The following is a 72089-nucleotide window of genomic DNA, read 5'->3' as shown; positions in this document are numbered from 1 at the left end:
TTGAACACCATCATGCACAATTCAGCCACAATTGGGTCCAACTAGGCACCCTCGGCAATGACACCATTTGATCCCGAACTTAATCCAACTCAATCCATTTGAACCCAACATGGACAGCCATCAATTCGGTCACTCTAGACCATTAATTCCACTCCCCAATCAGCGTATTAACTCACTAAATTCACCACGAAACAGCCATGACAAGTCAGCCACTAATCACCCTAAATAAACCCTAAAACATCCTAATCCCGTCTAGAAACGCATTATAGTCCTAATTAAGGTTTAGAGGGGATTACTCACACTAATCCTAAGCTCCGATAAGACTGGCTCGGCGGGGGAACGAGCGGCTGATCGCCGGCAAGCGGCGGAACAAGCGGCGGCGTTCCGGCGGCTTCCGCGGCGGTGGTCTCGGCGGCCAAAGGGAAAGGGTGAGGGTCGGTTGCCGGACAGGGGAGAGAGAGGAAGATGGTCGAGTGGTGGTGGTGGTGCGGTGGTGAGACGGCCGGCGACTTGAGCGAGCGGCGGTCCGGCGGTTTCCTCACGCCGGCGGTTCACGGCCTAGGTTGGTCCGGCGGTCCTCAGCCGAACAAAAAAGGGAGACGAGACGGTGGGAGAGAGGGATGAGGAACGGTCAGGTAAGGGTGGCGAGCCGGCCTGCTGGTCGCATGGACGGGCGGCGGTGGCGCAAGGCGATGGACGGCGGCTCTCCGGCGTTTAGCGTGCACGGCCGGAAGGAGAGGGAGAGAGAGCCGACGGGAGAGGGAGATGGGAAGGAGAGAGAGTGAGGATGTCTTGGTGAGGAAGAAATGATAATGAGAGAGAGACAAGGGCATTAATAAGCTTTGACCAATTTTCCCAATATTCCAAAATTGCCCTTGATACACTTGGTTAGGGTTAATCCATATCCAATAATGGAGGGGCTTTTTGGTCCAAGCAAAAATGAATTATTAGGCTGATATACCTCCATAATTTAATCCTTAAATAAATCCCAAATCATTTCCAAAATTCGGAATGTCCAAAATTAGCCTATGGGCAAAATGGTCATTTTCCGATTTCCGGCCGAATTTCCATTTTTCGACCGTACTAACCCCAAATATATTTGGCCACTCTAAAATGACGTTGTCCTCGTAAAATAGTCGCTCACGACCCCGAAAATCGATGTCCAAGTCCGGATCCAATTCCGCGATCAAAATTGCTCAATTTATAATTTTAGGGTCTCTCACTAACGGGCGGCTGTTTAGGGTTTACGCGTATCGACCTAGGGTTACTCGAGTCGTGACGGTCTCGATTACCGGGAGAACGCAAGGAATTATCGCTAGTTCCGAGGGTCGCGATCGTTCGGTTTAAGTTCGGGATTTGTTCGCCACGCATACTCTCGGTCGTGCGGAATCACCCGCGATCCGATCGTACGTCATTGGCCAAACTAAATCCATCACCCTCCTAGGATCGGCCCACATTGGCCCAAAATATTTCCTCGTCGTTTCTCGGAATCGGTGCCCGATTTGCGATCGGGTCCCTGGTCCACGTACCGTTTTCCTAATTAGCCATACCCTTCCGGTTAGTATCCTGAGAGAGCTCAATTTCGGGCGAGACTTACTAAAATTAAATGAGGAATAATATCAATATTATTGATTTCGGAAATGAGTCGAAATTCGGGATGTTACAACTCTTCCTCCCTTACAAAAATTTCGTTCTCGAAATTTACAATCCAAACCTATCTACTCAAACAGATGGGGGTACTAACGTCGCATGGCCTTTTCGCTTTCCCAAGTGGCACCTTCTGTTCCATGGTGCTCCCATACAACCTTGACCATCGGGATCGTCTTGTTTCGCAACACTCGATCTTTCCTGTCCTCGATCCTTTCTGGTCTCTCCACGTACGACACCCTGTCGTCCACGTCTATCCCCTCGTACTTCAGAACGTGGGTCGGATCTGATTCATACTTTCTCAACATCGACACGTGGAATACATTGTGCACTTGGGACAGGTTGGGTGGCAAGGCTAGTCGGTAAGCCATATCACCAATCTTCTCCAGAATCTCAAACGGTCCGACAAACCTCGGACTCAGCTTTCCTTTCTTGCCGAATCGGGATAGTCCTTTCATAGGCGACACCTTGAGAAATACATGATCTCCCACTTGGAATTCCAAAGGTCGTCGTCTCCGATCGGCATAACTTTTCTGGCGGCTCTGCGCGGTCCTTAACCTTTCCCTGATAATTTCAACTGCCTCAACCGACTGCTGAACCAATTCTGGCCCTGTGATACTCCTTTCACCGACTTCATCTCAGTCTACTGGCATCCTGCACGCTCTGCCATACAAAGCTTCAAACGGTGCCATCTGAATGCTTTGCTGATAGCTATTATTATATGCGAACTCTACCAGGTGCAGCTGTTCTTCCCATTTGCCCTGGAAGTCCAAAACACAGGCACGCAACATATCCTCCAAAGTTTGGATCGTCCTTTCAGATTGGCCATCCGTCTGCGGATGATAGGCCGTACTGAACTGCAACTTCGTTCCTAAGGCCGATTGCAAACTTTTCCAAAAATTGGCCGTAAATCTCGGATCACGGTCCGACGTGATCGTTACTAGTACTCCATGCAATCTGACGATCTGTCGAACGTATAATTCTGCGTATCTTTCCAATTCAAAATCCTTTCGCACTGCCAGGAAGTGCGCTGACTTTGTCAGTTGATCCACTATCACCCAGATGGAATCGTGACCTCTCTGGCTCCTTGGCAATCCCGTCACAAAATCCATCGTGATGTGTTCCCATTTCCATTCAGGGATCTCTAGAGGTCTCAATAACCCTCCAGGCTTACAGTGCTGTGCCTTCACTTACTGGCACGTCAAGCACTTGGCCACATGCTTGGCCACATCTTTCTTCAGTCCATTCCACCAATAATGCTGTCGCAAATTCTGGTACATCTTTGTACTACCAGGGTGGATGCTGTAATTACTGCGATGTGCCTCACTTAAAATCTCCTCCTTAAGTTCTAAATCGTCAGGCACACATAATCGTCCTCGGAACTTTAAAATTCCGTCCTCGCTCACTTGGAAATCCGGCTTTCTTGAAGCGGCGTATATTCCGACAATCTTTTGTATTTCTAGATCCGTAGATTGTAGTGCCTTAATCCTTGCCTGGATCTCCGGTTCGATTCTCAAGGCAGCCATCAGGCTCGACATCTGACTCACTTCAAATTTAAACTCCGAGTCTCTTAGCCTTTCCAATAGGGTCCATTCTTTGACCATCATCTGCGCCATACTCGACTTCCGACTTAGCGCATCCGCTACTCGATTTGCTTTCCCCGGGTGATATAGGATGTCGCAGTCGTAGTCCTTCAAAAGTTCCATCCATCGACGCTGACTCATATTTAACTCCTTCTGCGAAAACAGGTACTTGAGGCTTTGATGATCCGTATAAATCTGGAATTTTTTCCCACACAAATAGTGTCTCCAGATCTTAAGGGCGAAAACTATCGCTGCCAACTCTAGATCATACGTTGGATAGTTCATCTCATGCGGTCTCAACTGGCGTGACGCATACGCAACTACTTTTCCGTGATGCATTAATACACATCTCAGTCCTCTTAACGACGCATCGCTATATACCTCAAATCCTCCTGGCCCAGATGGAATGGTCAATACCGGAGCAGTCGTCAACCTATACTTCAACTCCTGAAAACTTTTCTCACACTTATCATCCTATTCAAACTTAGATTCCTTCTTAAGCAATAGCGTCAATGGCGTGGCTATCGACGAGAATCCTTCTACAAAGCGTTGATAATAACCAGCCAATCCCAAGAAACTTCGGATCTCTGTTACTGAGGTCGGTCTTGGCCACTTAGTTACTGCCTCGATCTTAGTCGGGTCTACAGAAATTCCATTTCCCGAAACTATGTGTCCAAGAAATGCCACTCTACTTAGCCAAAACTCACACTTACTGAACTTGGCGAAGAGTGCGTGTTCTCTCAAAGTCCGTAGTACCTCAGTCAAATGTACTTGGTGCTCCTAAGGACTCTTCGAATATACTAGTATGTCGTCGATGAATACTATGACGAACCGGTCTAAGAACTCCTTGAACACCCTGTTCATTAGATCCATGAAAGCTGCAGGGGCATTGGTCATTCCGAAGGGCATCACTGTAAACTCATGTGCCCGTACCGCGTCATAAAAGCGGTCTTAGGTATGTCCTCCTTTCGGATTCTCAGCTGATGGTATCCGGTCCGAAGATCAATTTTAGAGAACACTGAAGCTCCCTGCAATTGGTCGAACAGGTCATCAATCCTCGGCAGTGGATACTTATTCTTAATCGTCACCTGATTCAACTGCCGGTAGTCAATACATAACCTCAATGTCCCATCCTTCTTCCTTACAAACAGGACCGGTGCTCCCCATGGAGACACACTAGGACGAATGAAACCTTTGTCCAATAACTCCTGCATCTGGACTTTCAACTCTTTCAATTCTGACAACGATATCCAATACGGTGCCTTTGAAATCGGATCTGTGCCCGGGGCCAATTCTATCACAAATTCTACTTTCCGCTCTGGTGGCAAACCTGACAATTCCTGAGGAAAAACCTCGGGAAAGTTACACACTATAGGTATTTCTTCCAACTTAGGTTCTGCCACGATTGGATCTACTACATTCACCAAATATCCCTCGCATCCTTCATCCAGCAACTTAGTCACCTCAAGAGAGGAAATCCAAGGGATCGAGATTCCTCATCGGTTTCCTTGAAATTCAAATCTAGGATGTCCAATCAGGTTAAACTGAATCACCCTATTGCCGCAATCCATTACGGCTTTCTGCTTTACCAGCCAATCCATCCCAATTATCACATCAAAATCGAACATGGCCAACACTGCCAAGTCGATCCTTTCTTCTCTACCCCCAATCACTATCTTACAGCTAGGACACCCCAACGACACTAACACTTATCATTCAATGGGGTCATCACGCACAACATATTCTCAAGCAATACAGGCTCAACCCCAACCAGCCTAACAAATTGCTCTGAAATAAATGAATCGGTCGCCCCCGGGTCAAATAATGCATACGCAGCATGATCACATAGAGAAATCGTACCTGTGACCACGCCCGGCGTATCCTCCGCCTCTCTACGGCCCATCGCATAAACTCGTCCTTGTGCTGGCGGTCTACCCTGATTAGCCGGTGGGGGATTCCCGGCTTGATTCCCTATTCGGGGTTGCTGCGGTTGCCTTGGGGGTCCTGAGGGACGCTGTTGGGGACAGCTTCTAATCTGGTGCTCCAAACTCCCACATCTAAAACAAGCCCCAAATCGGTTCGGTTGCTGGTTAGGCTTCCCAATGTTCCTCCTAGCTGGTGGAACGAATCGTCTATTTCCCGCCATCGGCTTCTTCCCGAAGCGGCGGTTGTCTCTATTCTGGGCGAACCGTGATCCAGATGCGGCTACCCTATCAGTCTGGTCTCGCTCTAGAGCCTGAGCCCTATCATAAATCTCCTCGTAAGTCCCCAGATTCACCAGTATCAACTGGCTACGAAGATCGGCTTTCAATCCATCCCGAAATCTTCGAGCCTTGTCCTCAGGATGTTCCACCATCCTCGGTGCAAATTTGGACAATCTAGCAAATTCCGCCTCATACTAATCCACAGTCATCTGGCATTGGCGGAGTCTCATAAATTCTGTTAACTTTCTTTCCTTAGCACTTGCCGAGAAATACTTCCCATAAAAGCTCTCGGTAAAAACAGCCCAAGTCGGTGCGGTACCTTCTGGAAACACTCTATCTCTGGTGGCCTTCCACCAATCATTGGCATTGTCTTGCAACTGATATACTGCCAGAGTCACCTTTTCAGCCTCGGTGCACCCCAACACCTCAAAGGCTTTCTCTAGTTCTTCTACCCATCTCGGTGTAGCCTCGAGGTCACCTTTCCCAGTAAATTTAGGCGGCTTTAACTTCAGAAACTGCTCTACTAGCTGATGCATTTGCCTATTCCCAGCTGCTTGAGCCTGTCCAAAATTGGCTTGATTTTCATTCACAAAAGCTGCTGCTGTAGCCTCAGCAGCCTGGGCAATGGTGGCGGCCCTTTCCTGAGCCTACCTACCCATAACATTCCCTATTTCGTGCAGGGTCTGAATCACATCCTCCAGTCTAGGATCTCCAGTCTAGGATCTCTAGCCTCTTGGCCTCCTGCACTAGGTTGACCTTGAGGATCCTTTCCTCTTCTTCTCATCTATACTGATCTCACTACCCGCCTACCTGCTATAATTCCATTCAAGAATTAGAGACCTAAACCAAACTAAACTAGTCTAAGGTCCTAGGCAGGTAACTAGCATAGTTGCAATTAATCACTCAACATGCGGCTAGGCACAAACAGCACAAGATCTCAAACAAAGAGGTATACATACTTACCTCAGGTCCTGCCGCACCTGCACTTTGCGGGTCAATCCACATATACACTCAATCAAACACAGACAGTCAGGAGGTACACTTAGCACACAAGGTCTCCCTACTGTCTACACAAGGTCATCGCTCCTTATCACTCTAGACTTCGACCTAATTGGACCGAGCTGACCTTGCTCTGATACCAAATCGGACGGGGATGTCACGCCCCGAACCCTACGACGCGTAACATCCCACGCAAAGGTCGAATTTCGTGTGCGACGTCCCAGGACGCGTCGCCGACCCAACGCCCAACACACAGATCATTGCACATGCGCAAGCAACGTATATAAATATATATACACCCGTACAATAAACAACATAACCATTGATAGCACAACACCGGAAATCGATATGATTAAAAACGTATACATTTCACTACTATTAAAAATATATACAATATCCATTTACAGGGAGAACATACAACAGACTCAAAAACTGGTCAACGGCCACTACAGTCAAAAAGAGACAGTGGCCCGGGGTTAGACGACTAACTATGACTGGGTCTCGATCAAAAAGGTATAGCCTGATCTATCTAAAGCTGAGGCTAACCTAGGGGACCCAGTCCGGGTCAGAACCAGAAGATTCAGAAGATGAAGAGCTATCGTATAGCTCCACCTCGGAATCTAATGAGTCCAGCTCGGACTCAGCCTCCGTGGCCTCCTCCTCCGCGTCCATTGGCTCGACTTCGCCCTCCTGCTTCATGTCCTGCTCCATGGGCTCTGGTTGTTCATCTGCCTCCATTGGCTCCAGCTCATCTACTTCCCAGACAACAGGTTCGGCGCCAGAGTTCGAACTATCATCAGGGGTAGCTTCGGGGCTAACTAAGTCTCCGTCGGGACACTGCGAGTCTACCTCACCTAGCCCGTTAATCGGGACATCAAAAGTACGAAGAGGTCCATGCTCTCCGAATCGGTCTCTAAAACACCAGGCTATATACTCGTGGTGTTGGTAGTACGCCTCTCCCATATCAACCAGTACTACAGTACGATATCTAATGTACACATCCCCATTCCTTAAGGGGTATTCGGTCGATGTCCGCCCTAGCTGGTGCGGAATCCCAAAACGCACAGGAACATCTGGCATCCTCAGGTCCGGGAGTCTGAAAAGATGGGTTTATACAACAATGAGACGAATCTCAGCGAGTAAAAACCCCTAAACCGAAACTAGGCTAACATGCACCTCCTGACAGGCAAACAACTACACACAACATCAATAATTGCCAATCAATTGACCTAGGCCCTCTGGCCCAGATCGAATACACAGTGACCCTGCAGGTTAGGCATTTCATAATAATATTCACGGCACATACGCGAACACATTGGTTACACGCTCGCCATATGCATGCTCAATAGTGCCTTCCTCACACACAAATCACCGATACGCACAACCTGCGACACACTCTAGCACACATATGTCATGCTCATGGTCCGGCTCAATTATGCACACTTGCACACTGCCAATTTCTCATTATTAATCGACCCGCGTAAAAACGCATTGGGCCCGACCCGCATAAAAACGCATTGGGCCAACAACACTTCACGGCCAGCGTAAAGCGCATCCGGCCCGGTGTCTCTAGCCCGCGTAAACGCATCAGGCGCAACACCGATCTCCTTACGGACCAAAACCCGCGTAAACGCATCAGGGCCCTTAGTGGTCACACATCCACACAGCCAGTTTTATCTGAACCCCGCGTAAAAACGCATCTGGGCAATTAAGGGTGATCACATGCTCATGCCAGGCACGCATACTCGCACAATTTTCGTCTCATGCCCATTCTCAGCATACGACATGCCTGGCCATGCAATTCCCGCACTCGGGCAATAACACGATGCACAACGAGCATCCAATTTCAACCACGAGTATACAATTCAATAATGCCAAGACATGTCCCATTGGTACCACAATATGACCAATCAACATTTTATCGGCATGTCAAATTTTCAATTAAACGCAATTCGACACGGCACATAAATCACGCCATTAGAGCAACACAAACTTGTCCAAATCAAGGCCCGCCCTACAACTTCATTCTCGACCACTTTAGGGTTCATACTCGGCACCACAAAATTGAACACCATCATGCACAATTCAGCCACAATTGGATCCAACTAGGCACCCTCGGCAATGACACCATTTGATCCCGAACTTAATCCAACTCAATCCATTTGAACCCAACATGGACAGCCATCAATTCGGTCACTCTAGACCATTAATTCCACTCCTCAATCAGCGTATTAACTCACTAAATTCACCACGAAACAGCCATGACAAGTCAGCCACTAATCACCCTAAATAAACCCTAAAACATCCTAATCCCGTTTAGAAACGCATTGTAGTCCTAATTAAGGTTTAGAGGAGATTACTCGTACTAATCCTAAGCTCCGACAAGGCTGGTTCGGCGGGGGAACGAGCGGCTGATCGCCGCCGAGCGGCGGTGGTCTCGGCGGCCAAAGGGAAAGGGTGAGGGCCGGTGGCCGGACAGGGGAGAGAGAGGAAGATGGTTGAGTGGTGGTGGTGGTGCGGCGGTGAGACGGCCGGCGGCTTGAGCGAGCGGCGGTCCAGCGGTTTCCGGCACGCCGGTGGTTCAAGGCCTAGGTTGGTCCGGCGGTGCTCTGCCGAACAAGAGAGGGAGACGAGACAGTGGGAGAGAGGGATGAGGGACGGTCGGGTGAGGGTGGCAAGCCGGCCTGCTGGTCGCATGGACGGGCGGCGGTGGCGCAAGGCGATGGACGGCGGCTCTCCGGCGTTTGGCGTGCACGGCCGGAAGGAGAGGGAGATGGGAAGGAGAGAGAGTGAGGATGTCTTGGTGAGGAAGAAATGATAATGAGAGAGAGACGAGGGCATTAATAAGCTTTGACCAATTTTCCCAATATTCCAAAATTGTCCTTGATACACTTGGTTAGGGTTAATCCATATCTAATAATGGAGGGGCTTTTTGGTCCAAGCAAAAATGAATTATTGGGCTGATATACCTCCATAATTTAATCCTTAAATAAATCCCAAATCATTTCCAAAATTCAGAATGCCCAAAATTAGCCTAGGGCAAAATGGTCATTTTCTGATTTCGGGCCGAATTTCCATTTTTCGACCGTACTAATCCCAAATATATTTGGCCACTTTAAAATGACGTCGTCTTCCCAAATTAGTCGTACACGACCCCGAAAATCGATGTTCAAGTCCGGATCCAATTCCGCGATCAAAATTGCTCAATTTATAATTTTAGGGTCTTTCATTAACGGGCGGCTGTTTAGGGTTTACGCGTATCGACCTAGGGTTACTCGAGTCGTGACGGTCTCGATTACCGGGAGAACGCGAGAAATTATCGCTAGTTCCGAGGGTCGCGATCGTTCAGTCTAAGTTTGGAATTTGTTCGCTACGTGTACTCTCGGTCGTGCGGAATCACCCGCGATCCGATCGTACGTCATTGGCCAAACTAAATCCGTCACCCTCCTAGGATCGGCCCACATTGACCCAAAATATTTCCTCGTCGTTTCTCGGAATCGGTGCCCGATTCGCGATCGGGTCCCTGGTCCACGTACTGTTTTCCTAATTAGCCATACCCTTCCGGTTAGTATCCCGAGAGAGCTCAATTTCGGGCGAGACTTACTAAAATTAAATGAGGAATAATATCAATATTATTGATCCCGGAAATGAGTCGAAATTCGGGACGTTACATGTTTGGTAAAGTTTCATCGTAAGAGTTTTTGTGAAAAGGGGTGATGTGAAATTTCTAAGATGTTTGACTCACTCTTCACCCCCGTAGCACATTCAAAGTTACAGTAGCTTATAGAAATTGTAAAAAAGTTGTCTCATCTAACTTTGAGATGTTAAAGTTTTAGAATATGCAGTAACTTTGCAACACAGCCATAACGCAATACGTTACTGTATAACCACTGCTGTACTAAACGGATACTGAACAAAAGGAATAAAGTGGACAAAATAGATACCAACGCTTCAAAATCATTTGGAGGATCCCAAGCCTTCATTGAGTTCCTCTGATCATTCTATGGTTCTACTTGGGAAATTGGTAGTGTTGATAGTCATAAGGGCCGTCAACAATTGGTAATTGCCAAGATCACATGCCTAGATAAAAAAACATAAGTGGCTATCAATAAATAAGAAATACAAAAGGTCACCTAGTAAAATATCCAAAGCATGGGTAATTAATTTTCGGCTTAATACTCTAAAAAACCTCTAATTTTAGCTTTTATCCCAATTTTACCTTTTATTTCATAAAAAACCTTCAACTTTAGGTCAAGTCCCAATTTTACCATAAACTGTTTTTTGTTCCATAAAAAACCCTCAACTTTAGGTTTGTCTGAATTCTACCCTAAACTTTTTTTGTCCAATATTTGTCCTAATTTTCCCTTTTTGTCCTATACTTGTCCCAATTTTCCCAATTTTACTATGTAATTTTTACAATCTAAAAAAAAATCACAAACTTTTATTTGAGTCACAATCTGCCCTCATTAACTCTCTGTCCAAAATTTCTCGTTGACAATCGAGAGAGGCAAAACTCTCAAGCACGAGCTCTCCAACCGCGAGAGATGGAATAGTCCCAAGTATGAGAGATCAACAAGCGCAAAATCCTAAGAGCGATTTTGACAAAGGTTAATGGAGAGCAATTTGGATTCAAGTAAACTTTGGTGATATTTTATAAGACAAAAAAAATTAGAATGAAATTGAAACTGAACCTAAAGCTGACATTTTTTTATGAGACAAAAGAAAAAGGTTTAGAACAGAATTGATACAAAATCTAAAGTTAAAACATTTTTTATGAGATAAAAAATGTTTCGGATAGAATTAGGACTAGACCTAAAGTTGCGAAATTTTTTATGGGACAAAAAAAAATTTAGGATAGAATTAGGAGATGACATAAAATTGGAGGTTTTTTATGCAATAAAAAGTAGAATTATGACAAAAGTTAAAGATGAAGATTTTTTAGAATATTAGCCCTAAGTTTCACTAATAATTATTGTAAATGCCTTTTGAGCTTCAGCTCATTGTTTCACTTGCTTTCTCCTGTTAGTGATTGGACGTGACCTTGTTAATTCATTGGGACAAGTGCACTACAAGTCGTAAAACTTGTCAAAAAAGTCAATTTGAGTCCTAAAACTTGCAAAAAGTTCAATCGAGTCCTAAAACTTATAACAAAAGTGCATTTGAGTCCTAAAGTTAACATCGTTAAATTTATTAACGGAAAATGCTGACGTGGCGCTGATGTGGCACTTATTAATCATTTCTCTCTCCTACGTGGAAAATGATTTAAGCAAAAATGTCCACGTATGCAAAACGACATCGTTTTTAGACGTCCCCCTTTCTTCTTGAACGTCTCCCTTTCCTTTCCCCTACATCGTCTCCTTCCTTCTTCCTTCTGAACGTCTCTCTGAATCGTATGCTCCAATTTAACCTCTGCCGAAACAACATCTCTTCTTTTTCTTCCCTAATCAAAGTCCTCTAAACCCTAAGCCTAGACTCGTGATCGTCTTTCTCTCTCTTTAAACGAAATTAACACTTGGTCTCCCTTTGAACCCTAAGCCCCAAATCAAGTTCAACAATCTCAAGTTCCCTCGCGATTTGGGCCTCCTCGCGAGTTAGAGTTCGACTCCCATCGTCATCTGGAGTTTAATCATGATCTGGAGTTCGTAGAGTTCGAGTTCGAGTTCTCTTCTTTGTCGATAGCGAGTTCGTGCGAAGACCTGTCCTGTGGAAGTCTCGACGGCGGATTGAGCGGCTTCGACGACAGAGACGGCGACAGCGACGGCAACGAGGACTCCTCCTCGCGTAGGTATCGATCTTTGCATTATAGCATTTGGGTATCGAGCGCCGTGTGTTTCTATTCCAGTTCGGTCAGGACCAGTGTGTTCAGAGCGATTCGATTTCCGTTGCGATTTGCGATGAGGTAGGATAGGATAGCTGTTTGTCTGAAGGCACTCTCAAGTTGATGCACAATCAACTATTAGTAGTCATCCTCTATCCTCATTACAATGCCTAAACCTCTACCGAAGAGCATGATGAGTCAACTGAGAGTGATGGAAACTCAAAGTGCTGCTTCCGGTATCTTCATAATTGATTCAGCAGACATGGATTAGATTTTCCATTGATTGTAGAAGCTTAGGTTAGCTGGGATCAGTAGACATAAATTTAGCTCCGGAGTGTGCTGATGTACACAACCTTCTCGCAGTAGCCAAATCTTGCTATGCTATTTCGGAATGTGAATAAACTACTTCTCCATTTTTTTTTGGGTTAAAAGCTACTTCTCCATTGGTCATTGCAAGTTTAGAAAACTTTGTGCAGCAGAATGTGTTCTTCATCATCTGATTCGATCATCGGTCTTGCTCCAGATATTTTATCTTTGCACTATTTTTTTTTACTTTTCACATGTTCATTGTTTTTGCAAGATTCTTTTCTGCTATGAAGTTCTTCTTCAAGCTAGAAAGTACTAAAATAAACAAGCTCAATTATGGTTTGAACACAAAGATGATGTTCTTACAACCTTTACCAAATGACTCTGCGAATCGAAGGATGATATTTATGTCGCTCCCATTTCACGGAAGGAATTTCTAGACTGGAAAATTTCTGTATCGTAGCTTAAAACCTTTAATGAGATGTATCAAAGCTACAGATTGCCTATCTTTTCATTCCATTCCAGACAGCTACACCTTTTCTCATTTGTTTTTCTGCTCTTTTCTCTCTTAGAGCATTTATTTGTGTGGTTAAATCATCAATATTTTTCTTCTGCTCAGTCAAGTTTACTCTTTGTTTTTGTTCCCTTGTAGGTCTAATGGCCGAGAACAAAGTTTATGTCACTGTTTTCTTTGGAGGTAAGTTTCAAGTTAGACCTCCATTGGAATACGTAGGTGGAAGGGTTGATGTTGTCAAAATAGGCTTAAATAATGGTTTACTGTCTAATATAATTGAAGCTATTGAGGCCTTGGGTGTGCGTGAAATAGAGAAACTCTTTTACAAAGTTCCTGGAAGTACGACTCTTAAAGACGGGCTAACTCTTAGGTATTTATAGGATAACTCTGATGTGATAGATCTATTTTATCATCATCTGCGTTTTGAAAATATTGACCTATATGTTGAGCATTTTGATGATGAAGAGACGGGAGCTGAGATGGAAATTGGAGGTTTGTATAATGTGATTGGGAATATTGATGATGACGAGAATCAGCTTGAGGTTGCTAATAAGGATCTGGACGAGGGGGAGGATGATGATGCATGTAATTTAGTGGATGTGGAACAATTGAGTGACGGTGATGATTTTGAACTGGTTGATGCAAGGAGAAAATTAAAGGAATTTTCAGCGAGACATAGGCTAAAAAGTGGCGCTTATAGTGAGGCAGCTGGTACTTCCCAAACACTGGTTGTGGATGAGGCTCAGTTGATAGATGCTTCTGGGTACGAAACAGAGTACCGTTATTCAAATGATGAAGAAAGTCTTCAATCAGGTTTGAATGATAAGGGCGACGAGGAGGTTGATGTTGCTATTTCAAGGAGGAGAAGTAGGTTCCCATCATATGAACAAAATGGTACAAATCCGGTATTTATTGTCGGCATGACATTCGAGGATGCAACTGAATTAAAAAATGCAATTTTGAGGTACTCTGTGGCTGAGCAAAGAGTAATCAAATACACCAAGAACACAAAAAAAATTGTAAGAGCCAGGTGTGCCCAGACAAATTGTAATTGGATGATTTATGGTGCTCTTGATAGCAAGACTGAGTCATTTCATTTGAAAAAATATATAGGTAAGCATATATGCAGTATCACTTTCGAAAATAAGAGAGTGTCAAGTGCTTACTTAGCTAAACACTTCATGATTTTCATTTCTGCAATGCCTAAAATCAATGTACCTAAGTTGAAGAAATTAGTTAGAGAACAGCTGGGAGTAATTGTCACTTTGAGTCAGTGTAGGAGAACAAAGATAAAAGTATTGAAGGAACCGCAAGGTAATTATAAGGAGGAGTATGCACAAATGTATGACTACTTGGGAGAGCTTTACACTGCAAGTCCTGCAAGCAATTTTAAGATGAAAGTTGAAAGGCCACTTCCAGATTCTCTACCATTATTTGATAGGACTTACATTTGCTTTGATGCCTGCAGGAAAGGTTTTTTGGCTGGATGTAGGAAGATCATTGGATTAGATGGATGTTTCTTGAGCGGTTTGATCAAGGGTGAGTTATTGTGTGCTGTAGGGAGGGATGCCAACAACCAAATGTATCCAGTGGCATGGGCAGTGGTAAGAATCGAGAATAAGGACACATGGACTTGGTTTATCGAATTGTTGAAATCAGACTTTGATATGTGTTATGGCAATGGTTAGGCTTTGATAAGTGACCAACAAAAGGTATGCAATGCTTCTTTATGACTCATTTGGAAATTGATTGCAACAATGTATGCAATGCTTATAATATTAATGTTTTGCTTATGCTTTTGTTTTTTTTATATTTGTCAGGGTTTCATCCCTTCCATAGCTGAACTTTTGCCAAATACAGAACATAGGATGTGTGCAAGGCACATATATTCCAATTGGGGACAAAAATACTAAGGAAAACAGTTGACGAGACAATTTTGGAAATGTGCTAAGAGTACTAATATGTCAGATTTTGAGGTTCATAGACAGAGGTTGAAGGAAATGACTCACCAAGGTCATGACGATCTATTCCGTACCGAGCCAAAACACTGGTGCAAAGCCTTCTTTGACACCAACATTAAATGTGATATTATTGATAATAATCTCAGTGAAGCTTTCAACGGGAGGTGCGTGGAAGGTAGGTGCAAGGCCATTTTGAGCATGCTGGAGGATATTAGAATCATGGTTATAAATAGAACGCACACTCAAAGGGATGGATGTGCTAGGTGGACTAGAAATTATGGTCCAAGGATTGCGCATAAGTTACATCAGAATACAACAACTAGTAGGTATTGTCATTTGATATTGAATGGAGATGAAGGATATGAGATTATGGAAGGTGGTGACAAATATGTTGTTGACTTAAATTTGAAGACTTGTTCTTGTAGAGCTTGGGAACTTCATGTTGTCATGCCATTTATGCGATACACCACAAGAGAAATGATCCGAGCGACTACCTAGCTGAATGCTTCTACAAGGCAAAGTATCTAAGTGCTTATCAATTCATGATTCCTATGGTGAGAGGACAAAAATTTTGGGAGAAAACGCTGAAAGAGGCTCCTTAACCCCCACCGATGAAGAAGATGTCCGGTAGGCCAAAAAGGAGTAGAAGAAAGCAACCAATTGAGCTTGTAAAAGGTGATAGAATGACTAAAGAGGGTAAACGATTGACTTGTTCTACCTGCAATGTGGTTGGACAAAACAGCAAGGGATGTCCTTTGAAAAAGGTATTGTCTCAACTAATTGATCATGTTGATGTCAAGCATGTTATCTTAATATGTTGTCAATTAATGCTTGTTATGTGCTTTTCAGGCCAATGTATGTTCATCTAGTGCTCATGCCAATGCATGTACAGCTGAAGCTCCTGCTCAATCTCAGGCCAATGTATGTTCTTCTAGTACTCATGCCAATGCAAGTATAGCTGAAGTTCATGCTCAATCTCAGGCCAATTCCATTGGACCAAGGCCTGACAAAAGACAAGTAAGTTATGGTAGAACCATCTATTGTAAGTTTTATATGTGTCGCGCCATGCTTTTTTTGGGTTTTCGAGGTTTGCGCGCTAAGGAGGTATTTCCGTGTAAGGGTCTCTCCCAGACCATACCTCACGTGACAGTGGATGGTAATTTCCTATTTGATCTAAGTTTTCGATTTTGGAGTCGCCACTAGTCATTATTGGTAGGTTGACTAGAAACCTAATCGAGGTATGGGAGAAATACCATGATTCTACGAACCAGAGATTCTGAGTACGGGAACTTGATTACGCTAATGATCCCAAATCGAGATCCCTAACGCCCTTTCGGTACTTAAGAATGATACGATGTCTAATGTGTCACGCAAGTTTCCGAGACTTACCCACTAATCCTATCAATTCTAATTGCGAGGAAAATCAATCAAGAATTTAATGCACAATCAAGGCCAATCAAACCAAACAATCCTAAATTGTCTCTAAAAATGAAAATCAATCCAAATATCCAATCCCTAATGAAGCCCTAAAGGCTTGTTCATTTCATGATTTGTGTCTTTTTAAGGTTTTAGGGTTTTTTAGGGGTTATAACCCCTGAATTTGAGATTTTCTAAAAATGCCATTTGAGCACTTCCAAAAATTCAAATTTCACTTTCCAAGGTTGGCCACAGTATTTTTGGACCATTTTGTGAATTTTTAAAATTTTTGATTTTTTTTTTCGGAAATTGAATTTCTGAGAATTTCATTAACCAAGAATTGATTTTTACGAATTTCTGAAATTTTTTTTGAATTTTCGAATTTTTCAATTTTTTTAGATTTTTTTCAATTTTTTACATTTTTTTATTTGTATTTTTGGAATTTTCTGGATTTTTATGAATTTTTTAAATTTTCTACTTTTTATGAATTTTTTTTATTTTGAGTTTTTTTATATTTTTCTTGATTTTTATTTTTTTTATATTATTTATTTATTTTTTAAAAATTTTCTCACTGGGAAAGCGAACCGGATCGGACCGGGTTCAGACCGACCCGATCAAGTCAAACCGACCGGCACCGGCGCCGACCAATGCTCCGGCGGGGACGATGCCAAAACGGCACCGTTTCACTCTTTTTTCTCTTCAGCATTTCGCCGAACACCTGTGAGCATGAATTTGGTACAAATGTTTTCGAGGCCGTCGGTTCGAACAAATTTCCGATGACCTTCCGATCACTATCCAAAGCCAATCTTGAGTTCTGTACCAACTACATATCATCCTTTAACGGTTTGACCTCTTCGGTTTGTCGCCGGACCACCGTCAGCCGGCGAAAACTGAGGAAAAAAAACGTAACCTTGAACTGACCTAAACAGGTTTTTCTAACCCTAAGATTATCACACAAATCGCCCTAGCTGTTTCTAATGCTTAAAACAATTATCAGAGCACAAAACAACGTCAGAAACTACTAACTTGAGTGGCGATTGGCCATAGATGACACTCTGGCGAGGTTTGGGAGCTCCGGTGTGGATTTCATGATGGCTGACTCGGTCAAATGTCATTTTAGTGATTCAAAATGCAAGAAATAATGAAACACGTTATCAAAAACTTGTTTTAAACATCGCTAATCTCAAAATCACAGAGAAAATTGCATGATTAGACATGATAGAACTCCAACACAAATTCTAGATTTTTATTGAACTATGATCATGAGCCAACTTTACCTTCTTTGTAGAGGTTTGATTGTGAAATTCCGAACCAGATGGTGATTGTACGGTGTTTCCTTGACACTTGCTCTCGAAGCTGATGAGCTTTGTTTTGCCAGGAAGCTCTTGGATTGTCTAAACAAGACTCGGTTTCAGGCCTTGGCGGTCAGCCTGCTCACCGGAGAAGGAAAGAAGAGGTCACTCTTGCCGGCCGATTCGCCGGCGCCCTCCCGATCAAGGCGACGCCGATCGCTCGGCCTTGAACCTCTACTCGTATTCCTCTTCTTCTTTCTCTTTCAATCTCTCTCTGGATATTTCTCTCTCTCTCTTTGGCAATTCGTCGAACGGGTTCCCCTCTCAATGTTCAGTTTTTTCTTGTTTTTATTAATCAATTTCTCGCCCAAAGTTTGTTATTTACCGACCTTGAATCGGTTGGATCGAATCTCCGATGCCAGCGGGAGATTCTCCAGCTGGAATCGGAGTTTTTCACGTGTTAAATTGCTCGGATTAAGTCGGCAAAGTCCCGGGCCGGAGTAGATATTTTTCTGGATTCATTGTGTCTTGGGTAAGTCGGCCGAAGAAGGAGACTGACCCGGGTCGGGTCGGGTTCATTTGTTTAAATTCAGGATTTTTATGAAATTGGTGATCTTCTTGGCATCACCACTCTTTTTTTTGTCCTCTAGGGATTTTTTCTTTTTTATGAACATCAGAGTCCCCTAAATGTTCATTACGATCTCTTCTTCTTCTTTTTTCACTTGTTGTGATCTATGATCTCTCATGATCTTGACTTTGTTTTGTCATGACTTTTTCGTCATTTTGAGCTTTCTTTTGAACTTTCCTTTTCTTTTTTCTTGGGCATTCGGCTTTGCTTTTACCAGGCACACTGCTTTTTCATGCCCCTGATTCTTTTGCCTTTGACTTTTTTTAGTTCTAAGGACTCTGTGTCATGCCTTTTGTTTTTTATCTATTCAAAGTGGATCATATGCTCATGCTCCAGTGTGAAGAGATGATCACCAATTTAGGGTTCTGAAATGAATATTCAGGCTCAATTGGGTTTTGCCAAAGGTAATGTGTTTGGGTATAAGAAATGAAGTGCTCTTCTTCCTCTTGGGATGTCTTGAGCTTCCATATGACTTCATCTGAAGTTATCATAGAAAGATTGATGCAAGAGTATGCAATAAAATCTTTCTTGATCCTATTCTCCATAGCTGTCAACCACAAACCTCTTGGTTTGCCCCAATGTGGGGTGGTTCTTAACAGGGTTGTTTTGGAAAAACTTCTCCGCTGTTTCGGCTCAAATTTGGTTTGCAAGGGATAAGCATGTGTTTGGGATAGTGAAATGACTGCCTTTCATCATTTCAATCCATGTAATCATTGCGAACATCCCCTATTTCCTTTGGATGAGGGTTTTCTCACTCACTCCTTCATTTTGACTTTGAGTGTATAGGGGACGTGTTTAGATACGGCTTACCTTTCATCATTTGAACGTCTTTCCATTCGATTTGATCCAAAATTTTTCTTTGAAATTTTTCAAAAACTTTTGTCAAATTATCCCTTTTAGGGAATTTTGATACTTAATGTATTCTCAAAGAAAGCGTGTTTCAAAACTTTTGATTTGAAACATTTCTGAGGTATTTTCTTTTCAAAACAATATGTTTTTTTTTTTGCTGCGTCTTAGTATCATCCTGCTTGGGGAAGAAAAATTTCGATTTCCTCTTAGAAAGGCAACTTCTTTAACACATGCACTCACGATTTAGAGATACCTATCTGATCAACTTACCAAGATCCCTCTTGTTTGCATGTTTTTGCTTTGGTTCTATTGGGAATTCTTCTTTTGTTGCTCCCTTTTCTTTGACTCCCTGGGGATGATAAAAAAAAAGCACATTAGGGAATATCAACGGAAAAATTGAATTGGAAGTGATACTTCCCTCTATTATTTGACAACTTCGTTGGAGATTCTGAAACTATCGACTAGTTCGGGCTCCTTTTGCTTTCTTCTGCAAAACAGATAAATATGTTCATGAAACGCGTGGTATGTATGATATGCATGATATGCACATGTTCTAAAGTGACCCAAATCTCTTATTGGATATTTGTCTTCATTTCATGGGTAGAAAATCTTGACAGTATCTGCATTTACAGGATAGGCCAATTCTGTTCCAGCCATATCTACAAGAATCAATGATCCTCCAGGAAGGACTTTCTTGACAATGTATGGACCTTCATAATTCGGAGTGAATTTGCCATGGGGATCTGAGTTATTGAGGATGACTTTCTTCACTATTAAATCCTCTGTTTTGAAATGCCTTGGTTTCACTTTTCGGTTAAAGGATTTGGCCACTCTTCTCTAATAGGCTTGCCCATGGCATATAGCTCTTAGTCTCCTTTCATCGATCATGTTGAGTTGTTCATATCTTTGTTGAATCCACTCAGCTTCTGAAAGCTTCAATTGGAATAGTATCCTTAATGAAGGAATTTCTGCTTCAACAAGTAGCACTACTTCTATTCCATAAACCAAGGAAAACGGGGTTGCTCCAGTTGATGTTCGAATTGAAGTTCGGTATGCCATCAGAGCATACGGCAACCTTTCGTGCCAATCACGATAATTTTCAGCTATCTTGGCCAATATCTTCTTGATATTCTTATTTGCCGCTTCAACTGCTTCATTCATTTGTGGACGATATGGGGATGAGTTCAGATGTCGGATGTGGAAGTGTTCGAGTAAATCATCCACAATCTTGTTGTTTAGATTTGAGCCGTTGACCGTAATTATTACTTCTGGAACCCCATACCTAGCAATGATGTCCCGCCTAATGAATCTTGCAACATTATTGGTAGTAACATTCGTGTAGGAGTTTGCTTCAATCCATTTGGTGAAATAGTCAATAGCAACCAGGATAAATCGATGCCCATTTGAGGCCTTGGAGTTGATTGGACCAATCATATCAATGCCCCACATTGAAAATGGCCATGGCTCAGACATTTGATGTAGCTCATTTGGCGGTGCATTAATTCTGTCTCCATAAACTTGACATTGATGACAACATTTCACATGTTGGATGCAATCTGTTTCCATTGTCATCCAATAATATCCCAACTTCATAATCTTTCGGGCTAGAAGATGTCCATTCATGTGCAGTCCACATTCACCTTCATGAATGTCTTTCATGATTTGTTCAGCTTCTGCAGCATCCACACATCTTAGTAGGGTTGAATTAAATGATTTCTTGTAAAGAACTTGACCACTAAGGAAGAATTTGATGGCTATCTTCCTTATAAATTTTCTGTCACGTGATTGGCTTCCTTCAGGAAATTCTCCCGATTGAAGATACCATCTTCAGCTTGTAGTAAGGATGACAAAGTTACAAGAGCATCTGCAAAATGATTCTGAGCTCTTGGGTGATAATCAAATGTTACTTCTTCGAATTTTTCTATCATCTCTTCCAAGTATCTATGATAAGGAATTAGTTTGGCATCTCGAGTTTGTCATTCACCAGTTGTCTGCAATATGATGAGCATAGAATCTCCATATACTTGCAACCTCTTTACTTTCATTGTGAGGGCTAATTGCAAGCCGAGAATGCATGCTTCGTATTCAGCGACTTGGTGCATGGAAATACTAGTTCTGCAGATACCGTATAATGTTGGCTTTCTGGGGAGATCAGTACTGCCCAGTTCCTGATCCAGATAAGTTGGTTGCACCATCAAAATACATGATCCATTTATTGTCGATCAATATTAATATATGATCATCAAGAATATTGATCATCAAGTTGTTCTTCAGGATTGGCGATATTCTGCGAATTTTCCGCCAACATGTTTGCTATTGGTCGTCCTTTGACTGACTTTTGGGATGAACTTCTGATGTCAAATTCAGATAACAAAACTTGCCACTTTGCTAATTTCCCGACCAAGGAGGATTTCTCAAGAAGGTACTTGATCGGATCATTCTCAGTCACTAGCAAAATATGATGATGGAGGGTGTATTGCCTTAATCTCTGTAACACCTAAATCAATGCAACGCATGCCTTTTCGACTGCCGGGTAATTCATTTCTGATGTTGTGAATTTCTTGCTCAAGTAATAAATGGCTTGTTCTTTACCATCATTTGATCTTCTTTGTACAAGCACCGCTCCTAACGACTCATAGTGAATCGTCAAATATAAGATCAGCGGAACCCTAGGGATTGGTGGTACCAGCACTGATGGGCATACGAGATATTCTTTGATTTTGTCAAAGGCTTGTTGACATTCTGCATCCCACTTCACTTTGGCATTTTTCTTCAACAATTTGAGGAATGGTTTAGCAGTCTTAGAAAGCTAATAGATGAAACGAGCAATGTAGTTTAATCGCCCCAATAGGCTTATCACTTCTTTTACCGTAGAAGGAGTCTTTAAGTCGTATATTCCCTTGATCTTGGAGGGATCTATTTTGATGCCCCTGCTACTGACCACAAATCCTAGCAGTTTGTCAGATTTTGCCCTAAATACACACTTGTTGGGGTTCAGTCGCAACTTGTATTTTATGAGTCTTTCGAACAACTTGCGAAGCACTTCAACATGATCTACTCCTTGTTTGGATTTTGCGATCATGTCATCCACATATACTTCGATTTTTTTATGCATCATGTCATGGAACAAAGTTACAATTGCCCTTTGATATATGGCACAAGCATTTTTCAAATCGAAAGGCATAAGCTTGTAACAAAATGTGCCCCATGGTGTTATGAAGGATGTCTTCGCCTTATCCTCTTTCTTCATGTGGATTTGATTATATCCTGAGAAACCATTCATGAATGAAAATGTTTCGAACCCAGCAGTGCTATCCACTAATACATCGATATGTAGAAGCGGGAAATCATCCTTAGGGCTTGCTTTATTTAAATCGCGATAATCAATGCACACCCGTACTCGATCATCTTTCTTCATTACAGGTACTATGTTGGAAACCCATTCTGGATATGGTACTACTTCGATGAAACCGACTTTTAGCAATTTCATAACTTCTTCTTCTATCTTCTTTGCCAAATCCGGCTTCGTTCGCCTAAGTTTTTGCTTCTTTGGCGGAATACTTAGATCAATTGGCAAAGCATGTTCAACTATGCTCGGATCAAGGCCTGACATGTCAGCATAAGACCATGCAAATATATCTTGATATTCTCTGAGCAAATCTATGATTCTTTCTGATTCTACTGAGGGAAGACTTTCTCCAATCTTAACCTTTTTGGGATTCTCTTTATCGCCCAGATTAACAGTGATCGTTTTCTCTAATGTGAGTGGCTTTGATTCTTCATGACGAATCCATTCCTTTCTGACCCATTCCTCATCCTCGTTATCTTCTTCAATATTGCAAGCGATCTCCTTAGAAAAATTTGGGCGACATAAAAACCTATTATGGATATGTGAATGCTCATGCCTGACATGTAACAAATATGATTAATAATCGCATACAAAGTAAAATAATGCATGCGGTCTTATGAAAAACCTTTTGGAAATTCATTTTGAAATTCATTTCGAAAGAATATAAAGACAGAGCTAGTCCTCATATTGTCAAACTTCCTTGCTCTTAAAAATCATTTTCGCAATGAGGAGCAATATAGAAACCCAAAGCCTCAAGCCTCACGAATGAGGATAATGTTCATCATAGGTTTAGTTTCGTTTCTATATGTCATTAACAAAACATTTGACCACTTTTATTGAATCGAAAGACGTGATTTTTATATCAACAGGAATGAAAATTGCAACTTAACTAAAATTGCAAATGAAATCACAAGAAATTTGAAACTGTAATCAACAAAATGCAATGGAAAAAGCTGGTAGCAAAAGTTCAAGAGAATCTTCCTACTCCAGTGCGTAGGTATTTTCTGCTTTGGTTATGATGATAGTGATGGTATTCTCTTCGAATAAACTAGGCATAACAGATTCTTCCTCTGCATGTAAGTCTTCTTCTTGAAGTAGCTTGGAAGGCCCAGGAAAAGCTTCTTTGATATGAATCTGATGATAGGGAAGCTCTTTAGCTTTACCCTTCCATACGGATGGATTAATGATGCGATCACCTCGACTTCCATAGCCTCCATGGTTCTTTCGACCTCAGCCTTGGCCTCCATGGTGATCTTTAGAGCTATCTGGAATATAACCCACTCCGTGTTTCATTCTTGTGGCAAGTGGAGTGATAGGTTCCTTGATTCCTTGGGATTTCAATCCAAGGCCATTACTGGGAGTAAATCCATACTAGTATAGCGCCCTTCCAGACATAATGGATGATGTTGAGAACTCCGGGGATTTTATGATGCAACCGGTAGGGATTTGCACCATTGAGATCATTTCAAAAGAATGATAGCTTGGTTCTTCTTTCACTAAGGGTTCGACATACGGTATTGCACTCTCTTTGTAAGTGGTGAAATCTGTCTCTCCATGTACGGTGATCATCTTGCCATTAATGACGAACCTGACCTTCTGATGGAGACTTGAAGGAATAGCACCAACCATATGAATCCAAGGTCTTCCGAGTAACAAGTTGAAAGTCCTCAGAATATCCACTACTTGAAAGTCAATTAGAAAAGGCACACGGCCTATGTTCACCTCGAGCTCGATATTGCCAATAACGCCTTTCTTCATTCCGTCAAACGAGCACACAGTTACCTTAGAAGGTTTGATGAGCTCTTCGCTAATCCCCAAGTGATGTAGTGTGCTTAGTGGACACAAATTAAGTGCGGAACCATTATCAATCAGCACACGTGATACCTCTTTGCCTCGGCATTTGACGGCAATTTATAGAGCCTTATTATGGGAACGCCCGTCAATTGGGAAATCTTCATCGGAGAAGGCAATTTGATCTTTCAGAAGAATAGTGCCAACAAAGTCTTCTAATTGTACTTCATTAATTGTCTCCGGGACGTGTACTTCATTGAAAAGCTTCATAAGTACCATTTTGTGGCTATCTGAAGTCTTGAAAAGATCCAATAGAGAAATCTGTGCTGGCATCTTTCTTAGCTGTTCAATTACCTCGAATTCGCTCGTCGTCATGACTGAAAGCAATTGTTTGATATCTTATTCGGTTACTCCTTTCTTTTCGTGCTCACCTTCTTTCGGGACATAGCATCCCCCCGATCGAGTTATGGCATTAACTTCTTTAGGAGAGTAATCCCAAGGTACACACCTAGTATCAAACTTTTCTTTTGGAGGGAGAGTGATGATCACAGGCTGTGTTTCTTCTCCTTCAATCTTTGATTGATCAATGGGAAGTTGGATAGTGATTGGTTCGATAGGACCTTCTTCCTCCTTATATTTATCCACCTCATTAAACTTGATCAGAAATGGTGTAATCATGGATACCATGCTTCTATTGGCTTCGTCAGCATCCATTCCACCTCAACCATCAGGTTGATCATTTCATTCTTGAATGTCCACGGAGGGGGTGTATATTTGACACGGTAATTATACCGGCCACTATCTTGACCTAAGAAATCAACAACTTCACTTTGTCTCTTGTGCTTTGCGAGCAAATCGCCTATCACCTTGGTAAGTCTTTTTCTTCTTTTTCTCTTCTTGATCTTCATTCTCTTCGAGATTTAATTGGTTGATCGGGACCTCGTCCATGCCACCCCATCCATCAGGTACAATGTCTTCATTTTTAAACGCCCATGGTGGTGGAGTATATTTGACACGGTAATTATATATACCGCTGTCTTGACCGAGTAAGTCTACGGTTTCGCCTTCCCTGGATGATTTCTGGGTGAAACGCCTTTTACCCTGTTGGACTTTTTCTTTCTCCTTTCATCCTCATCTATTTTATATTGGAGCATTTCCTTTTTAGACAGAGCTTTCTCCTCAGGACCGATTTCGTCATCCATACCACCCTAGCCATCAGGCATCATTACTTTATTTTTGAATACCCATGGCGGTGGAGTATATTTCACTTGGAAGTTATATCTTCCGGTGTCTTCTCCCAAGTTGTCTACAATCTCGCCTTTTAGGATCGCTTCTTGATGAAAGCGGGCATCTCCCAATCGAGAAGCTTTAATCTTGACTTCATATTCATCTACATCGTCGGGCTTGATCATTGTTTCTTCATCTTTGATCATGTTTACTGTATTGTGCTCAGGAAGAGGATTTTGTTGTACATTTGGCTCGGGCTCTTGAAAGTTCAATATCTTCTTGTCAATGAGCTGTTGAACCTTATACTTTAGAGTGAGACAATTATCTACATCATGTCCCCTTTCTCCCATGTGATAGTGCAGGTTTTTGATTCATCGTACCAAGGAAGTCTTGTAGGATTGTCCCTTGGTACCTCTTTGGCCACCAAATGTCTTTCTAGAAGCATTGGTAATAGTTTCGACAGAGGTTGGGGCAACGGTGTGTATTGCCTCACGGGCCTTTTCTTTGGCTTGAACTGCCTTGGGTTTTTCCAAGCGACATTTGATTGCTTTGGAAATGATGCTTGATGAGTATTTGGGCTAGACACCATAGCCACTTTTCGGATGGGGTCTTTGTCTTTTCTCCCGGGGTAAGACCTTCGTGTTGCTGTTTCTTGAGCCTTCTTCTCTTTCAATCCCCATTCAATTCTCTCGCCTACCTTTACCAACATGGTGAATGTTTGACAGCCTGATACATGAAGCTTATCATAGTACTCAATTGGCAATGATTTTAGAAAGAGTTCAATGAGTTTATCTTCACTTATGGTAGGCTTTACTTGTGAGGCAACAGCTTTCCATCTCTGAGCATAGGCTCTAAACCCTTCATTCTTCCGTTTATCGATCCTCAATTTTGGCCAATCTCTTGGCCTCTTCTTCATCCTTTGTTTTGGATGTTTTCTTGGTCTGATCATCCTCTTTCAAATTTACCACCTCAGGCGTAGTCTTTGGAAGATTTTCTTGACCAGGTTCTTTGTTTCTAATTGGGTCTTCAATCGGTGTTTCAGTAGCATTTAAAGTTCCCACATTTGGAGTAGTAGGATAAAATCCTCGAGATGCGAGAATAAAAACCTTCATTTCTGCCATCATGGCGGCCATCTGGGTCATTTGATTCTCAACCTCAGCTAGTCAAGTACGAGTTTCTTCTTCCACCATTCTTATTTGTAAGCGAGTTCAAGGTGTTTTACCTTCCGTTGCTAAATAACCTGTTTCGCAAAAAGACCCATTGTTAGCATAGTGAAAAAATCATGAAATCCTACATTCTTTGAATTGTACGATTTCTTATGATTAACAAGGATAAGATCTTTTATGCAAGCCTTAGCCTTGCATATAACTTCTTATCGATATCTTTCTCAAGCAATCATACAATTCAAAGAATTGTAATCCATGGTGACTTTTTGCAAAATGTACTTTGAAACTTCATTATGCAATTGTTCATTAAGCAATTGTTTCAATTTTGAAAATTTTTATTACAATGCTATACATCAAAATAGGGAAACACTAGCTTAAACAAGTCTAGACTTCTTGCTAGCTAAGGTAGCTTCAGCCTCTTCATATTCCTTGGCTCGTGTCTCCCATTCTTCCACGTCAATTACAACCTCTTCGGGAACATACGGCTCTACACCTGGCGTACTTGGCATAATGTACTTTGGGATATATGGCTCATCAAAATGGGTACTAACACTCAAGGGTACATATGGTTCGACGTCGATTGGTCGTTTAGCCTTCAACCACTTTATATACTCATTGGATGCCAAGAAGAGCTTCATTTCTCCTTCCAAATCTTCAGGTCATTGCATTATTAGCTCGGTTGATTTTTTCAAGGAATTCACGATCCTATCAACCCTTGTTCGCAGCTCTTTATTTTCCTTTCCGAAAGGGGTCTGTGTGGTATCTCGAATGTGAATTCCTCAGGATGCCAAATAGGTGGAACTTGTTTAATCATTCCGAATTGCTGTACAGCTCTTAGTGGGCAATAAGCGGTCCCCCCATTCAATCCAAGCAAAGGCACCAAATTGCCTTCTTGGGAAGTAATTTGAGCTTTCATTATCTTCGGCCATTGAATTCTCCATTGAAACTGGTCGGGAGTTAATGCTCTAATGAAGTTTGCCCACTCATGAAAGGAATATTTTGGCAGCTTGTCTTGGAGTTTCAAATACTTCTCGATAGGGTTGGTAGATGAGTCGATCTCTTGAATGCGCATATAATGTTCCCAAGGTCGAATATGGGAAATAAACCACACAGAAAGTAACCCAGCTGAAGCTTGAAGTGCACCTTTTTGTTGATTTTGGTATCTGTTCAATGAAATGATGGTCTCCGCCAAGAGCGTATTGGAGAAGTCCCATTTTAGGTAAGCTTGCCTAGCAATTACTGCAACGAAAGGATTTAATCTGGTCCTTGATGTAGGGAATAAGACAAATCCGAAGAAGGCAAGAATGAAAACCCTCACGGAAGTATTTCTAGTTTCTTTCAGCAATTTGGAGTAATTGGCCACCAAGTAGGATAGAGGAAATCTCCCGGTATTTGACTTGATCAACTTTTCCACTTGAGGGGTCTTCAAGTTTAAGAATTCGGCTATAACACTTGTGGGCTTTAATCCAATTGGGGGCTCAGTAATTCTTGACTCGAAATCAATCCCAATGGTTGCCTTATATTCTTTTAGTGTAGGTACCATCTCGTGCTCGCCCAATTGAAATATGGCGGTGGTAACTTCCCAGAAATAGGATAATGCTTGAATTAAGCTCACTTGGTACTCTAGGTTGATGAGCTTGAATAAATACCGGAGTCTTTCCTTCACGTATGCTTTATTGTCTTTTGTCATGTTTACCCACCATGCCAAAAGCTCCTTCCTTGGAATCGGAATGACTTGTATGTCTAGTTTCCCCATTTCGATCTAAAGCACGTAAAAGAAATTGATTATTATTCACCATGGATTACTAATTGATTTTAATGCCTCCATTTCAATTATATATCCTTTTAAGGTAAAATGGAGGTAAAGTATGCTTGCATACTTAGAAAGTAATGCAAATGTCACTTTAAATCTCTTTAGGCCTTAAAAGAGCATATAATTAAAATCATGGATGAATTCAATGTTTGGTGTAAATGCCCATTTTGTCACACTCCATTTAGACCATAAAGTCCTAGACTATGATTTACAATTTCGAATACATCGAAATGAACGGATAAACGATTGAATGCCGTGGACCTGTACATTTCATCTAAAAATGAAAGAATGGTCATAATGGAGTACGACGCCTTAATCATTCATTCTAATACGAAAGGGCATTTAAACCAATCATTGATCACCATTTAGGCATTTTTTGAAAATGTGCCAACTAATTTGCAAAATTATAAAATGAGGAAATGGAACGATACTTGCTTACCAAAATGTTTCGGTTTGGTTTTAGATATACCAACCACAAAGACAAGCAAATGCAACCAGTGAAGTTTTGACGCCTAAAAGGGTAAGGCATTCTAAAGGCTCGAGGTCACCACCTTAATGGATAAGGGATTCCATCCCAATAGGCAATCAGCCTAAAGTAAAAGAATATTATTCCATTTCGGTGATCGATATTGTATTTAAACGGTCCCATGAGCAATCGGCTCACAGGTTCGTCTAAACACATATCTCCTAAAGGTAGCCCTAATTGTAGCTGGGGTTGGGCCACGGGTGGTGTGTGCTAATGGTGTAGTGCCTAAGCTATTCAAATGCATGCATAGCAATTAGTAATCAAACAACACTTCTAAAATAACCATTTCACATTCATTCCCAACACCATCCTGCAAAACAAAGGTTAACACAGACTGCACCCCTTATACCTCCCGTATGCAAAAACATTTAACACAATTGTCAACGGGACGTACCTGGGATCCTTGCGAGCACAAATCACAAGCGTATCGTTCTATCTAGGCCTAAGTCCACTTAGAAAAGGTACTTCCCCAGCGGTGTCACGCCCCGAACCCCATCGAGCACGTGACACACTTCTCTGGTCGAAAAAAAATGCGACGTCCCAGGGTATCGCCGCCCCAAATAACTTGATCAGAGATTTATATCAATCAGCGAAAGCCACAAATACCCGGACAATCATAACTGGGGTAAATAGAGGAGATTAAACACATCCATAGCTCATTCAAACTTATATAATATTCATAATTTACAAACCACCATATACACAAGCACACCGAACTTCTACACTATAAACCACCGATATCCAAAATGATCGATAGCCTGGGTACCCTATCGCCCAAAAATGGAACACCTCAAAAAGCCTGTTCCCAACCCCTACACTAGCCCCTACGCCCTCTACAAGGCGTCCACTCAGAGTCTGATTCCTCATCATCCGAATCTGAATTCCCCTGAACTGCCTACTCCTCTGAGGACTCCGGCTCGGCCTCAATCTCAATCGGGTTGTTTATATCACCCGACTCAGCTGGACCTTCAACCCACTCCTCCTCAACTGGCTCGTCATCTGACTCGTCCTCTGGCACAAACTCGGGATCGTACCAGGGCTCATACTCGGGTACGTCCTCCGGTTCTTCTTCAGGCTCATCTTCTGGGGATTCTTCAGGTTCTGCCTCGGGTTCTTCCTCTTCTGGTTCTTCCTCTAGGATCACCTCGAGGTCTACGTCCATGGGATCGTACCCCGCCTAGGATTCTTCCGGCTCCGTTTCATGCTCGGCCCCCGAGGGCTCAGGTGCTGCAGGCGCAGGTTGAAGTCTGGACTGTGTCAGGCTAGTCCCTAGGTTCGTCATCTCGCCGTTGGGAGGAGGTATGGCAGACGGGTCCCAATCCCCAACTCCATCAAAGGGGACATCGAAGCCACGTACGGGGCCAAACTCATCCACCCCGTCCCGAAAGTACCAGGCAGTATATGTGTGGGCCTGCCATAGGGGTAGTCCTATGTCTACCCAAATTACCGTCGTATGCTTAATCCAGGTCATATTATCATCTATCGGGTACTCTACAACACTGTGGTTGGTGTGTATCGGTACTCCAAAACGCTCAGGCGGCGGCGGTGGGAGATTCATTGCTCAAGCCGGGGTTCTGAAATTGTTGGTTGAAACAACCATGAGATTACATCTCAATAAGTACACACCCTAAACCCCACCTAGGCTATCACGTACCTCCAGACAATCACAAACACAATCACACTCAGCCATCACATAGTAGGCACACAATTATGCTTACCTGGGCCTTTCCAGCGTGCAACCTGCACGTTAGTCACAACAACACCATTTTCAATCACATGCACGTTCTAATTACATTTCATGCATTCATTCCGGCCTCCTCACATTCTTTCCACACAACTCGCCAGTGACCCGCGTAATGGTACCGCCTCAGGTTCACTGCGACTAACTCATTCTCGACTTGCCAGTGACCCGCGTAGTAGTACCGCCTTAGGTTCACTGCGATTAACTTATAACAACACTTCAAGGCCCGCGTAATGGTACCGCCTCAGGCCGTGTATCTTGCCCGCGTAATGGTACCGCCTCAGGCTCAACACCCACCACCTACGACACAACCCGCGTAATGGTACCGCCTCAGGTTGGCCGTCCTCCGGTAATACCGGGTATCGTCCCGCGTAGTCATACCGCCTCAGGACGGATCAATTCCCCGCGTAATGATACCGCCTTAGGGATTTCCGTTATCACACGTACCGCACCATACTCGCTTTCTCACTCATTCACATACTCAACACCCACATGTCAACATATTGGCCAATCACACTTGACCCGTGCACGCATCAAACCACGCATTTCTCAAGCTCAATAAACACCCAACGCGGTCAATTGACAGTCAATTTCAATTCGGCCCAAGTGTGCACATAACAAAGCACATTTCAATCAATCAAGTCACGGTACAACAAACATACAAGGCCACTAACGGGCCCACAAACACAGCCACTACATGGGCACAAAACTCAACATTTCCTCATCCATTTTTAGCCCGAATCGTCACCACAATTCATCCATAAATCAACACACCAAACCGATACCGTTTACCCCGAAATCGAACCATACGCTCATCAATACGAGCCCAATTTCCAGCGCCCAATTTCACATCATCTCAGCCCGAAACATCATCATTTCCCCATTTAAAATCAGTCAATACCAGCCCCTAAATCAGTCCACTCAATTAATCCCTAAACAGCACCTAATAACCCCTAAACGGTCCCTAATTAACCCAATTCAACCCTAATTCGTCCGTCGATACTCGAAGTCCTAAATAGAGTTTAGGGCGTGACTTACCCGAACTCTAGACTGGCTCGGCTAGAGTGGGAAGGGGACGGCTGATTGGCGGACTCACGGCGGCACGCGGCGGCGGCGTGCGGCTGAATGGCGGGCGGCGGCAGCTTCCTTGGCCGCGGTTCACTCACGGCCACAAGGGAAGAGAGAGATCGCCGAGAAGGAGAGGGAGAGAGAGAGGGACGGCGGCGTGAGGGTGTGGCTCGGTGATCGTGTGGCGGCGATCGGGTGGACGGCGGCTGGTGAGCGATGGCGATCGGTGAGGGAGAAGAGGGAGCCGAGAGTGGGAGGGAGAGAGTGTGGAGAGAGAGAGAATTTGGCTTTAAATAATCCAAGCCAATAATTGATATCCCAAATGACCATCTTGCCCTCCTCTCACAAATCCAATCAACGGCCTAAATTCGATCTTATCTTGAGATCAACGGTCCGGATCGAATCTTTTCCAAAATATCCAAGGGCAATTTGGGAATTTCTCAAAAAGTCCAAGGGCAAAATTGTCCAAAAATCTCTAATTCTAAGGCTAGGGTGAAATTACCAAAATGCCCTTCCCAAATTACATTGGCCTTAACAAATTTCCAGGGGTAAAATGGTCATTTATCCATTTCTCGCCGAAATTCAATTTTTCTGAAGGATTCGGACAAATCCGAGGCTAACCGAGCAAATGACAACATCGTCCAAATGATCTGTCGTGGCTTTCTAAATTTCCAATGCCCAACTCGGTCTCTAGTCAACGACTAAGTTCTAAATAGCGTAACTTGCGCGTATCTCAGACTAACGGGTGGCTTTTGGGGAAATTCGCACTATTGACCCGTGGCCGATACTAAATCTAGTCACGTTCAAGTTTACTCGGGTCGTGATGACCTCGGTTGTCACTTAATCGCGAGGATCGATCGCTAGTTCCGACGTGCCCGATCGTTTGGTATAGGTTCGGGATCATTCGTCAATTCATTTCGCGGTCTAGCGGAATCACCCGCGATCCACTCGTATGACAGTGGCGAACTAATCCCTAGCTATCTTTGGATCGGCCTACAGTGGCTCAAAATGTCACCTCGACAATTTTCATTGTCGAAAGTCGGTTCACGATCGAGTTCTTTGGTCGCGCGAATTTAAATCCCTAATTAGCCTTTCCCTAACGGTTAGTATCCCAGGAATGATCAGTTCCGGGGGACATCTAACTACAAGTACGTTCATAAAACCATTCATTTCATAAATCCCAAGTGGGTCGGATTTCAAAATGTCACAAGCGGAGTCGCCAAGCTTATCGCGCCGCGCTTTTTTTGGGTTTTCGGGGTTTGCGCGCTAAGGAGGTGTTTCTGTGCAAGGGTCTCTCCCAGACCATACCTCACGTGACAGTGGATGGTAATTTCCTATTTGATCTAAGTTTTTGATTTTGGAGTCGCCACTAATCATTATTGGTAGGTTGACTAGAAACCTAATCGGGATATGGGAGAAATACCACGATTCTACGAACCAGAAATTCTGAGTACGAGGACTTAGTTACGCTAATGATCCCAAATCGAGATCCCTAACGCCCTTTCGATACCTAAGAACGATACGATATCTAACGTGTCACGCAAGTTTCCGAGGCTTACCCACTAATCCTATCCATTCTAATTGCGAGGAAAATCAATCAAGAATTTAATGGGCAATCAAGGCCAATCAAACCAAACAATCCTAAATTGTCTCTAAAAATGAAAATCAATCAAAACATCAAATCCCTAATGAAGCCCTAAAGGCTTGTTCATTTCATGATTTGTGTCTTTTTAAGGTTTTAGGGTTTTTTAGGGGTTATAACCCCTAAATTTGAGATTTCTAAAAATGCCACTTTGGCACTTCCAAAAATTCAAATATCACTTTTCAAGGTTGGCCACAGTGTTTTTTGGACCATTCTATGAAATTTTGAAATTTTTGATTTTTGATTTTTTTTCGAAAATTAAATTTCTGAGAATTTCATTAACCGAGAATTGATTTTTATGAATTTCTGCAAATTTTTTATGAATTTTCGAATTTTTCAATTTTTTTAGATTTTTTGAAATTTTTTTACATTTTTTTATTTGTATTTTTGGAATTTTCTGGATTTTTATGAATTTTCTAAATTTTATACTTTTTATGATTTTTTTTTTTGAGTTTTTTTTTTAATTTTTTCTTGATTATTTTTTTAAATATTTTATTTATTTATTTTTTAAAAATTTCCCACCAGAAAAGCGAACCAGACCGGACCGGGTTCAGACCGATCCGACCAAGTCGAACCGGCCGGCACCGGCACCCCGGCAGGGACGATGCCAAAACGGCACTGTTTCACTCTTTTTTCTCTTCAGCATTTCGCTGAACACCTGGTGAGCATGAATTTGGTACAAATGTTTTCGAGGCCGCCGGTTCGAACAAATTTCCAATGACCTTCCGATCACTATCCAAAGCCAATCTTGAGTTCTGTACCAACTACATATCATCTTTTAACGGTTTGATCTCTTCGGTTCGTCGCCAAACCACCGTCGACCGGCGAAAACTGAACCAAAAAAACCTAACCTTGAACTGACCTAAACAGGTTTTTCTAACCTTCAGATCATCACACAAATCGCCCTAGCCGTTTCTAACGCTTAAAACAATCATCAGAGCACAAAACAACGTCAGAAACTACTAACTTGAGTGGCGATTGGCCATAGATGACACTCTAGCGAGGTTTGGGAGCTCCGGTGTGGATTCCATGATGGCCGACTCGGTCAAATGTCATTTCAGTGATTCAAAATGCAAGAAATAATGAAACACATTATCAGAAACTTGTTTTAAACATCGATAATATAAAAAATCACAGAGAAAATTGCATGATTAGACATGATAGAACTCCAACACAAATTCTAGATTTTTATTGAACTATGATCATGAGCCAACTTTACCTTCTTCGTAGAGGTTTGATTCTGAAATTCCGAACAAGATGGTGATTGTATGGTGTTTCCTTGACACTTGCTCTTGAAGCTGATGAGCTCTGTTTCGCCAAGAAGCTCTTGGATTGTCTAAACAAGACTCGGTTTCAGGCCTTGGCGGTCAGCCTGCTCACTAGAGAAGGAAAGAGGAGGTCACTCTTGCCGGCCGATTCGCTGGCGCCCTCCCGATCAAGGCAACGCTGATCGCTCGGCCTTGAACCTCTACTCGTATTCCTCTTCTTCTTTCTCTCTCAATCTCTCTCTGGATTCTTCTCTCTCTCTCTTTGGCAATTCGTCGAACGGGTTTCCCTCTCAATGTTCAGTTTTTTCTTGTTTTTATTGATCAATTTCCCGCCCAAAGTTTGTTATTTACCGACCTTGAATCGGGTGGATCGAATCTCCGATACTAGCTGGAGATTCTCCAGCTGGAATCGGAGTTTTTCACGTGTTAAATTGCTCGGATTAAGTCGGCAAAGTCTCGGGCCGGAGTAGATATTTTTCTGGGTTCATTGTGTCTTGGGCAAGTCGGGCGAAGAAGGAGACCGACCCGGCTCGGGTCGGTTTGACCCGGTCGACCCGGCAGACCCGAGTTGGTCTAAATTCATAAATTAAGCTCGATTTTGACCCAATTTCAAAATTAAACCCCAAAATTGAATTCCTCATCACATTTTGAACCCAAATATGTGATTTTCCCTAATTTTTGTCATAATCATGTCCAAAATTTTTAGCTTTTTATATTCGGGTTATTGAGGGTTGTTTAATTCGATGCCCTAATGACCTGATTAGGCAAAATTGGTGCCAAAATTGAATTACCCACATCAAATTAACTTAGAAATGATGGTCTCATGGTTTGACAATTTCAAATTGGACACGATTCCCAATTTGGGCTCAAAATTCCTAATTTTCAATTGAATTTTGGAAATTTTTGATTTTTCTGACAAATTATGCAATTGGACCGACCATTATGTAATTCAAGGTCCTAGAATCATTTGTTGTGAAGACACTATGACTTAAAAATGACTAGAAAAGATTTAATTGCATTTTTGGTTCAATTCGGGTTTGATTTTGCCCAATTTTGGGAAAAACACATGCCCGATTGAAATTTTCCAAAATTGATGATGCATTAATGAAATTGGATTTAAAAGAAGACTAATGACTATTTTTATGGAATTTTCTGATTCCATTTACTATTTTTCTTGATTTTCTCACTCATTTTGACTAAAAGAAATTAAATAAAAATTCAGGAAAATGCTAAAAAATTTATTTTTGGTTTAGAAATAGGTTTCTAGGCTTGGCCAAGTTTCCTAGTCCTAATTCTGAGATTTTTTAAAATATGAAAAAAAATGAGCTAAAAATCAGGTGTCAACAATATGTCATGGTTCCAATTTAATGACGATGAGTATATATTCAGGCTAAAGCTAAAGCAACGACAAGAGTAAGTGAAGGAGGATCCAAAGGCCAGGCCAATGCTTCTGCAGAGGCCAGTGCAATACGAGACAATAGTGGGCAAGCCAATGCTTCTGCTCAGGCTAGTGTAGATGTAAGAGGATGCAGTGCCACTGCAGGAGCCCATATAGGATGTACAGCTACCGCTGATATAAGAGGATGCAGTGGTGAGGCCAATGCTTTTGCCGAAGTTTGTTTTGATCAAGGTGAAGGTATTTATAGTGCTTAAGCCAATGTAATTGCTCAAGATAGACCCTAGAAAATCCCAGTGAGTAATACGTCAATCCCCATGCATACATGTATTGTGATTACATTCTCATGTCAAATGATTTTTTTTTTTTCAGTTTAAAAGACCTGCAATTGAAAATGAAATGATGCAAGGACAAGCATAGGCGGCGAGGAAGAAAATGGTAGGGTTAGCTGTTGACACAAATCATAGGACAAACCTTCAAATTCTCAATGTGAATGATATTTTAACAATTTCTAATAGCAATTGCCTCTCTCCTTGAGATAAAAATAAAAACATGTTCATTCTTTTGTAGCCTGGCACAACTGGTGTAAGACTATGAAACCTACCAGACAAAGGGGTAGTTTCAGGGGCTGCTTCAATGGCAAAGGCGCATCCCCAAGCCAGTGCACAACCTCGGCAATTAAGAACTTGTCCTCGAAAGCACGCTGCTGTAAAGGGACATGCACCATTACAACCCAAGGCGAGTTCCTAACCTCAGTCATATCATGCTACAACAGCTCAAAAACATGGTGTAAAGCGAACGGCACCGTCACAATCCCAAGCGAGTTCCCAGCCTCAGTCATCTCATGCTACAATAGCTCCTCGAAAGCATATTGCGGTGAAGCCAAAGCCACTATCACAACCACAGGCCAGTTCCCAGCCTCAGTCATCTCAGGCTACAACTCCTCCAAAGCCTACTGTTGCGGGACCATATATGAAAAAGCCCAAGAATTATGAATAATGAGAAGGTCGAACCTGCTGGACCTCCAGAGACCATAGAATTGGATTGATATATTTGCTGAAAATGATTTTTTTACGTGAATTTTTGTCAATTATCAGCTGGTTTTTTGTATGAGACATGTAGCTTTGTTTGTTTGGAACTTGGCAAACAACTTTTGGACAGCTTTTGGTTTAAGCCTAATCAAGTTTCTATTTTTTTAGGTGAACTTATGTCATTTTTGCTAAGCTAATGCAGGCATTTTGTTAAACAGAAGCTTTTGTTCTCGATCATTAATCAGTATGTTGAGTATCAAATAGTGCTTGAGTTGCTACTTGCCTTTTGTGCACTGAAAGTGCAGACATTTTGTTGAACAGAATATTCATCATCAATCGTTATCAGTACTGTTGAGGAAAATCTCTAATTAGTTTTGAAGAAAGATAAAACAATCATTTTTTTACCACAATTACACTTAAGTTATTTGATGCAGGTAAATACTGAGTCATCAGACTTAGTCGATAAAAGGACTTTGTTATCAAACTCAAAATTCCTCGTCAGATTCAATAAGTGTTATTTTTGGCAAATTTATGTAGGACAATCAAATTGATTTTATAATCGATATCTCAAAATATCCTAATTGGCAATCGCAAGATCGTTCCTAAAACCCGAAGAACTACATTTATGGAAACCTTGATTTGATTGTATGGGAGATCAAATCACCTGGAGATAATGGTTCTTCTTCTAACGGCTATGCATCTTCTTTCGGGAAGATTCTCCAATGGGTTGATTTGGAGATCAATCCTCTGAAGACTGTCTAATGGATATATTGGAAATAGAGGAGTGCAAACGTCGTACAAGAAAGAAAACTAGAATCAAGAATTCCAAAGTCTGAATAGAGTTTTGATCTTACACACTTGTGATTACTGTATTTCATGTTGTTACTTTAGAAAGAAAATTACTTGAGTAAAGAGTATACGTGATAGTGCAATCTATCATATGAGAAGCACTGTTCTTATAATCTCTTGGTGATTCAATAGTGAAACACAGCCAACTGGCTGCCAGCGTGGAAAGTGGACGTACGCTTGATAAAGTCGAAACACTATAAAGACTTGTGTGCAGTATTCTCTTTCCCTAAACTTTCATTTATTATTGTTGACATTATACTGCATGCAAATCTGTCAAACGAGTTCGTTAAAACATCATCATAGTCATCAGACGCAATCATCTGACGACAACTTATATACAAGTTTGTCATACGCATCCATCTGATATTGACCATATGAGTTGTTGATCTCAATTATATTCATTCTGAATGTTTAAATCACATGGTCAATATCAGATGGATGCATATGACAAACTTGGGCAAAAGTACACTAGGAGTGCCATAACTTGTGTACGGCTATCACTTTGGTGTCATAACTTTTTTTCGGATCACTTTTGTGCCAACTTTTTTGAAAAACGATCATTTTAGTGCCAATGCTGACGTGGCTCGCCGGAAATCCGATGTGGCACTGACACGGCTCGCCGGAGAGGTCCAGTCAGCATTAAAAATAAAAAACGACGCCGTTTAGCCCGCTGACGTGTACTTTTTTGAAAAATATTAACCGCCTACCCACCACCGCTGGGAAGGGCCAGTGGTGGTGGGCGCAGTGGTCGGCGAGGGTCGCCGGCCCCTGGTTAGGGCCCGGCGACCCTTGCCGAGCCCAGCGAGGGCCGGATCCGACGAGGCGAGACCTCGCCGTCGCTACCCGGGCGACGGCGAGGTCTCGCCTCGCCAGGCGAGGCCGACCTCGCCGTCGCACGGGTCGCGACGGCAGGCGCGGCCTCGCCTTTCTTTGGGCGGCGAGACCTCGGCTGTCGCACAGTCACGACGGTGAGGTCTCGCCTCGCCTAACGAAGGCGAGGCGCGCCTCGCTCGTCGCGACCTAGGAGACGGCGAGGTCGGCTTCGCCTTTGCTAGGCGAGGCGAGACCTCGTCGTCGCCTGGTTGCGACAACGAGGTCTCGCCTCGCCCAGCAAAGGCAAGGCCGACCTCACCGTCGCGACCCAGGCGACGGCGAGGTCTTGTCTCGCCTGATCCGGCCCTCGCCGACCACTGCGCCCACCATCGCCGGCCCTTCCCGGCGGTGGTGGGTTGGCAGCAGCAGCAGCAGCGAGGGCTCCCTCGCCGCTGCTGCAACTTTTTTTTTAATTATTTTAATTATTATTATTTTTCTAAAAATTTAAAAATTTGAAAAAAAGCCACATAATTTCCACGTGTACATGTCAGACCATTTTTTTTTAAATATAAATGCCAGGTCAGCTTTTTGGCCGGAATTTTGGACGGAGTCACTAAAGTGATCTATTTTCCTCCGACTTGGCACCAAAGTGATCCGAAAAAATGTTATGGCACCAAAGTGATCGCCGTACACAAGTTGTGGCACTTCTGGTGTACTTTTGCCGACAAACTTGTATATAAGTTGTCGTCAGATGATTGCGTCCGATGACTATTGTCACGCCCCGAACCCTATCGAGCTCGCAACATCCCTCTTTGGTCGAATTAATGCGACGACCCAGGAAACTTCGCCGAGCTCAAACGATCACATCAGAGTTTGCACACGGCGGAAACAAGAACATAAACCCTGACAATAAAATCATGGGGTAATAGGGAGAGATAATTCGCCAAACCACCAAACATAACATTACACCTCGATATATATACAATATCCATTCTCGTCCATTACACAACCATTAGTCACCTTGAGCACTCGCCAAAATTTCATCAACCTATAATACACATAAAAACTAGCTTCCACGGATCACGTCAACAACTCCAAAAAGGTTAGTAGTCTGGGTATATTCTATTTCCAAAAATGGGACACTTCAAAAGGCTTGGCTACCCCTAGTCTAGCCCCTACGCCCTGTAGACGGCGTCCATTCCGATTCGGTCTCCCCAGAATTCGAATCGCAATCCTCCTCGAGCATGTGCTCCTCTGAAGACTCGGAGTCTGCCTTGATCTCGATCGGGTTATCCTCATCCCCCGACTCTAATGGCACCTCAATCTGTTCCTCGGATTCAGACTCTTCCAGCAAATTTTCCTTATGCTCCTCCCCTGGTTCTTCCTCTGGCTCTACCCCTAAATCTACCCAGACTACGGTCATATGTTTGATCCAAGCCAAATTGTCGTCTACCGGATACTCTACAACTGAATGCTCGGTGTGCATTGGTATACCAAAACGCTGCGGCGGCGGCGGCGGTAGATTCAGGACTCAGGGCGGGGTTCTAAAATAATTTGGTTAAACAACCATGAAACAACTCTCAATAAGTTGACAGCCTAAACCCCACTTAAGCTACCACGTATCTCCAGACAGGTCCAGACACGCAATCATTCAATACATACATATCACGCACACACAAGTGTACTTACCTGGGCTCAACCTGCACATTAGTCTCAAATACACGAATTTCGAGCCACATGCACATTCCAAGCAATTCTCATGCCCAAAAGCACATGTCGTACACACAACAATTCCGAACCCCACATTTCACACTCATTCATGCACTAACACACCATTTTCATTTTCCATCTCTTTCCTCGGCCCGCGTAAACACGCCTCAGGCCCCACATTCCTATCGAGACCCGCATAAACACGCCTTAGGCCCGATCTCACTTTCCATTTACCACATCACACAATCGTATCGCGACCCGCATAAACACGCCTCAGGCCCGATCACATTCTCACTTGCCACATCACACATTCCTATCGCGACCCGCGTAAACACGCCTCAAGCCCGATCACATTCTCACTTGCCACATCACACATTCCTATCGCAACCCGCATAAACATGCCTCAGGCCCGATCACACTCTCACTTGCCACATCACACATTTCACTTTCAATCTCTTTCCACGGCCCGCGTAAACACGCCTCAAGCCCCACATTCGTATCACAACCCGCGTAAACACGCCTCAGGGATTTAGTGATCACACGAACATGCCAACACGCCGTATTTTATCTGTACCCCGCATAAACACGCCTCAGGGCTTTTTAGTGATCACACGCACATCACATGCCTCAAATCTCACACGTTCACATACTCGAACATTAATTAAATGCACCCAAATGCACCCAATTCAACCATTTCAATTCAGCCCCTAGAACATACAAACACACATTCAAGCATCAATTCCAGTCACGAGGGCAGCAACTATTCAACCTCGACACCCCCACCATTCCGCTCATAAAAATGAACATCCATAGAATCAGGGTAAATCTGGGCAGTTTATACAGTGACCGAAATTCCATCAAAATAAATAGTAAACGAACTCCAAAAATTCTAAATTTTGGATATATAAAAAAAAACATCTTGATAAACATTTCTTATGAAGAACACAAAATCCGGTTCAATCTGTAACCATGCCTTTTTGTCCCTCGAAATCAGACCAAAATCAGTTCGCTCTAACAGACTGTTTTGTCCTCAAAATACATTTCTTTTAACACCCAAATCACCTTTAAAAGATTTGAAACTTTTATATATCATAGAAAAGAAAGTTACCAACAACTTTTGTGAAGGAAGTTTATTGAAAATAGATCTGGAAAATATTATAAAAATTCGGTAAGACAAGAAGGTCGGGATGAACAGTGTTCCGGGCAGTTTTAAGACGGTCTGAAAATGGGTTTTCGTGCGACCCAAGTGGCCTCCAAAAATTCCAAATTTAAAATATGTTATACTTCAAGATGTTGGGAGCAACTTTCATGAAGAAAACTTTCTCAAATTTGGCCCACAAAATTCTCCACAAAAATAGCAAATCGGATGGGTACAGTAGTCACGAATCCGAGTTTTGAACTAAACAACCAAGATTCAAGTTTTAGCTCACACCCATGGATCTCCAACCCACAAAACTCATTCCCAGATGTCTAATCCAACATGCAACAGCCACTAACAGCCATGATCAGCCACCAACAACCACGATCAGCACCCTAATCAACCCCTAAACTACCCTAAACCACGTCTAAACGAGTCCGTTAATACCCGATATCCTAAATAGGGTTTAGATTGTAACTTACTTGAAATTTCCAAGCAAGCACAACCTATCCAAGGGCGACAAGGCGGCTGGAATGCGGCGGCTACGGCGGTCCGGCTGAACGGCGGCGATCGACGACGGTGGCGGTGGCTTGCTTGGCCGGCTAGTCACGTCCAAGGGAGGGAGAGAGAGTTCGCCGAGAGAGAGAGAGAGAGAGAGAGAGAGAGAGAGAGAGAGAGAGAGTGAGCCGTGAGAGAGAGAGAGAGAGGGAGAAATGAGAGGGAGAGAGAGAGAAAATGGTTTATATACTCCAATAATTATCCCCCTTTTTGCAAAATGACCATCTTGCCCCTCTCTCTACTTTTCAATCAACGGCCACGATTCGTTCTTATCTTGAGATCAACAGCCGAGATCGAATCTTTTCCAAAAATATCCAAGGGTAAAATGGGAATTTCCCAAAAAGTCCAAGGGTAAAATTGTCCAAAAATTGTCATTTCTAAAGTGAGGGTAAAATTACCAAAATGCCCTTCCCCATTTACACTTGGCCTTAACAAAGTCTCAAGGGTAAAATGGTCATTTTCCATTTCTCGCCGAAATTCGATTTTTCTAAAGGATTCGGACAATTCTAAGGCTGATCATACTAATAAAAACGTCGTCCAAATGTTCTGTCGTGACTTTCTAAATTTCCAATACCCAACTTGGTCTCTAATTAATGATTAAATTTTAAATAACGTAACTTGAGCGTATCTCAGACTAACGGGCGGCTTTTGGGGAAATTCGCACTATTGACCCGTGCCCGATACTGAATCAAGCCACGTTCAAGTTCACTCGGGTCGTGACGACCTCGGTTGTCACTTAATTGCGAGGATCGATCGCCAGTTCCGACGGGCGCGATCGTTTGGTATAGATTTAGGGTCATTCGTCAGTTCATCTCGTGGTCAAGCAGAATCACCCGCGATCCACTAATATGACAGCGGCGAATTGATCCCTAACTATCCTTAGATCAGCCTACATTGGCTCAAAATGTCACCTCGACAATTCTATGGTCGAAAGTCAATTCACGATCAAGTTTCTTTGGTCTCGCGAATTTAAATCCCCAATTAGTCTTTCCCTAACGGTTAGTATCCCAGTAATGATCAGTTCCGGGCGAGATCTTCCGGGCGAGATCTAACTACAAGTACGTTCATAAAATCATCCATTTCATAAATTCCAAGTGGGTCAGATTTTAGAATGTCACAACTATGATGATGTTTTAGCGAACTCGTTTGACATATATGTATGCAGTATAATGTTAACAATAATAAATTAGAATATCTTGAGATATCAATTTGATTGTCCTGCATAAACTTGCCAAAAATAACATTTATTGAATCTGATGAGGAATTTTGAGTCTGAATAACAAAGTCCTTTCATCGACTAAGTCTGATGACTCAGTATTTACTTGCATCAAATAACTTAAGTGTAATTATGGTCAGAAAAATATTATTTTGTCTTTCTTTAAAACTAATTATGGATTTTCCTCAACACAAGATACTACGGAAGACTTAGAAAATTCCCACCAACTTTCATATTACATATAACCAATGCAGTCATACAACACATGCATAGAACGAATGCCAATTGATACAACATCGTTTCTTTCTTTACTTATGCGAGCTCCTCCTTTAAACATTTATGTTTCGCCCTTTGAGTCTTCATTTTAGTTAGCAATGAGCTCACATCGACCTCATCATGCCTCGATTGGCTTGATTCACATAGTGCTTGATTTCTTTCAAGGAGGTCGACTATCATGTCCCTTGCTCGATCTAGTATCTTCGGGTCAACCCACATGAAGAAATTGCAGCAACCCGGACTATCAAACTGAGCACATCCATGGAACCTTCTTCCTGCGTTTTTCCTTGTCTTTGCGTTAAGAATTGGTGATTGAAGACCACAATAGCATGTTGGCTCCGACTCGACCTCATTAGGAGTAACGCCACTTGATTCAAATGTTGGCACCCTCATTCTTCTAGTCGTCATATTATAAGAACCTAATTGAAGTATATTACCTATATTATGATTCTTTCCGGATATAAGTATATTATCAGCATCTTCAGACAACAAACTACATTAGCACAATCTTTCTCGAAATGGTTCATGCTTGGCATCAAATGTCAATTGAGAAGAAACTCTAGAAAACGATAACAAAGTCGAAAATTTCATATATAACCAGGAAGAATCTGACAAAGAGTATACACCACAAAAAGTATATCAAAATTCCTCAATCTTTCGACACAAAATCTCCACCATATGGTAAAGCAACTCACTAATAAGGACCAGAAGAGAAACATTTGGAGCTAATATCACGAGTCAAGGCTTAGCTCCACATAAACCAATCAAGAACTCGAGACAAGAACCATTTCTCACGCATGAACTGGAATTAGGAACTCAAGCAGCTATCCTACCCTACCTCATCGCACATCGCAACGCAAATTAAGGGTCAAAGCATAGTGGACTTCTTATCTGTTTGAACTTCATGTATTGAAAACAGGAGTTAAAGTTCAGTCTCAATTTCACAAAGAATCTTACTGTGAGAAGGGTTTGTACATCAGTACACTCCGGAGCTAAATTTATGTCTACTGATCCCAGCTAACCTAAACTTCTACAATGAATTGAAAATCTAACCCATGTCTGCTGAATCAATTATGAAGATACCGGAAGCAGCACTTTGAGTTTCCATCACTCTCAGTTGACTCATCATGCTCTTCGATAGAGGTTTAAGCATTATAATGAGGACAGAGGATGACTACTAATAGTTGATTGTGCATCAACTTGAGAGCGCCTTCGGACAAATAGCTATACTACCCTACCTCATCGCAAATCGCAACGGAAATCGAATCGCTTCGAACACACAGGTCCTGACCGAACTGGAATACAAAAACACACGACGTTCGATACCCAAATGCTATAATGCAGAGAGTGATACCTGCGCGAGGAGGAGTCCCCGTTGCCATCGCCGTCGCTGTCTCCATCGTCAAAGCCACTCGATCCGCCATCGAGACTTCCGCAGGACAGGTCTTCGCACGAACATGCTATCGACAAAGAAAAGAACTCGAACTCGAACTCTACGAACTCCAGATCACGATTAAACTCCAAATGACAATGGGTGTCGAACTCCAACTCGCGAGGAGGCCCAAATCGTGAGGGAGCTCAAGATCGTCGAACTTGATTTGGGGCTTAGGGTTCAAAGGGAGACCAAGTGTTAATTTCGTTTAGAGGGAGAGAAAAACAACAATGAGTCTGGGCTTAGGGTTCAGACGACTTCGATTTGGGAAGAAAAAGAAGAGATGTTGTTCCTGCAGAGGTTGAATCAGAGCATACGGTTCAGAGAGACGTTCATAAGGAAGAAGGAGATGATGCAGGGGAAAGGAAAGAGAGACGTTCAAGAAGAAAGGGGGACGTCCAAAAACGACGTCGTTTTGCATACATGGACATTTTTGCTTAAATCATTTTCCACGTAGGAGAGAGAAATGATTAATAAGCGCCATGTCAGTGTTTTCCGTTAATAAATTTAACGGTGTTATCTTTAGGACTCAAATGCACTTTTGTTACAAGTTTTAGGACTCGATTGAACTTTTTGCAAGTTTTAGAACTTAAATGCACTTTTTTTATAAGTTTTAGGACTCGTAGTGCACTTGTCCCTAGTGAGATGAACTTTTGTTGTGGAAAAAGGAAAGGACGATAGGGACAGCTATCTATTTGGACATTGCACAAAAGAATTCGACGCAAGTTATAAAATGAGCTAGTGAAAAATACGTTGTTTTCAACTCAATCTGATAATTTTGGCAAAAAATAAACAATCAACCTGATAATCGCTCTTACACTATTTTCAATGATGGGTTCATAAGATTCAACGTTCTAAGAGATCCCTGCAAATACAGCAATTGAAGGACCAATCGTCGTGCACTATAATTAGAAAAGTGTTTTTTTTTTCCTTGGGTTGTTTATTTGCTTTTAAAATTGGCAAAAAAAAAAACATGTGCTGAACAAATTTTCCAGCAAATTCTATCTTCTTTAAATTACTTTTTTTGCTAGTAAATACTACCAAGACCCAGATAATGAAAGATATGAAATACCTTAACTGCCAATTCACAAACTACTTGTATTATATCATATGATAAGCTTTTCATTAATTTGTTGTTTTGAAAATATAGCAAATTACTATCGTATCACTTTAATGATATAATAGATATTCACATGGAAAAATGTTATGAGTGATTTGTGTAGATGTGTAATTTGATCATTTGTTATTAGGGACTTGTAGGGGGCCTTGCTTCATAGAGCTTTGCTAGGAGTAACTTTGGATTGGAGGCAAGATCCTGAGTTATATCCGTGTCTGATCAGAATGTCTTAGAGAATTTTGATTTGGTAGATTCGACGTGACGCTTGTTACTAAGAGCCCGATCTTTTTACTAACCCAGTTTTGGTGGATTGGTGGTTGGCCTATGTTGTCCTGACGCGCAGCAATCCATCCACTCAGTTCCCTACACCGGGATTACCACATTGCGTGATCCTGTCCGCTAATCATCTTAGCTCACTCACTACAAATAACCCCGACAGTTCACTCATTTCGAGGATTTTTGGATTTATGAATGACCGGACTTATCAGCTCTTCTATTGACTGCAGCATCTTCAAACTTCTGGACTTGGTGGTAGATCATCGAGAAACTCTCCATAACAAGCACTTGACTCTTCTCGCCTGCCACATGAGCATTTTAGTCCACTGATTTTGCCCGCTCCTCCTCTCACAATCTCTCTATTTCATTCCATTTACGATGTTGCTGCGGCATGATGCTAACCTTTTTGCAAGGATAAGGGACCTAGGAAGCAAACCTCCCATATACCAATCATTCTTAATCAAGCTATCTTATATATTCATGAAGGGTAGTTCAAAGGTTACCCTACCCAAATCCATCGTTCATATTATTCTCATCTATCTTTTGAACCATCAATTTGACATCAAATAGGTAAAAGTATTTAAATAAACAAGTAACATATACAATTGTCGACGTAGATTTTGACATGGAACTAGCAAAAGATTCACTGTAGTTCGCAGATTCATTTAGTAATAACAGAAGTTCACTAAATTACTATATCGCTGTCGCGCCGCGCTTTTTTTGGGATTTTCACGATTTGCGCGCTAAGGAGGTATTTCCGCGTAAGGGTATCTCCCAGACCATATCTCACGTGACAGCGGATGGTAATTTCCTATTTGATCTAAGTTTTTGATTTTGGAGTCGCCACTAGTCATTATTGGTAGTTAGACTAGAAATCTAATCGGGGTATGGGAGAAATACCACGATCCTACGAACTAGAGATTCTGAGTACGGGGACTTGGTTACGTTAATGATCCCAAATCGAGATCCCTAACGCCCTTTCGGTACCTAAGAACGATATGATGTCTAACGTGTCATGCAAGTTTCCGAGACTTACCCACTAATTCTATCCATTTTCTTCGCGGGGAAAATCAATCAAGTATTAAATGCGCAATCAATGTCAATCAAATCAATCAATCCTAAATGGTCTCTAACAAATGAAAATCAATCAAAACATCCAAACCCCAATGAATCCCTAGAAGTTTATTCATTTCATGATTTGCACTTTTTTTGGGTTTTAGGGTTTTTTAGGGGTTATAACCCCTGAATTTGAGATTTTCTAAAAATGTCACTTGGGCACTTCCAAAAATTCAAATTTCACTTTTTAAGGTTGGCCACGGTGTTTTTGAACCATTCTGTGAATTTTTGAAATTTTTTATTTATTTTTTATTTTTTTGATTTATTTTTCTTCGGAAGTTGAATTTCTGAGAATTTCATTAACCGAGAAATGATTTTTATGATTTTTTGAAAATTTTTATGAATTTTCGAATTTTCGAATTTTCGAATTTTTCAATTTTTTTAGATTTTTCTGAACTTTTCAAATTTTTTATTTGTATTTTTAGAATTTTCTGAATTGTTATAAATTTTCTGATATTTTTTTGAATTTTCTGAAAAATTTTATTTTTCTGCGAATTTCCTATTTTTCTGAATATTTTCGATTTTTCAAAAATTTTCTGAATTTATTATTATTATTTTTTTATGAAATTTTTTTTTATTTTTTTAGTTATTTTTTTCAATTTTTTATATTTTTAGATTTTTATTTACTTATTTATTTTTTAAAATTTCCTGCCTGGAAATGAACCGGACCGGCCCGGTTCAGCTTGGTCGAACCAGGTGTCGCCGACGCCGACGCCGGTCATCTTCTCCGGCAGGCACGACACCAAAACGGCGTCGTTTAACGCCTTCTTCATTGAGGCATTCTCACAAACACCTAATAGGCATGGTTCAATGTTATATGTTCTCGAGGCGGTGACTTTAAGCTCATCGCCAACGACCTTCCGGCGACTATCTCGCCATTCCGATTGCACCATTATGATGTCCATATGTTATATTTTAAATCTAGCCTGCTTAGAACACCGGCGGAAGGCCGCCGGCTAGCGAAAAAAACTGGTCAATAAACCTAATTCGCAACTGTTTTTGGCAAGTTTTTTTCAAAATGCAAATCCTAATTCTAACCGCCCTAGCCGTCTATATCGATCAAAACAACGATTCAAAACATCAAACAGGGATTAAGGAAGGCTAACTTGAGTGGCTTAAGGCCACGACGGCACTCCGGCGAAGACCTTCGAACTCCAGCAAGGTGGTCAAATGCACGGTCGACTCGGTTTATACACGTTTAATGGAAAAAAATGCAATCAAACAACACAAAATGTGATCAGAAACATGTTTTAAACATCAAAATGCGAAAAAATCATCAACGAAATCACATGAGCATAGAACTCAGTTCTGGAAATTCTGGAAAAACTGTGACCGTGATCGATTTTTACCTGCTTCGTTTGATGATCAAAAGGTGTTTCCAGGACAATCTCCAATCACAAAGCTCTTCCTGGACACTTCGTCTGCAAGATGATGACTTTGGATTCGCCGGAATGGCTCGAGGCACGTCGACCGAGCCTAATTTTCAGGCTTAGTTGACCAGCTTTGGGCCGCCTGTTCCAGGTGAGGAGGCTCACCACCTGGGCCGATTTGCTGGCGCTTTTCTGGCCGAAAAAGCACCGATCGCTCGGTCCGGGAAGCCTCAACTCACTCTCCCTCTAGAAAACTCTCTTTCGCGTATGTTTCTCTCTCTTCTCTCTCTTCGGCAATTCGTCGAACAGCTTCCTCTCTTTGTTCTATTTTTTTTTCCAGCTTTTTGTTGATCAAAATTCCCGCCTAAAGTTCGTTAGAACCGACTTTCGATCGGTTGGATCGATTCCCTAGCGCCAGCTGGAGAATCTCTAGCTAGCCAACTCGATTAAAACGTCCTAATTTGATCGGAGAAGGTCGGCAAAGTCGCGGGGCTAAAGATATTTTTCTGGGTTTAATGGGCATTTTGGGTAAACCGAGTGAAGAAGGTGACCGACCCGAGTCGGGTCGAGTTGACCCGGCCGACCCGACAGACCCGGGTTGGTCTAAATTCACAAATTCGACACAATTTTAACCCAATTTTTCAGATTTAAACCCAAAATTGAATTCATCATCATATTTTGAACCCAAATATATGATTTTTCCCAATTTTTGTCATAATCATGTCCAAGATTTTCAAACTTTTGTATTCGGGTTATTAGGGTTTTGTTCAATTCGATGACTTAATGACCTGATTAGGCAAAATTGGCGCCAAAATTGAATTACCCACATATGATTAACCCTAAAAATGGTGGTCTCATGGTTCGACAATTTCATATTGGGCACGATTCCCAATTTGGACTCAAAATTTCTAATTTTTAATTGAATTTTGGGGTTTTCTGATTTCTTTGACAAATTGAGCAATTGGACCAACCATTATGTAATTCAAGGTCCCATAATCATTTGTTTACGAAGACACTATGACTTAAAAATGACTAGAAAAGATTTAATTGTATTTTTGGTTCAATTCGAGTTTGATTTTGCCCAATTTTGGGAAAAACATATACCCGATTGAGATTTTTCAAAATTGATGATGTATTAATGAAATTGGATTTAAAATAAGACTAATGACTATTTTTATGGAATTTTTTTGATTCCATTTGCTATTTTTCTTGATTTTCTCACTTATTTTGACTAAAAGAAATTAAGGAAAAATTGCAGGAAAATGCTAAAAAATTTATTTTTGGTTTAGAAGTAGGTTTCTAAGCTTGGCCAAGATTCCTAGTCCTAATTTTGAGATTTCTGAAAATATGAAAAAATGAGCTAAAAATCAGGTGTCAACAGCTGCCCCTCTTTGAGATTGAGCTCGTTAGAGGTTGATCTCAAAGACAAGGTGACACCTGAATTTTTTAGTCAACTCAATGAACAAGATAAAATGAAAATTTCACAACAACTGATTAGGGATCTTGCTTTTGAAATTCGTGCTCTAATCCAAAGGTTCTCTTTTTAGAACATATTTTGAAAGGTTCTTAATGATTGAGGGAGAAAAACTTACCTGTTTGTGAGCGTCTCTTTATTGCTTATCCAAGGGCATGAATTGACGGTGGTGATAATTATGATGATTATTCAGATTTCGTGGTTTAAGAACGAACCCACAAACCATGAACACCTGACGCTCCTCGCCTAAGGATTTGGAAATTTGCCTAGTGGTTCCTCACCAGTAGGACTTTAAAATTTGCCTAGTAACTCCTCGTCAGTAGGACTTTAGAAATTGCCTAGGGGCTCCTCACCTGTAGGACTTTGGAAATTGCCTAGTGGTTCCTCACCAGTAGGACTTTGGAGATTTGCCTAGGGGCTCCTCGCCTGTAGGACTTGAATTTGCCTAGGGAATCCTCACCTGTAGGACTTGAATTTGCCGAGTGGTTCCTTACCAGTAGGACTTGAATTTGCCTAGGGGCTCCTCGCATGTAGGATTTGAATTTGCCTAGGGGCTCCTAGCCTGTAGGACTTGAATTTGCCTAGGGGCTCTTCGCCTGTAGGACTTGAATTTGCCTAGGGGCTCCTCGCCTATAGGACTTTGAATTTGCCTAGGGGCTCTTCGCCTGTAGGACTTGAATTTGCCTAGGGGTTTCTCGCCTGTAGGACTTTGAATTTGCCTAGGACCTCCTCGCTTGTAGGACTTGAATTTGCCTAGGGGCTCCTTGCCTGTAAGACTTTGAATTTGCCTAGTGGTGGCTCCTCGCCTGTAGGACTTTGAATTTGCCTGGGGGCTCCTCGCCTGTAGGACTTGGAATTTGCCTAGTGGTTCCTCACCAGTAGGACTTGGATTTGCCTAGGGGCTCCTCGCCTATAGGACTTGAATTTGCCTAGCGGCTCTTCGCCTGTAGGACTTGAATTTGCCTAGGGGCTCTTTGCCTGTAACATCCTGAATTTTGACCTGTTATCGGGATCAATAAAGTGTACAGTAATTCTCATTTGATTTTAGTTAGTTTCCCCCGGACTTGATCAATTACGGGATACTAACCTAATGGGAAAGGCTAAATAGGAACAGGTACGTGGACTGAGGACCCGATCGCGATTGAGCACCGATTTCGACGAACGTCGAGGGAATATTTTGAACCAATATGGGCCAATCTTAGGAGAATGACGGATTTATATAGTCAGTAAAGTACGATCGGATCGCGGGTGATTCCGCACGACCGAAAGTACGCCTGACCAATGAATCCCGATTTTAATCCAAATGATCGCGACCCCCGGTACTAGCGATAATTCCTCTCGTTCTCTCGAAATCCGAGGCCATCACGACTCGGACAATCCTAGGTCGATACGCGTAACACCTAAACAGCCGCCCGTTAGTGAGAGGCCCTAATACTTCAAAATGAGCTATTTTGATCGTGATATTGAGCTCGAACTTCGATATCAAAATTTCAAGGGTAATTACAACTATTTTACAAGACGGACGTCATTTTATAGTGGCCACACACGTTTGGGAGTAATACGGCTGAAAATAGAAATATCAACAGAAATTGGGGAAAATTACAATTTTGCCCCTAGGGACCTCGATGTCCATTTCCGAGGCCAAGCGAGGTTATTTTTCGAGGCCGACGCCATTTTTGGGTGGCCACGCATACCGGGAGTCGTTATGGACAAAAATTGGAAAAATAATATTATTTTATTCTCGAAACTTTGCAGTCAGTTTTCGAGGGCTTAAAGAATGAATTTCGCGAATCCGACGCCATATTATGTTGGCCACGCATATATGGAACACGTATGTGCGAAAATTGGAATTTCGGTTCGGGATCGGAAAATTACGAAAATGCCCCTAGGCCATTTTTCACTAATTCCGAAATTTAGTTAATTTTTGGGGGTTAACCAAGATTAGTTAGGCTTAACTCAGGTCTGGTCAACCATGGTTAAGGACAAATGACCATTTTACCCCTACATTATTGGATTGGATCAAATTTGGGCCATTGGATTAGGGGCAAAAGTGTCCAATGCTATGGATTAATGACACTTGGACTCCACTAACACTATTTTGACTCATTTTTTACCAGATTATTTTCTCTCTCTCCCATTTTCCTCTGTTCTGTCGATACCCCCATTCTCTCCTCTTCTTTGCCGTTTCCTTCCCTTTCGTTTCTGGTTCTGCCGTGCATATTCTGTCCGTCTGGTACTGTTCACGCCGGAACAGTACCAGCCGGAGCTGCTGGTCGCTTTCCACCCCACGCCACAACACCCTTGGACCTCCCTCTCACCTAAACAGCCACCAACAGTCCCATTTCCAGCCCCAAACAGAAGCAAACCAGCAGCAAATCGCCGTTTCCGTCGTCGCCGTGACCGCTGGCTTGCATCCGGAATGCCGCCGTCGATCCTTACCGCTTGTCGGTGATCGACCGCCCGTTCTCGTCGTCCCGAACCAACAATAGGCGAGTATAAACCCCTAAACCCTTAATTAGTCTAATTGTGTTTCTTAGAGGGTAATTAGGGGTTAATTGAGCTCATTTAGGACCTAATGATGTTTAGTTGTGTGTGGGATGTTTTGTATAGGTCATTAGGACCTAATGAGGTAGTTTAATGGTGGATTAAAGCCTAAACAGCCCCCTGCCTGGTACTGTTCATTGAGTACCGAATTTGTGCATTTTTGTCTAAGAGTTTCACTAATTGGGTTTATTTGTTAATGACTTAGAAATGGACATTTTAGGGGCTAATTAGGCTTATTGGAGACTTAATTAAGTATATTTAGTGTTTGGGTGATTAGGGTTTGAGACTAGAGCCTAATGAGGGTGTTTAATGGTGGTTTAGTGGACAAAATGTACCCTGCCCTGGTACTGTTCATGGGGCACCGAATTTGTGTAAATTTGTCTAAGTGTGGCACTAGTTGGATTCATTGGTAAGTGACCTTGATTGGGGCATTGTAGGGATTAATTAAGCTTATTTGAGGCTTAATTATGTATAATTGGTGGTTGAATTATTAGGGTATGTGATTAAGGTTTAATGGAATTGTTTGAGTGTGATATAGTGCATGTTGGACATTCGGTTCTGGTACTGTTCACCAGAACCGAATTGCACATTTTGGACTTAATTTGAGACTTGATTGGTTCATTGGATATCGGTTTGAGTCTTGGGTATTATTGGGGTTTGGTTGGGATCTAAATAAACCCTATTGAATGACCCCGAGATAGTGAGAACAATTATCGAGATCGATTTGCCCAAGGCGGGCCTTAGGCGCATTAAATTGACTTGTGTAATGAATGCGCGGAATGAACTTGAAATGGGTTGGATTAGAATGGAAATGTTTGGGAATGCCGGGAATGAGTGGCACATGTCTAACTTGAACATAGTTATGCTTGGTAAATTTGACATCAGTATTTGGCTTGAATTCCCGAGCATACGTTTTGCACAGCAAGTGGTGATTGGTGGAAATTGAGTGTGACGATATCCATGTCTGAGTTATATTCAAATGTTGACCTACGGGTCGATTTATTAACTGTGGCCTTCGGGTCGGGCCTACGGGTCGATTTATCAAACTGTTGGCCTTCGGGTCGGGCCTACGGGTCGATTTATTAACTGTGGCCTTCGGGTCGGGCCTACGGGTCGTTGTAATCACTTGTGACCTTCGGGTCGGGCCTACGGGTCGATTTATTAACTGTGACCTTCGGGTCGGGCCTACGGGTCGTTATAATCACTTATGACCTTCGGGTCGGGCCTACGGGTTGTTATAATCACTTGTGACCTTCGGGTCAGGCCTACGGGTCGATTTATCAAACTGTTGACCTCGGGTCGGGCCTACGGGTCGATTTATTAACTGTGGCCTTCGGGTCGGGCCTACGGGTCGTTATAATTACTTGTGACCTTCGGGTCAGGCCTACGGGTCGATTTATCGAACTGTTGGCCTTCGGGTCGGGCCTACGGGTCGTTATCTCCAACTGTGGGCCTTCGGGTCGGTATAACTGCACGTGATTTGCGTTAATGTCAAATGCCTAACCTGCAGGGCTATGAGACAATGTATTAGGCTGTGAGCCTGGGTGAAATTATGTTGATGTGCTGGTTCATTATTTGTGTGTTTTATTTACCCTTCTGGAGGTGTACATTAGCCTAGTTTAGGATTAGTGGTTTGTACTTGCTGAGATTTCTCACGGTTGTGGTAAAACCGACATTTCAGAGCCCCCGCTTGAGCCATGATCATATTGAGGCAGACTCGGAGCCGTCGGGTGAATAGACAACTGAGGAGGATTCATGTGGTGATGCCGAGGATAGTGAGTCAATGTGGACGTCTCCGAGAGGGCGTAGGGACTAGTTCTGGGAGCGAGACAATAAATTGAGAGGGCCCCACTGTTGGTCAATGCTGATCCTTTTTGTATTTTGGAAGTTAATAATTACTGGTTCGGTGTGCTTGTAATAATAATGGATGTTGTATATAAGTGATATAATGAATGTATATATAGTTTTAATCGTATGTAAAATTGTGACTCTCGCTATTCATGGTTGCTTTTATATTGTCTGGGTGTATATATATATTATATATAAGTCGTTTCCGCATGTGACGTGTTTTCTTTGATTTGGGTTTTCGGGTCGGTGACGTAACCTGGGAGCGTCGCATCTTATTTCGACCTATGCGGATGTTCATGCTTCTTGGGGTACGGGGCGTGACATCGCCTGTAGGACTTGAATTTGCCTAGGGGCTCTTCGCCTGTAGGACTTGAATTTGCCTAGGGCCTCCTCGCCTGTAGGACTTTGAATTTGCCTAGGGCCTCCTCGCCTGTAAGACTTGAATTTGCCTAGGGGCTCCTCGCCTGTAAGACTTTGAATTTGCCTAGTGGTTCCTCACCAGTAGGACTTGAATTTGCCTTGGGGCTCCTCGCCTGTAGGACTTGAATTTGCCTAGTGGTTCCTCACCAGTAGGACTTGAATTTGCCTAGGGGCTCCTCGCATGTAGGATTTGAATTTGCTTAGGGGCTCCTAGCATGTAGGACTTTGAATTTGCCTAGGGGCTCTTCGCCTGTAGGACTTGAATTTGCCTAGGGGCTCATCGCCTATAGGACTTTGAATTTGCCTAGAGCCTCCTCGCTTGTAGGACTTTGAATTTGCCTGGGGCCTTCTCGCCTGTAGGACTTGAATTTGCCTAGGGGCTCCTCGCCTGTAAGACTTTGAATTTGCCTAGTGGTTCCTCACCAGTAGGACTTGAATTTGCCTAGGGGCTCCTCGCTTTTAGGACTTTGAATTTGCCTAGTGGTTCCTCACCAGTAGGACTTGGATTTGCCTAGGGGCTCCTCGCCTGTAGGACTTGAATTTGCTTAGGGGCTCCTCGCCTGTAGGACTTGAATTTGCCTAGGGGCTCCTCGCATGTAGGACTTTGAATTTACCTAGGGGCTCCTCTCCTGTAGGACTTTGAATTTGCCTAGGGGCTCCTCACCTGTAGGACTTGAATTTGCCTAGGGGCTCCTCGCCTGTAGGACTTTGGGAAGACTTTAAACAATGAATGTCTTGACCATGAGTTATGTGATTTTTGAGGTTTCACTAACTTTTGTATGGTTTTTAGTTGACCAAAAACTATTTTGAAAAGTAGTTTTGAAATTAATCAAAACTGTTTGAAGCGTGTTTTTTTTCTTAGCTTACCACAAACTATTTGAAAACTTGGTTTTAAGTTGACCAAAAACTTTTGAAACCTGGTCTGGAAACATACATTCTTTGCATTAATGCATTTTAGACAATTAAATTTCCTTTTCGAGGAATTATTTGAACAAAATGCTTGCAATCTTTCAAGAAATGCTTGAAATGATCGTTTGGAAGACCTTTATTAGAAAGGATTTGTTTCAATCTATGAGCTTGGTCTTTTTCTTTATTTGATTGAAAGGGGACTTTTCTGATATCCCTCAATTTTATCTCTCTTAACCAATCCTTAGGTGTTCGGAGATATTCGCAATGTATACAATCCAATTGATCCGATAAGGACTTTCGGAGGACTGTAATGTTGGCTTGGTCAATGGATATTCAAAGGATAGGCATTTTGAGGCCAAAAAAAAGAATTTCATCATATCTAACTTCGGGATTACAAGTTAAGAACCTCGAGGACAAGACAAGCATACACTTCTTCAAGTGATGACTTCTTGTCATAAAGTCATGTTTCTACTCTCAACATCCTAATCTGAAGAGTCTTTGGGGAGAGGTTGTATTGTTGGTATTGGGTAGACTCAAAAGGCTCATTTGTTTGAATTCAGGGTTTTTATGAAATTGGTAATCCTCTTGGCATCACCACCATTTTCTCTTTTGTCTATTAGGGATCTTTCTTTTATGAATATCAGAATCCCCTAGATATTCATTATAATCTCTTTTCTTTTGCTCATTCTCACTTATTGTGATCTATGATCTCTTATGATCTTGGCTTTGCTTTGTCATGACTTTTTTTTGTCATTTTGATCTTTCTTTTGAACTCTCTTTTTCTTTCTCATTTTTCTTGGGCATTTGGCCTTGCTTTTACCAGGCACACTGCTTTTTCATGCCCCTGATTCTTTTGCATTTGACTTTTTTCTAAGGACTCTGTGTCATCCCTTTTGTTTCTTATTTATTCAAAGTGGATCATATGCTCATGCTCCAATGTGAAGAGATGATCTCCAATTTAGGGTTCTTAAATGAATATTTAGGCTCAATTGGGTTTTGCCAAAGGTAATGTGTTTGGGGTATAAGAAATGAAGTGCTCTTCTTCCTCTTGGGATGTCCTGAGCTTCTATATGACTTCATCTGAAGTTATCACAAAAAGATTGATGCAAGAGTATGCAATAAGATCTTTCCTGATCCTATTCTACACAGTTGTCAATCACAAACCTCCTGGTTTGCCCCAATGTGGGGTGGTTCTTAACATGGTTGTTTTGGAAAAACTTCTCTACTGTTTCGGCTCAAATTTGGTTTGCAAGGGATAAGTATGTGTTTGGGATAATGAAATGACCGCCTTTCATCATTTTCAATCCATGTAATCATTGCGAACACCCCCTATTTCCTTCGGATGAGTTTTTTCTCACTCACTTCTTCATTTTGGTTTTGAGTGTATAGGGGACGTGTTTGGATATGGCTTACCTTTCATCATTTGAAGGTCTTTCCATTTGATTTGATCCAAACTTTTTCTTTGAAATTTTTCAAAGCCTTTTGTCAAATTATCCCTTTTTAGGGAATTTTGATACTTAATGCATTCTCAAAGAAAGCGTGTTTCAAAACTTTTGATTTAAAACATTTCTGAGGTATTTTCTTTTCAAAACAATGTGTTTTATTTTGCTCAATCTTAGTGTCATTCCGCTTGGGGAAGAGAAAGTTCGATTTTCTCTTAGAAAGGCAACTTCTTTAACACATGCACTCACGATTTAGGAATACCTGTCTGATCAACTTACCAGGATCCCTCTTGTTTACATGTTTTTTGCTTTGGTTCCACTGGGGATTCTTCCTTTTGTTACTCCCTTTTCTTTGTCTCCCTAGGGATGATAAAAAGAAAAGCACATTAGAGAATATCCACGGAAAATTGAATTGGAAGTGATACTTCCCTCTATTATTTGACAACTTCATTGGGATTTTTGAAACCATTTACTGGTTCGGACTCCTTTTGCTTTCTTCTGCAAAACAGATAAACATGTTCATGAAATGCATGGTATGCATGATATGCATGATATTGCACATGTTCTAAAGTGACCCAAATCTCTTCTTGAAAGTTCGTCTTTATTTCATGGGTAGAAAATCTTGATAGCATCTGCATTTACAGGATAGGCCAATTCTATTCCTGCCATATCTATAAGAATCAATGCTCCTCCAGGAAGGACTTTCTTGACAATCTATGGACCTTCATAATTCGAAGTAAATTTACCATGAGGATCTGAATTATTGAAGATGACTTTCTTCACTACTAAATCCTCTGTTTTGAAATACCTTGGTTTCACTTTTCGGTTAAAAGGATTTAGCTACTCTTCTCTGATAGGCTTGCCCATGGCATATAGCTCTTAATCTCTTTTCATCGATCACGTTTAGTTGTTCATATCTTTGTTGAATCCATTCAGCTTCTAAAAGCTTCAATTGGGATAGTATCCTTAATGAAGAAATTTCTGCTTCAACAGGTAGCACTACTTCCATTCCATAAACCAAGGAAAACGGGGTTGCTCCAGTTGATGTTCGAATTGAAGTTCGGTATGCCATCAGAACATACGGTAACCTTTCGTGCCAATCACGATAATTTTCAGCTGTCTTGGCCAATATTTTCTTGATATTATTATTTGCCGCTTCAACTGCTCCATTCATTTGTGGACAATATGGAGATGAGTTCAGATGTCGGATGTGGAAGTGTTCGAGTAAATCATCCACAATCTTATTGTTTAGATTTGAGCTATTGTCTGTAATTATTGCTTCTGGAACTCCATATCTAGCAATGATTTCCCGCCTAATGAATCTTGCAACATTCTTGGCAGTAACATTCGTGTAGAAGTTTGCTTCAATCCATTTAGTGAAATAGTCAATAGCAACCAGGATAAACCGGTGCCCATTTGAGACTTTAGGGTTGATTGGACCGATCATATCGATGCGCCACATTGAAAATGGCCATGGTTCGGACATTTGATGTAGCTCATTTGGTGGTGCATTGATTTTGTCTCCATAAACTTGACATTGATGGCAACACCTCACATGTTGGATGCAATCTGTTTCCATTGTCATCCAATAATATCCCAACTTCATAATCTTTCGGGCTAGAAGATGTCCATTCATGTGCAGTCCACATTCACCCTTATGAATTTCTTTCATGATATGTTCAGCTTTTGTAGCATCCACACATCTTAGTAGGGTTGAATCAAATGATTTCTTGTAAAGGGTTTAACCACTAAGGAAGAATTTGTTGGCTATCTTCCTTATAAATTTCCTGCCACTTGGTTGGCTTCCTTCAGGAAATTCTCTTGTTTGAAGATACCTTTTGATGTCATGACATCATGGTTCGTTGTCAAACTCTGCCTGGACCATTATGCAATAAGCTGGTTGTTCAAGAATATAAATTCTCAATGGTTTTATATCCATACCATCTTCAGCTTGTAGTAAGGATGACAAATTTGCAAGAGCATCTGCAAAATGATTCTGAGCTCTTGGGAGATAATCGAATGTTACTTTTTCGAAGTTTTCTATCATCTCTTCTAAGTATCTGTTATAAGGAATTAGTTTGGCATCTCGAGTTTGCCATTCACCCGTTGTTTGCAATATGATGAGCATAGAATCTCCATATACTTGCAACCTCTTTACTTTCATTGAAAGGGCTAATTGTAAGCCGAGAATGCATGCTTCGTATTCAGCGACGTTATTGGTGCATGGAAATACCAGTTTCGCAGATACCGGATAGTGTTGTCCTTCCGGGGATATCAGTACTGCCCTAGTTCCTGATCCAGATAAGTTGGTTGCACCATCAAAATACATGGTCAATTTATCATCGACCATCGTTAATATATGATCATCAAGTTGTTCTTCAGGATTGGCGATATTCTGCGAATTTTTCGCCAATATGTTTGCTATTGCTCGTCCTTTGACCTACTTTTGGGATGAACTTCTGATGTCAAATTCTGATAACAAAACTTGCCACTTTGCTAATTTCCCGACCAAGGAGGATTTCTCAAGAAGGTACTTCATCAGATCATTCTCAATCACTAGCAAAATTTAATGATGAAGGGTATATTGCCTTAATCTGTGTAATACCCAAATCAATGCAACGCACATCTTTTCGACTGCCGGGTAATTCATTTATGATATTGTGAACTTCTTGCTTAAGTAATAAATAGCTTGTTCTTTACCATCATTTGGTCTTCTTTGTACAAGTACCGTTCCTAACGACTCATAGTGAATCGTCAAATATAAGATCAGCGGAACTCCAGGGATTGGTGGTACCAGCACTGGTGGGCACACCAGATATTCTTTAATCTTGTCAAAGGATTGTTGACATTCCACATCCCACTTCACTTTGGCGTTTTTCTTCAACAATTTGAAGAATAGTTTAGCAGTCTCAGAAAGCTGATAGATGAAACGGGCAATGTAGTTTAATCGCCCCAATAGGCTTCTCACTTCTTTTACCGTAGAAGGAGTCTTTAAGTCGTATATTGCCTTGATCTTGGAGGGATTTATTTCGATACCCCTGCTACTGACCACAAATCCTAGCAGTTTGCCAGATTTTATCCCAAATACACACTTGTTAGGGTTCAGTCGTAACTTGTATTTTCTGAGTATTTCGAACAACTTACGAAGCACTTCAACATGATCTTCTCCTTGTTTGGATTTTGCGATCATGTCATCCACATATACTTCGATTTCTTTGTGCATCATGTCATGGAACAAGGTTACCATTGCCCTTTGATATGTGATACCAACATTTTTCAAATCGAAAGGTATTATCTTGTAACAAAATGTGCCCGATGGTGTTATGAAGGATGTCTTCGCCTTATCCCCTTTCTTCGTGAGGATTTGATTATATCCTGAGAAACCATCCATGAATGAAAATGTTTTGAACCCAGCAGTGCTATCCACTAATACATCGATATGTAGAAGCGAGAAATCATCCTTAGGGCTTGCTTTATTTAGGTCGCGATAATCAACGGACACCCGTACTCGACCATCTTTATTCATTACAGGTACTATGTTGGTAACCCATTCTGGGTATGGTACTACTTCAATGAAACCGACTTTGAGCAATTTCATCACTTCTTCTTCTATTTTCTTTGCCAAGTCCGGCTTCGTTCGCCTCAGTTTTTGCTCCTTTGGTGGAATACTTGGATCGATTGGCAAAGCATGTTCAACTATGCTCGGATCAAGGCCTGGCATGTCAGCATAAGACCATGCGAATATATCTTGATATTCTCTGAGCAAATCTATGATTCTTTCTGCTTCTGATGAGGGAAGACTTTCTCCAATCTTAACTTCTTTGGGATTCTCTTTATCGCCTAGATTAACAGTGATCGTCTTCTCTAATGTGAGTGGCTTTGATTCTTCATGACGAATCCATTCCTTTCTGACCCATTCTTCATCCTCGTTATCCTCTTCAATATCGCAAGTGATCTCCTCGGAAAGATTTGGGCCACATATGAACCTATTATGGATATGCGAATGCTCATGCCTGACATGTAACAAACATGATTAGTAATTGCATACGAAGTAAGTAATGCACGTGGTCTTATGAAAAACCTTTTGGAAATTCATTTTGAAATTCATTTTGAAAAAATATAAAGACAGAGCTAGTCCTCATATCATCAGACTTCCTTGCTCCTAAAATTATTTTTGCAATGAGGAACAATATAGAAACCCAAAGCCTCAAGCCTCACGAATGAGGATAATGTTCATCATAGGTTTGGTTTTATTTCTACATGTCCTTAACAAAACATTTGACCACTTTTATTGAATTGAAAAACGTGATTACATCTATATCAACAGGAATGTAAATTGCAACTGAACTAAAATTGCAAATGAAATCACAAGAAATTTGATATTATAATCAACAAAATGTAATGGAAAAGGCTAATAGCAAAAGTTCAAGAGAATCTTCCTACTCTAGTGCGTACGTATCTTCTGCCTCGGTTATGATAACGTTGATGATATTCTCTTCGAATAAACCAGGCAGAACCGATTCTTCCACTGCATGTATGTTTTCTTCTCGAAGTAATTTGGAAGGTCTAGGAAAAGTTTCCTTGATGTGGATATAGGGAAGCTCTTTAGCTTTGCCTTTCCATATGAATGGATTAATGATGCGATCACCTTGGCCTCTACAGCCTCCATGGTTCTTTCGACCTCGGCCTTGACCTCTATGGTGATCTTTAGAGCTGTTTGGAATATAATCTACTCCGTGTTTCATTCTTGTAGCAAGCGGAGTGATAGGTTCTTTGATTCCTTGAGATTTCGATCCAAGACCATTACCGGGAGTAAATCCATATTGGCATAACACCCTTCCAAATATAATGGATGATGTTGAGAACTCCGAGGATTTTATAATGCAACCGGCAGGGATTTGCACCATTGAGATCATTTCGAAGAAATTATAGCTTGGTTCTTCTTCCACTTCGGGTTCGACATACGGCATTGCACTCTCTTTGTAAGTGGTGAAATCCATCTCCCCGTGTATGGTGATCATCTTGCCATTAATGACGAACCTGACCTTCTGATGGAGACTTGAAGGAATAGCACAAGCCATATGAATCCAAGGTCTTCCGAGTAACAAGTTGAAAGTCCTCAGACTATCCACTACTTGGAAGTCAATTAGGAAAGGCACGGGGCCTATGTTCACCTCGAGCTCGATATCACCAATAACGTCTTTCTTCATTCCATCAAACGAACGCACAGTTTACCTTAGACGGTTTGATGAGCTCTTCACTAATTCCCAAGCGATGTAGTGTGCTTAGTGGACACAAATTAAGTACAGAACCATTATCGATCAGCACACGTGATACCTCTTTGCCCTGGCATTTGACTGCAACATATAGAGCCTTATTATGAGAGCGCTCGTCGATTGGGAAATCTTCATCAGAGAAGGAAATTTGATCTTTCAGAAGAATAGTGCCAACAAAGTCTTCCAATTGTACTTCATTAATTGTCTCCAGGACGTGTACTTTATTGAGAAGCTTCATAAGCACCATTTTGTGGCTTTCTGAAGTCTTGAAAAGATCCAACAGAGAAATCTGTGCCGACATCCTTCTTAGCTGTTCAATTACCTCAAATTCGCTCATCTTCATGACTGAAAGCAATTGTTTGACATCTTCTTCGGTTACTCCTTTCTTTTCGTGCTCACCTTCTTTAGGGGCATTGCATCTCCCCGATTGGGTTATGGCATCAACTTCTTTAGGAGAGTAATCCCAAGGTACACATTTAGTATCAAACTTTTCTTTTGGAGGGAGAGTGATAATCACAGGTTGTGTTTCTTCTCCTTCAATCCTTAGTTGATCAATGGGAAGTTGGATAGTCATTGGTTTGACATGACCTTCTTCCTCCTTATATTTATCTACCTTATCAAGCTTGATCAGAAATGATGTAATCATGGATACCATGCTTCTATTGGCTTCGTCAGCATCCATTCCACCCCAGCCATCAGGTGTGATCATTTCATTCTTGAATGCCCACGAAGGGGGTGTATATTTGACACGGTAATTATACCGCCCACTATCTTGACCCAGAAAATCAATAACTTCACCTTGTCTTCGTGCTTTTCGAGCCAATCGCCTATCACCTCGGCGAGTCTTTTTCTTCTTTTTCTCCTCTCGATCTTCATTTTCTTGGAGATTTAATTGGCCGATCGGGACCTCGTCCATACTACCCCATCCATCAGGTACAATATCTTCATTTTCAAACGCCCATGGTGGTGGAGTATATTTGACACGGTAATTGTATTTACCGCTATCTTGACCGAGTAAGTCTACGGTTTCGCCTTTCCTGGATGATTTCTGGGTGAAACGCCTTTCACCCTGTCCAACTTTTTCTTTCTCCTTTTCATCCTCATATGTTTCATCTTAGAGCATTTCCTTCGTAGACAGGGCTTTCTCCTCAAGACCGATTTCGTCATCCATACCACCCCAGCCATCAAGCACAATTACTTCATTCTTGAATGCCCATGGCGGTGGGGTATATTTCACTCGGAAGTTATATCTTCTAGAGTATTCTCTCAAGTTGTCTACAATCTCGCCTTTTAGGAGTGCTTCTTGATGAAAGCGGGCATCTCCTAATCGAGAAACTTTAATCTTGACTTCATATTCATCTTCATCATCAGACTTGATTATTGTTTCTTCATCTTTGATCATGTTTACTGTATTGTGCTCAGGAAGAGGATTCTGATGTACATTTGGCTCGGGCTCTTGGAAGTTCAATATCTTCTTGTCAATGAGCTATTGAACTTTGTACTTTAGAGTGGGACAATTATTTACATCATGTCCCATTTCTCCTATGTGATAGGTGCAGGTTTTTGATTTATCGTACCAAGAAAATCTTGAAGGATTGTCTCTCGGTACTTCTTTGGCCACCAAATGCCTTTCTAGAAGCATTGGTAATAGCTTTGACAGGGGTCGGGGCAACGGTGTGTATTGCCTCACGGGCCTTTTATTTGGCTCGAACTGCCTTGGATTTTTCCAAGCGACATTTGATTGTTTTGGAAATGATGCTTGATGAGTATTTGGGCTAGACACCATAGCCACTTCTTGGATGGGCTCTTTGTCTTTTTTCCCGGGGTAAGGCCTTCGTGCTGCTATTTCTTGAGCCTTTTTCTCTTTCAATCCCCATTCAATTCTCTCACCTACTTTTACCAACACGGTGAATGTTTGACAGCCTAATACATGAAGCTTGTCATAATACTCAATTGGCAATGATTTTAAAAAGAGCTTAATGAGCTCGTCTTCACTTATGGCGGGCTTTACTTGTGAGGCAACAGCTTTCCATCTATGAGCATAGGCTCTGAACCCTTCATTCTTCCGTTTCTCGGTCCTGACGAGATCTTCTCTAGTTGGGAGTACTTCAACATTAAACTTATACTGGCAAAGGAATTCTCCTGCCAAATAATCCCATTCAGTGAAGTCTTCTATGTCAAGGGCTATGTACCATGCGAGGGCCGCTCCTCTCAAACTATCTTGAAATGTGCTAATAAGAAGTGGCGTGTTATCTGAATATCTTGCCATCTTATGGAGATAATACTTCAAATGGCTTTTCGGACAACCAGTGCCATCATACCTGCTCACGAACTCTGGTTCTTTATAATTTTCTGGAACAACCACCTTCGTATACGGCGAGAACTTGTCGAACCTTTGAAATTTATAGCCTTGACTTGCTAAGCAATCTTCAATTTTGGCCAATCTCTTGGCCTCTTTTTCATCCTTTGTTTTGGATGTCTTCTTGATTTGATCATCCTCTTCCAAATTTACCACCTCAGGCGTAGCTTTGGAGGATTTTCTTGAACCGGTTCTTTGTTTCTGGCTAATTCTTCAATTGGTGTTTCAATAGTGTTTGAAGTTCCCGCATTTGGAGTAGTAGGATACTGTCCTCAAGATGTGAGAATAAGAGCCTTCATTTCTACCATCATTGCAGTCATTTGGGTTATTTGATTCTCGACTTCAGCTAGTCGAGCACAAGTTTCTTCTTTCGCCATTCTAACTTGTAAGCGTGTTCGAGGTCTTTTACCTTCCATTGCTAGAAAACCTGCTCAGTAAAAAGACTCGATGTTAGCATAGTAAAATGATCACGAGACCCTACCTTCTTTTAATTGTATGGTTTCATGAGATTGTCAAGGATAAGAAATTTCATACAAGCCTTAGCCTTGTATAAAATTCTTCATCAATGTCTTTCTCAAGTAATCATACAATTCAAAGAATTGTAATCCATGGTGATTCCTTTATGTTTTGAAACCATATTCTGAAATTATCTATGCATGTTTAGAAAGTGATCAATCCATCAATGCATATAAAATTTTAAATTGTTTAACATCATGATTTTAAACTCAAATGGGAATCTAAATCATCCAATCCTAGGCTTCTTGCTAGCTAAGGTAGTTTCCGCCTTTTGGTATTCCTCCCATTCCTTGGCTCGAGATTCCCATTCTTCGACATCGATCACAACCTCTTTAGGGACGTAGGGTTCCACTCCAGGCATGCTTGGAACAATGTATTCTGGGACATATTCATCTACAGGATCCGGTATAACGCTCAATGGGACATATGGTTCGACATCAATTGGACGCTTATTTTCTATCCATTTGATGTATTCTTTAGAGGCCATGCAAATCTTCATGTCTTCTTCCAAGCTTTTTGGCCACTCGATTATTTGTTCAAGTGGCTTATCCAATGATAGGATGATCTTGTGAATTTTGGCTTGAAGACTATTCTTCTCCTCTTCGGATATAGTTCCACTTGGGATATCAAAGGTGAACTCTTCGGGATTCCATACCGGTGGAACTTGCTGAAGTATCCAAATTGTCTAATAACCCTTAGAGGGCAATAAGCTGCTCCTCCGCCCAAACCAAGCAATGGTACCGCATTCCCCTCTCGGCATGTAATCTTCGCCTTGTTAATCTTTGGCCAATTAATCCGCCATTGGATTTGGTCAAGAGTTAGGGCTCTAATGAAATTGGCCCAATCTAAGAAAGATTGTTTGGGTAATTTGCTTTGGAGACGAATATATCGTTCAATTGGATTTATCGTTGAACAAATTTCGCGAATGTTCATGAAACGACACCATGGTCGAATGTGTGAGATGAACCATAATGACAAAAGACCAGTAGAACTTGAAAGATACCCCTCCCATGATTTTGGTATGTGTTGAAGGAAATAACAGTTTGGGCAAGAAGCATATTAGAAAAGTCCCACTTAAGACACGCTTGTCTTGCGATACAGCAACTAAAGGGTCTAATCCCGTTTTAGATACGGGGAATAGAATAAAGCCGAAGAAAGCTAGAATGAATACCCGAGCTAAAGTGTTTCCCATTTCCCTAGGAAGTTTTGAAAAGTTGGCTACTAGGAAAGATAACGGAAATCTACCCGTGTTTGATTTGATTAGCTTTTCGATTTTGAAAGTCTTGAGGTTAAGGAATTCAGCTAGAAGGCTCATAGGATTAAGTCCAACGAGTGGCTCTACAATCCTAGGCTTAAAATTAATTCCAATGGCGGCTTGATATTCTTCTAATGTTGGCACCAATTCCTGCTCTCCAAATTGGAACGTGACGGTGGAAACCTCCCAAAAATGTGCCAAAACTTGGACTAAGCTGACTTGATGTTCTACATGCATGAGCTCGAGAAGGTATCCAAGCCTTTCTTGGACATAAGTTTGATTGTCCTTGGACATGCCTTTCCACCAAGCAACGAGCTCCTTCCGAGGAATGGGAATTACATGGATATCTAGTTTTCCCATTGAGCCTAACATGCAAAAAGATTTGTTATTAATTACCATGGATTACGAATCAATTTTAATGCCTCCATTTCAATCATATGTCCTTTTGAGGTAAGACAGAGGTAAAATACACATGCATGCCTAGAAAGTAATGCAAATGTCATTTTGAGTCCGTTTAGACCTTAAAAGAGCATATATTTGAAATCATAGACAAATTCGATGTGTGATGTAAATGCCCATTCTGTCATACTCCATTTAGATCATAAAGTCCTAAACTATGGTTTACAACTTTGAATACATTGAAATGAACGAATAAGCACTTGAATTACATGGAAAATCCGCCATGGACCTATACATTTCATCTAAAAATGAAAAAATGGTCAAATGGAGTATGACGCCCTAATCATGCATTCTAATATGAAAGGGCATTTAGACCAAACATTGAATGTCATTTAGGCATTTTTTTTTTGAAAATGTGCCAACTAACTTGCATAATTGTAAAAGAATGGAATGGAACGATACTTGCTGACCAGAACATTTTCGCTAGGTTTTAGGTATACCAACTACAAAGACAAGCGAATGCAACTAGTGAAGTTTTGACGCCTAAAAGGGTAGGACATGCTAGAGGCTCAAGGTCACCACCTTAATGGACAAGGGATTCCATTCCAATAGGCAATCGGCCTAAAGTAAAGGAATATTATTCCACCTCGGTGATCGGTATTGCATTTAAACGATCCCATGAGCAATCAGCTCATAGTTTCGCCTAAACATATACCTCCCAAGGGTAATCCTAAATGTAGCCGGGGTTGGGCCACGGGTGGTGTGTGCTAATGGTGTAGTGCTAAAGCAATTTAAAAGCATGTATAGCAATTAATGACCAAACGGTACTTCTAAAATTCATTCAAACCACATTCAATCCCAACATCATCCTGCAAAACAAAGATTAGCAAAGACTACACCCTTTATACCACCCGCCTGCAAAATCATTTAACACTATCGTTAGCGGGACGTACCTGGGATCCTTGCAAGCACAAAACACATGCGTATCATTCTATCTAGGCCTAAGTCCACTTAGAAAAGGTTTTCCCCAGTGGAGTTGCCAAGCCTGTCGCGTCGCGTTTTTTTTGGGATTTTTGGGATTTGCGCGCTAAGGAGGTATTTCCGTGTAAGGGTCTCTTCCAGACCATACCTCACGTGACAGCGGATGGTAATTGCCTATTTGATCTAAGTTTTTGATTTTGGAGTCGCCACTAGTCATTATTGGTAGGTAGACTAGAAACCTAATTGGGGTATGGGAGAAATACCACGATCCTACGAACCAGAGATTCTGAGTACTGGGACTTGGTTACGTTAATGATCCCACATCGAGATCCCTAACGCCCTTTCGGTACCTAAGAACGATACGATGTCTAACGTGTCATGTAAGTTTCCGAGGCTTACCCACTAATTCTATCCATTATAATCGCGGGAAAAATCAATCAAGTATTAAATGCGCAATCAATGTCAATCAAATCAATCAATCCTAAATGGTCTCTAAAAAATAAAAATCAATCAAAACATCCAAACCCTAGTGAAGCCCTAGAAACTTATTTATTTCATGATTTGCACTTTTTTTTTGGGTTTTAGGGTTTTTTAGGGGTTACGACCCCTGAATTTGAGATTTTCTAAACATGCCACTTGGGCACTTCCAAAAATTCAAATTTCACTTTTTAAGGTTGGCCACGGTGTTTTTGAACCATTCTATGAATTTTTGAAATTTTTGATTTTTTTTTCGGAAGTTGAATTTCTGAGAATTTCATTAACCGAGAAATGATTTTTATGATTTTCTGAAATTTTTTATGAATTTTCGAATATTCCAATTTTTCAATTTTTTTAGATTTTTCTGAATTTTTCACATTTTTCATTTGTATTTTTAGAATTTTCTGAATTGTTATGAATTTTCTGAAAATTTTTATTTTTCCATGAATTTCCTATTTTTCTGAATTTTTTATTTTTTTATGAAATTTTTTTAGATTTTTTTAGTGATTTTTTTTCAATTTTTTATTTTTTTAGATTTTTATTTATTTATTTATTTTTTAAAATTTCCCGCCGGGAAATGAACCGAACCGGCCCGGTTCAACCCGGTTCAGCTTGGTCGAACCGGGCGTCGCCGGCGCCGGTCATCTTCTCCGGCGGGCACGATGCCAAAACGGCGTCGTTTAACGCCTTCTTCATTGGGGTATTCTCACAAACACTTAATAGGCATGGTTCAGTGTTATATGTTCTCGAGGCTGTGACTTTAAGCTCATCGCCGACGACCTTCCGGCAACTATCTCGTCATTCCGATTGCACCATTATGATGTCCATATGTTCTATTTTAAATCTAGCCTGCTCAGAACACCGGCGGAAGCCCGCCGGCCGGCGAAAAAAATCGGTCAAAAAAACCTAATTCGCAACTGTTTTTGGCAAGTTTTTTTCATAATGCAAATCCTAATTCTAACCGCCCTAGCCATCTAGATCGATCAAAACAACGATTCAAAACATCAAATAGGGATTAAGGGAGGCTAACTTGAGTGGCTTAAGGTCACGACGAGACTCCGGCGAAGACCTTCGAACTCCGGCGAGGTGGTCAAATGCACGGTCGACTCGGTTTATACACGTTTAATGCCCAAAAATGCAATCAAACAACACAAAATGTGATCAGAAACATGTTTTAAACATCAAAATGTGAAAAAATCATCAACGAAATCACATGAGCATAGAACTCAGTTCTGGAAATTCTGGAAAAACTGTGACCGTGATCGATTTTTATCTGCTTCGTTTGATGATCAAAAGGTGTTTCCAGGACAATCTCCAATCACAAAGCTCTTCCTGGACACTTCGTCTTCAAGATGATGACTTTGGATTCGCCGGAATGGCTCGAGGCACATTGACCGAGCCCAATTTTCAGGCTTAGTCGACTAGCTTTGGGCCGCCTGTTCCAGGTGAGGAGGCTCGCCACCTGGGCCGATTTGCCGGTGCTTTTCTGGTCGGAAAAGCACCGATCGCTCGGTCCGGGAAGCCTCAACTCACTCTCCCTCTAGAAAACTCTCTTTCGCGTCTGTTTCTCTCTCCTCTCTCTTCGGCAATTCGTCGAACAGCTTCCTCTCTTTGTTCTATTTTTTTTCTAGCTTTTTGTTGATCAAAATTCCCGCCTAAAGTTCATTAGAACCGACTTTCGATCGGTTGGATCGATTCCCTAGCGCCAGCTGGAGAATCTCAGCTGGCCAACTCGATTAAAACATGCTAATTTGATCGGAGAAGGTCGGCAAAGTCGCGGGGCTAAAGATATTTTTCTGGGTTTAATGGGCATTCTAGGTAAACCGGGTGAAGAAGGTGATCGACCCAGGTCGGGTTGGGTTGACCCGGTCGACCCGACAGACCCGGGTTGGTCTAAATTCATAAATTCGACACGATTTTAACCCAATTTTTCAGATTTAAACCCAAAATTGAATTCCTCATCATATTTTGAACCCAAATATATGATTTTTCCCAATTTTTGTCATAATCATGTCCAAGATTTTCAAACTTTTGTATTCAGGTTATTAGGGTTTTGTTCAATTCAATGTCTTAATGACCTGATTAGGCAAAATTGGTGCCAAAATTGAATTACCCACATATGATTAACCCTAGAAATGGTGGTCTCATGGTTCGACAATTTCATATTGGGCACGATTCCCAATTTGGACTCAAAATTTCTAATTTTTAATTGAATTTTGGGGTTTTCTGATTTCTTTGACAAATTGAGCAATTGGACCGACCACTATGTAATTCAAGGTCCCAGAATCATTTGTTGTGAAGACACTATGACTTAAAAATGACTAGAAAAGATTGAAATGCATTTTTGGTTCAATTCGAGTTTGATTTTGCTCAATTTTGGGAAAAACATATACCCGATTGAGATTTTTCAAAATTGATGATGTATTAATGAAATTGGATTTAAAATAAGATTAATGACTATTTTTATGAAATTTTTTGATTTCATTTGCTATTTTTCTTGATTTTCTCACTTATTTTGACTAAAAGAAATTAAGGAAAAAATGCAGGAAAATGCTAAAAATTTATTTTTGGTTTAGCAGTAGGTTTCTAAGCTTGGCCAAGATTCGTAGTTCTAATTTTGAGATTTTTGAAAATATGAAAAAATGAGCTAAAAATCAGGTGTCAACAATCATCACCTTGAAACTCAAATCTTTTTAGAACCACCGTTCTCATAAGAGGACTTAGCAAATATAGGTGATGGGATTTGGATTGGTGAATGTTTTGACTTGAACAATTTCACCTATATGAAGACTTTTTGGAGCTTTATAATGAGGAGAAAAACAACAAAGACTAGAAGAGGCGGAAGAAAATAGTAATATTGACTCTATACCAATCAATACCAAATAATTGATGCTGCAAAAAGTCAAAGTACACAGAGTCTCCTTCCAACTTGTCCACTAGGGATTCTCTTCTATACTTTTCAAGATCAATTCAACTTCCGGGTCTCCAAGAATTTCTTCTTCTTTGGCTCGCGAGACGATATGTACTCGAGAAAGCTCCCGAAGTTGGTGTCCTTGTAGCGCTTTGGGTTCGCTTTGTCGATG

The 72089-nt window shown here is 41.6% G+C and overlaps 1 protein-coding gene, 1 long non-coding RNA gene and 1 pseudogene across 4 annotated transcripts in view; 1 reads left to right on the top strand and 2 right to left on the bottom strand.

Annotated features, from left to right (window-relative positions):
* The first annotated feature begins 15904 nt into the window (after window positions 1–15904).
* On the top strand, window positions 15905–37298 carry LOC130135174 (uncharacterized). Its single transcript, XR_008814652.1, has 4 exons — window positions 15905–16049; window positions 36198–36500; window positions 36577–36693; window positions 36775–37298. It is a non-coding gene; the product is annotated as an uncharacterized LOC130135174 (long non-coding RNA).
* A 6419-nt stretch (window positions 37299–43717) lies between these two features.
* Window positions 43718–45219, bottom strand: LOC115675256 (uncharacterized; annotated as a pseudogene).
* A 26463-nt stretch (window positions 45220–71682) lies between these two features.
* Window positions 71683–72089, bottom strand: part of LOC115675227 (probable 2-oxoglutarate-dependent dioxygenase SLC1) — a 4230-nt gene continuing 3823 nt past the window's right edge. For 2 of the 3 annotated variants that reach the window (XM_030597821.2, XM_030597820.2), the window contains one exon: window positions 71683–72089. This exon is cut by the window's right edge and continues 128 nt beyond it. In XM_030597821.2, the coding sequence (XP_030453681.1) occupies window positions 71972–72089 (118 nt within the window). In that variant the 3' untranslated portion in view covers window positions 71683–71971. The other variant, XM_030597823.2, reaches the window with a different exon arrangement.

This window comes from Syzygium oleosum, unplaced genomic scaffold (assembly GCF_021117445.2).
Source record: "Syzygium oleosum isolate NSW1041296 unplaced genomic scaffold, Sole_v2.1 Sole_v2.28, whole genome shotgun sequence".
Lineage (NCBI taxonomy): Eukaryota > Viridiplantae > Streptophyta > Magnoliopsida > Myrtales > Myrtaceae > Syzygium > Syzygium oleosum.
The sequence above is the reverse complement of the archived record's forward strand: the minus strand, read 5'-3'. Positions and strand labels throughout refer to the sequence as shown.